The sequence below is a fragment of the Poeciliopsis prolifica genome, unplaced genomic scaffold (assembly GCF_027474105.1).
Source record: "Poeciliopsis prolifica strain line A6 unplaced genomic scaffold, Auburn_PproV2 SCAFFOLD208, whole genome shotgun sequence".
In the NCBI taxonomy this organism is placed as follows: domain Eukaryota; kingdom Metazoa; phylum Chordata; class Actinopteri; order Cyprinodontiformes; family Poeciliidae; genus Poeciliopsis; species Poeciliopsis prolifica.
The window spans coordinates 15,417-85,208 of record NW_026562583.1 but is presented as its reverse complement, the minus strand read 5'-3'; the positions used below and the strand labels follow the sequence as shown (position 1 = coordinate 85,208).

General features: G+C 49.4%; 3 protein-coding genes and 1 long non-coding RNA gene across 5 annotated transcripts in view; all 4 read left to right on the top strand.

Annotated features, from left to right (window-relative positions):
* LOC129356907 (5'-AMP-activated protein kinase subunit gamma-2-like) overlaps positions 1 to 3,724 on the top strand; it is a 12,969-nt gene extending 9,245 nt beyond the window's left edge. For both annotated transcript variants that reach the window (XM_055026448.1, XM_055026447.1), the window contains one exon: positions 2,382 to 3,724. In XM_055026448.1, the coding sequence (XP_054882423.1) occupies positions 2,382 to 2,773 (392 nt within the window). In that variant the 3' untranslated portion in view covers positions 2,774 to 3,724. The remainder of the gene's footprint in view (positions 1 to 2,381) is intronic.
* A 5,888-nt stretch (positions 3,725 to 9,612) lies between these two features.
* LOC129356912 (uncharacterized) lies at positions 9,613 to 12,540 on the top strand. Its single transcript, XR_008605466.1, has 3 exons — positions 9,613 to 9,721; positions 10,957 to 11,259; positions 11,579 to 12,540. It is a non-coding gene; the product is annotated as an uncharacterized LOC129356912 (long non-coding RNA).
* Positions 12,541 to 13,100: 560 nt separating this feature from the next.
* LOC129356911 (DNA repair protein XRCC2-like) lies at positions 13,101 to 19,672 on the top strand. Its single transcript, XM_055026453.1, is given in 8 exon segments — positions 13,101 to 15,552; positions 17,732 to 17,813; positions 17,889 to 17,924; positions 17,993 to 18,046; positions 18,049 to 18,156; positions 18,219 to 18,480; positions 19,281 to 19,393; positions 19,396 to 19,672. Coding segments are annotated over 8 exon segments (1,020 nt in total). The 5' UTR covers positions 13,101 to 15,432; the 3' UTR covers positions 19,641 to 19,672.
* Positions 19,673 to 20,338: 666 nt separating this feature from the next.
* On the top strand, positions 20,339 to 68,513 carry LOC129356909 (histone-lysine N-methyltransferase 2C-like). Its single transcript, XM_055026450.1, is given in 97 exon segments — positions 20,339 to 20,929; positions 23,263 to 23,460; positions 25,716 to 25,798; positions 25,974 to 26,125; positions 26,169 to 26,686; positions 26,883 to 27,062; positions 27,151 to 27,173; positions 27,591 to 27,677; positions 27,742 to 27,768; positions 27,771 to 27,850; positions 28,038 to 28,188; positions 28,268 to 28,439; positions 28,560 to 28,674; positions 28,745 to 28,908; positions 29,088 to 29,302; positions 29,305 to 30,284; positions 30,387 to 30,702; positions 30,759 to 31,438; positions 31,477 to 31,540; positions 31,543 to 32,312; positions 32,314 to 32,713; positions 32,716 to 33,267; positions 33,270 to 34,616; positions 34,687 to 34,827; positions 34,968 to 35,135; positions 35,138 to 35,350; positions 35,353 to 35,514; positions 35,586 to 35,660; positions 35,663 to 35,697; positions 36,736 to 36,858; positions 38,916 to 39,035; positions 39,119 to 39,220; positions 39,319 to 39,423; positions 39,499 to 39,680; positions 39,745 to 39,909; positions 39,979 to 40,076; positions 40,147 to 40,206; positions 40,276 to 40,378; positions 40,450 to 40,553; positions 40,626 to 40,763; positions 43,740 to 43,829; positions 43,900 to 44,024; positions 44,092 to 44,251; positions 44,254 to 44,286; positions 44,831 to 44,908; positions 44,996 to 45,029; positions 45,211 to 45,242; positions 45,245 to 45,355; positions 45,438 to 45,470; positions 45,549 to 45,641; positions 45,719 to 46,015; positions 46,091 to 46,161; positions 46,230 to 46,421; positions 46,501 to 46,819; positions 46,822 to 46,959; positions 47,044 to 47,313; positions 47,316 to 47,713; positions 49,048 to 49,293; positions 50,712 to 51,022; positions 51,094 to 51,278; positions 51,359 to 51,721; positions 51,800 to 52,104; positions 52,181 to 52,262; positions 52,335 to 52,715; positions 52,943 to 53,054; positions 53,135 to 53,201; positions 53,282 to 53,345; positions 55,726 to 55,909; positions 55,911 to 55,947; positions 56,028 to 56,112; positions 56,115 to 56,416; positions 56,533 to 56,640; positions 57,686 to 58,408; positions 58,497 to 58,745; positions 58,842 to 59,000; positions 59,082 to 59,243; positions 59,322 to 59,454; positions 59,532 to 59,649; positions 59,912 to 60,087; positions 60,162 to 60,274; positions 60,348 to 60,485; positions 60,559 to 60,666; positions 60,739 to 60,837; positions 60,922 to 61,134; positions 61,217 to 61,341; positions 61,462 to 61,620; positions 61,622 to 61,655; positions 64,483 to 64,692; positions 64,767 to 65,140; positions 65,543 to 65,655; positions 65,725 to 65,861; positions 65,953 to 66,080; positions 66,829 to 67,030; positions 67,101 to 67,217; positions 67,350 to 67,423; positions 67,507 to 67,615; positions 67,696 to 68,513. Coding segments are annotated over 96 exon segments (18,939 nt in total). The 5' UTR covers positions 20,339 to 20,929; position 23,263; the 3' UTR covers positions 67,789 to 68,513.
* Positions 68,514 to 69,792: the final 1,279 nt, after the last annotated feature.

Genomic DNA, 69,792 nt, shown 5'->3' with positions numbered 1-69,792 from the left:
CTGGGTTTCCCCCAGTGCATTATAAGCCTGGCGGCCCGCCAGCTGTACTAGCCCCTCTGCCAGGCCAAGAGTTGCTTGTTTTGATTTTAGAAAAATTAATAATCAAACAAAAATGTTTTTTTTAAAACTGATTTAAACCATTATGAAAGAGTCTCTGTTGCTCAGGGCATTTCACTGGTGGAACAAATTTATTCTGAAAAGATAAGTTTATAGTTGACGCATTTAAAACCGGACCGACCGCCTCGCGATGCGGCTGGATGACGTTCACCCGCCTCCTTTCACTCAAACTGGACACAGGCTGACTGTATGGATATTTACGTCGACCCCTGTGAGGAATCGGGATTCTTTGCAGTAGCCGCCAAAAGGTCAAAGTTCAAACCCACCACAGTAGCTCTGCTTGTGCAGCTCTATAACTTGTAGTTGTGCTTCCAGATGTGCGCGGTGAGGAAGCAGTGAGAATGATTTATCGTTGTGAACTAAGAATTATATGCGGTGTTTCCATCTCAACTCGCTGCCCAGTGGTGGCGCTGTCTGCCCTGTAAAGTTGATGTCATTGTTCCTGGATGGTCGCAGCGTTAGCGGCTAACGAACAGCGTTAGCGGCTAACGAACAGCGTTAGCGGCTAACGAACAGCGTTAGCGGCTAACGAACAGCGTTAGCGGCTAACGAACAGCGTTAGCGGCTAACGAACAGCGTTAGCCGGTGAGGAGCTTTGCACTGGTTTTATATTATTTCATTATTATTTATACCTTTTTCTAGTTACACGATGCATCAAACCATATCTAATGCTTTGTCCACTTAGTTAATTCGTGCAGAGATCCATCGCATGAACCCGACCAACCAGAACAGTTTCTGTGGCTCGAGTTAAAACTCAAGACAGAAATGTTAGAGCTGCTAAAGTCACATTAGCAGCTCATTGAATTAAATCTGTTGCTCATCCTGCAGGGCCGGTCCAAGGCTGCATGAGGCCCGGGGCAGAACCTGACTGTTGGGGCAGAACCTGACTGTTGGGGCAAAACCTGACTGTTGGGGCAGAACCTGACTGTTGGGGCAGAACCTGACTGTTGGGGAAGAACCTGACTGTTGGGGCAGAACCTGACTGTGGGCAGAACCTGACTGTTGGGGCAGAACCTGACTGTGGGGCAGAACCTGACTGTTGGGGCAGAACCTGACTGTTGGGGCAGAACCTGACTGTTGGGGCAGAACCTGACTGTGGGGCAGAACCTGACTGTTGGGGCAGAACCTGACTGTTGGGGCAGAACCTGACTGTGGGGCAGAACCTGACTGGGCAGAACCTGACTGTTGGGGCAGAACCTGACTGGGGCAGAACCTGACTGTTGGGGCAGAACCTGACTGTTGGGGCAGAACCTGACTGTTGGGGCAGAACCTGACTGTTGGGGCAGAACCTGACTGTGGGGCAGAACCTGACTGGGGCAGAACCTGACTGTTGGGGCAGAACCTGACTGGGGCAGAACCTGACTGTTGGGGCAGAACCTGACTGTTGGGGCAGAACCTGACTGTTGGGGCAGAACCTGACTGTTGGGGCAGAACCTGACTGTGGGGCAGAAACCTGACTGTTGGGGCAGAACCTGACTGGGGCAGAACCTGACTGTTGGGGCAGAACCTGACTGTTGGGGCAGAACCTGACTGTGGGGCAGAACCTGAGTGTTGGGGCAGAACCTGACTGTTGGGCAGAACCTGACTGTTGGGGCAGAACCTGACTGTGGGGCAGAACCTGACTGTGGGGCAGAACCTGACTGTTGGGCCCTCTTGCTGCTAAAACATCAGAACCTCTAGCAGCTTCTGTTGGATTTAATCTGGGAGATTAAAGTAGATTAACTGGCCAACCTGAAAACTATCAGCTCTAATTACAGTTTATTAATTTATATTTGTCAACAAACTCAGCATCAGGTTGTTGCTGTGGTAACAAAACAGTTTGAACTTTTACAAAGTAAACTTAGCAGCTCCTTAAAGTTAAATATTAATCAATTTAAACATTTTTACCCTGAAACCATTAAATCAAATTCAGCAGCATTGATCAATAAATAAATGATCATTTATGGCCCCTGAAGCCCTGGGGGCCCGACGGAGCCGCTGCCTTCATGTGGGTTCAACAAAAAAGCAAATTATTGATAAATTATTGATATTCATGTTAATTGTATTTTTTGATTGTTTTCAGACTAATATGTTTTCCAGAAACGTTTCATTACCCTGTAATATTTTACATTTCCTGACTACTGAACGTCTTTCAATAGAAAACATGGTGGACGCCTCGGCGCCGCCACCGCCGGGCTGAGCGGGTTCACTCCCTCTCAGCAGAACCAGAACCAGAACCAAAGGTCTTACAACCAACTGGCCCCTCATCCTCTGTCTGTTTCCAGGACTGGGGAGGAAGGAGTCCATCACCTCCCAACCAGAACCCCTGGACCCAGCGGACCAGGAACCAACAGCTCCAGATGGGTCGGACCAGGTCCCGGTTCTGGAGCTGGAGGCAGAAAGCATCCTGGGACCGGGAGGCGAGCCAGGGACAGAAACCCAAACAGATAACAATCAGGACCAGGACCAGGAAAAGAACCAAGACCAGGACCAGGACCAGGAAAAGAACCAAGACCAGGACCAGGACCAGAACCAGGATCAGGATCAGGATCAGGATCACAACCAGGTACCAGAAACCGAACTGGACCTGGATCCCCAAGGAGCCACAGAGGAAGCTCCTGAGAGCGGCCAGCAGGGGGAGCCAGAGGAGGAGGAAGAGGAGGAGGAGGGGAAGTGACATCATCACAGTGCTTCACCCTGGACTCTGACCACAGAAGAAGAATCAGGACAGGGTGGATCGTGATTGGACTGCTGCTCAGGTGGGCGGCGCCAGACGAACATGCTGGGGCCAATCAGAAGAAGGTTCTGGTTCTGCCTGCTGGGTTCTGGAGGAGCTTCAGGAAGATCAGTTGCAACGGATTGGTCCTCTACCCCCTCCTGGTGGAAGTTTGTCACTGCAGCCTCATAACAGCCATGAAGCTCGACCAGAACCAGAACCGGGTCACCCTGAACATCTGGACCTTCTGTTGGTAGAGAAACATTTGAACGAGTCAATCACTGTTGAGCTGCTGCATCATTTCCTGTTTCACAGCCAATCACATGTCATTACTTTGGTGGAAATGATTTTATTCTGGAAAGTCTTGTTTCTACTTCCTGCTGTACTGTCAGGGGGCGGGGCCTCGGAGTTTGGACCAATCAGATGAGAGAATATTTAACTTTATATATTCATATTTTACTGTTCCCATAGAGATGGAGAAATGTACCATTTAACAGCTGTGATGTCATCATGGTGTGTCTGTGACATCACAGTTTCCATCGTGAGTCGATTTGCTGCTTCTGTGAAAACCAATTAAAACTGCTGATCTGAGATCTGCCAGCCTGGTTTTACTGGTCGTACTGGGAGCTTTATGTGACAGTAATGACAGGATGGATGGCTGCATGTGTAGCATCCACTGGTCCAACTGGTCCAACTGGTCCAACTGGAACAGTGAGGAGTTTGAGGGAGCTAGCTTTAGCTTAGGAAACCTTCATCCCGTCTGTCAACTCTGACCTCATGACCAGAACATACTGGGTCTAACCCAGTGACATCAGAGGAGGCAGGTGAGCCTCATCTGTCTTCATGGAAAAATCACTAATATGGCTATTTTCACCCTGTGGTTTGTACAATAAACTATTTATTTTTCTTGTGGGCTTAACCAATTCTGATCATTTTTTTCTTCAATTTTTTTTTTGCAATTTTTCATTCAAATGCTCAGAAGTGAATCCAGTGAGGCAGCAGGAAGCCGAGTCTCAGCTGGATGATCAACCTCTGGCTCAGCGCGCTGGCAGACCTTCAGTCCTCCTGTCTGTATGCCACCAATAAAACCCTGACGTTTAATCTGAGATGATGTTCCATCATTTAGCTCATCTATATAATTTACAGTGTTTGTTGCCACCAACTGTGTGTGTAACATGTTTCATGCTGAGCAGCGATCAGAAACCAGGGAACAGACTGGAGGTGAGGCAGGCAGTTCTCTGGCCTCCTGGCAGGGGGCGCTCATGATCCCAGACACTGAGACTCCACACTGCAGAGGAAGAGACAGCAACAGCGAGCTAGCCATACAGTGAAAACCCTTCCTAGAGGTAAAAATATGTCAGATCTTAAAAGAAAATAAAAACTGGAGTCCACGGATAATATAGGAAATAGCGCCCCCTTCACTTCCGGAGTGCAATGGTCCCATTTCCATATAAGGTAAGAGACTGACAGCGGTCCGTCCCGCCCCTTCCTGTTGCAGGAAGTGACTCAGAGTATAAAGAATAGAGGCCTCATGGACCGCGGCCATCTTGGAGGTCGACTGCTCCATTCAGCCTTATATGTTTGACAGGTGCAATGACGCATCAGCGCATTTAATCATTATAACTCACTAAACAGGTTTTCACTATTTTTTGAGTGAGCCTTATTAAAACAGTTATAGCTACATTCACAAGGACACTATATTTTTTATATTTTTGAATTGACTGATGCATCGTTCAGCATATTTACATATTCTTCGTGGGATAACAGAATAGATTCGGAATATAATATTTTGATATTGATGTATGATGAGCATTTTATAAAGCACACAACCTGTCAAAAGATTTTAAGATATCATTTAGACATATCAATACATATTTATAAATAAACAAACAGTAAATGATGCAATCATGTAGAAATAAATTGATTAAATAATTAATCCATAATAATATGTATTAAAGTTTACAGCTTAAGAGATTCATCAGTGCATTGAATTAAAACAGGAACTATTTTACTTTAGACAGATTGAAAGAATTACACATAAATAACCGTCTTTGCTATTGTGTCACATAATCTAAATGTTAGGAGCAATAAAAACGTTTTGAGGTTTGCAAAATCACAGCGGGGCTGTTACGCCTAGAGCAGTGACGTCACTTTCCAAAGCTCTACGTGCGTTTTTGAGCGGTACAGGTGAGATCACGTGGTTGACCACTAGGTGGCGGCTGTCAAGGAACAGGTCTGCTCTCAGAAGTAAGTGCAAGTTAAACCTGCACGCTTTGGTTTCCGATTATAATGAGACAAAGAGAAATTATGAATAATTTCACATTACGTTTTATATGTCTGGTAGTTTGATACTCTGGTACTCTTGATACTCATGTTTTTCTGTTAGTGGGAGTTAATGACTGTGAGCTATGCTACTTTAGCTGTTTGTAGCTAATTCTGGTATCTTTAGTCCCACGTGGCAGATCTGGCCCGGATCTGGCATTCTGCTGGCACAGCTATGGCAAGCCGTTTTAGCATAAATTCGGTTTCGTCTGACTATCCGTAATTACGTTCCAGATATCTGAAAATGCATTTTGACTAGACAAAACTACATTTAGACTATCCGGAATGGTAATTTAAGATATCTGCATTTACATTCTGACTAGTTAGAATAATAATTAAAGATATCTTCAATTACATTTTGACTAGTCAAAACTACAATCGAGACATCTTGAATTATAATTTTGACTAGTCATACTTTAATTATAGATATCTGAAATGTGTATTTCAGGTAGTCAGTAATTCATTGTAGATATTTTGAACTGAATCTTCATACAAATCAATGGTAAATTTGACGTCAATTTAACTAGTCAGAATGTAATTAGAGATATCTTAAATTGCTAAAACGTCTAGTCATTTGAGATATCTGGAACGTAAGGGCGGCAAAACCGAATTTATGTTAAAACGGCTTGCCATAGACATGCAAACTGGATGTCAACCAGACTGGGCCAGATGTGCCAATGAGGGCAGGTTCACATGAGGCAGGCCTCACCTGGGCCAGTGATGGCTCCACACACCTGGGCCAGTGATGGCTCCACACACCTGGGCCAGTGATGGCTCCACACACCTGGGCCAGTGATGGCTCCACACACCTGGGCCAGTGATGGCTCCACACACCTGGGCCAGTGATGGCTCCACACACCTGGGCCAGTGATGGCTCCACACACCTGGGCCAGTGATGGCTCCACACACCTGGGCCAGTGATGGCTCCACACACCTGGGCCAGTGATGGCTCCACACACCTGGGCCAGATCTGTCCATCCCAAATATGGGCCACTTACATCATGTCACCCATGTGGAAAGTGACAGTTCATTTTCTCATGTTTAAAAGGGTTGAAAATATTAACCAAAATAATAATATGGCTGGGTTAGCAATATAATAAATATCACTTTAAGATTTGCAATTCAGATGATCAGATCATATATTGGCAGCTGCCTTCCATCAGACATTATAAATCATTTTAGGAAATCAGTTCTTAAACAAAGTTCTAAAATATAGAAAAAAAGAAATTAGAAAAATCAAAATATTATTTTTGACTAATTACTCTAGTCATTGTTTTTGTGTATCTACATTTTGTAAAAGTTTATTTAATGTAAACATGTTTTTTGTTGTTTTAGTTCTTAAGTATAAATATAAGACTATTTTGCCTGGAAATGACCGACGTCTCCTCCTAGTGGCGGACATGACAAACTGCAGGCTTCTGCTCCGTCTCCACAGTAACGGACTCATGAGCGATAGCTCCTTGATCGACTGAACGTCAAACTGAACTGAGTCTGTAAGTTTTTCATATCCGACTGTCACTTTTTGAAATGATTCATTTTAATGTAAAATAGCTGTGATATTCCTACCATCTGTAATTATTAATTATTCTACAATATTTTATTTACAGTCTCCTTCATGGTGCTGTTAAAGATCTATTAGTATGAGATCCAGAACCAGTTGTTCCAGAACCAGTAGGTCCAGAACCAGTAGGTCCAGAACCTGTAGGTGCAGAACCAGTAGGTCCAGAACCAGTTGGTCCAGAACCAGTTGGTCCAGAACCAGTAGGTCCAGAACCAGTTGGTGCAGAACCAGTAGGTCCAGAACCAGTAGGTCCAGAACCAGTAAGTCCAGAACCAGTTGGTCCAGAACCAGTAGGTCCAGAACCAGTAGGTCCAGAACCAGTTGGTCCAGAACCAGTTCCAGAACCAGTAGGTCTAGAACCAGTAGGTCCAGAAGAAGTAGGTCCAGAACCAGTAGGTCTAGAACCAGTTGGTCCAGAACCAGTTGGTCCAGAACCAGTAGGTCCAGAACCAGTAGGTCCAGAACCTGTAGGTCCAGTAGAACCAGTAGGTCTAGAACCAGTTGGTCCAGAACCAGTAGGTCCAGAACCAGTTGGTCCAGAACCAGTAGGTCCAGAACCAGTTGGTCCAGAACCAGTAGGTCCAGAACCTGTAGGTCCAGTAGAACCAGTAGGTCTAGAACCAGTTGGTCCAGAACCAGGAGGTCCAGAAGCAGTATGTGTCTCCATCCTCCTGGTTCTAGTCAGAACCGTCTGGACTGCTGGTTTGTCATCAGACCTGCTGCTGGAATCAAAGCTTCTCAGATTTTTAGTCCTCTGGTTCTGAAATGTTCTGTTTAAAGAAACTTTTCAAAGTTCAGATCAAATTCACTTCACACTGAGTTAATATTCTGCAGTTCTGCTGCTGAACTGAACTCAGACTCTGAGCATTTCTGATAGCAGACGCCGTCTATTTTTACTTCATATTGCACAACAGCAATAATAAGAAGAGATATCAAGACTATAGATTAGCAGCAAAGCCATAAATTACAGTGAAATACTGGAAGAGCTGTAATGGTTTCCACTGTCAGCCTCTCAGGAATACGGGCAATAACTCTAGATCTGCAGCTCTAGATCATTCCTCTGACAGTCCTCAGGCCCCCCTTGCTCTGCATGTTTTAGATGAGCCTCTCCTCCAGAACAGCTGATCCAAATGATTGCATGACCTCCTCTGACCTCTGACCTCCTCTGTCAATCAGCACAGATTGAGTCCAGGTGAGGCAGCAGGGAAACACCTGAGACATGCAGGGCAGCAGGAAATGAGAAGCACTGCTCTATAATAACTCCAGTTTCACAAGGTTTTGTCTCATCCACACATTTATCTGTTTTCAGGGCTCGGATGGGGTCAAAGGTCACCTGGTGACATCATAATGTAGAGCTGCGTATCATCTGCGTCGTTTTGGTGACTGATCTTATTTCCTGCTATAGCCTGAGCCGGTGGGAAAATGTAGATATTGAATCAAAGAGGTTCTAGAATGGAGCCTTGGGGAACCCCACATGTGACCTCTGACCTCCCTGAGAAGTCTCCTACTGAAACAAAGAAATCCCAGTTTATGTCAAACTGGAACCAGTCCAGAACTGGACCAGAGAGTCCGACCAGCTCAGCACTGAGGTCCAACAGAACCAGAACCAGAGCTGTGGTTCTTCCAGTTTATGGTGGCGATGTTAGGTTAGGGCAGTGCTTCTCAATTATTTTCCGTTACGCCCCCCCTAGCAAGAAGAAAACTATTCGTGCCCCCCACTCCCCACCGTGACTATCCATCTCTGCATAACATTTTTTCCTTATTAACATTTTTTTTCGCTGAAAAAACTCTAGCGGCTTATCGGCGTGATTGGGATGTAACGTATTTAAGTGACGCGCTAATTTATTTGGCTTCATGCTGTCCGCTGCGAGCATTTTTAGACACAGCAAACACACCGGTCTTTCCTCTTCTCCAACTGTAGTCACAGTGAAGCCAAGCGCTAAATACGCTTCGTCGTATTTCCTCTTCTTAGCTTTCGGTTGACTTTCTGTTGTCTCATTATCTTTGTTTCTCTCCGCTTTCTTTTTCATCCCTGTGAAAAACTTTTTCATGTTGGGGGTTGTTGAATAACGGAGGCCATAGACAGAACGCAGTCGGAGCTTTTTGTTGACTTAACACTGCTAACCAAGGCAAACCTGTTGTCTTGTAAGTCGTAAAATGTTGCACTGTCGCAAACGTGACAGAAGTAACAATGAGAGCGCCACTGCCGCCCACTGTGCGCAATTACACTTTATACTAGTACGGCCAAAAAAAAGCCTGTTCCCCAGGATCACACGCCCCCCCAGGTATCGCACCGCGCCCCCCAAAGGGGGCCCGCCCCACTATTTGAGAAGCACTGGGTTAGGGTAATTGGCAGGTTGCTGGTTCGATCCCTGCTCCACCCAGCCAGCAGAGGGCGCCAGCTGTGGCTACAGCAGTTTGGCCCTGACTGTATTGAGAAGCACTTTGAGATCCTGTGGTCTTGAGAAATCGCTATGCACGACACATAAAGTGTCACTGAACCCTTTGACTAGGCCAGTCTCAGTATTGTGGTAACCATGGAATCCAGACTGAACGTCGTCACTGTTGAACTGTTGAAAAGCTTTTTCTAGGATTTTGCTGACATTTCTGCAGCAACAACCGACTCCAGCCTTTAATGAATGAATAGTTGCCATCAAAGCCCAGCGTTGGTTAAACTCCATGTTTCCTGTAGCGAAACGCGTCGGAACCGTCGCTCAGACGGACCGGTCCAGAGTAAATGTCCGTCATCCGCTTTGACCTCCTCACAGGTTCTGCTGCACCACGCAGAAGCAGCGCCGGATTTAGACTGTAGCTTTGGTGATGAGGAAGCAGAAGGTGAGCTTCCAGATTGCAGGTTTTGATCAGACATGAGTTCGGACATGTTGGAGCAACAGAACCGGTTTCTGAGAAGCCCTTCAGGGTTTCTGTGGAAGGAACCCGGAAGCAGCTCAGTTTGGGTCGATCCAGCAGAACAGCGCCGTCTTCACACAGCAAGCAACGCATCGCTGAGCTCCGTCGGACAGCCGGTGAGTACGACCTCTGACCCTTCACTAGCTATGCAAACAGAAGCAGAGAGGAGGTCAGCCAGCTGTTTGCAATTTCCTGTTTCTGTCCACTGATGGCGATAACGGCTTCGTCCTCTGAGCTGGAAGAAAGTCAGACTTCAGCCAGTCGGAACCTGCACAGCTTCATCAGAAACCGTTCTTCCTGGGAAACAGGCGGTAATGGGGTTTGGGATTTAACTTGACTCATACGCATCACATCACCATCCTAGTGAGGGTCTGGGATTATATATATGCACATCAACCGTCCCACAGATCCAACCTTCTGTGGACTGGAGCATTAATGTTCTGCTCTCTGTGACGTCACACGACAGGAAAGGGACGTAGGGATGGGGGGACGAGTATGGAGGGCGAGGTCGTGTGGTGCTACAGGTAAGGGCCTGTTTCTGTGGAACTCACCTGAGATTTCAGTCAGAACTGAATGGGGCTGCTGAGAAGGTCTCACTGTAATCTGTGAGCCCAACATGCTTTGAGTTCCATTGATCTCTCACACCCAGTTCTGTGGAAATCACCTGAAACTCGTCAGGCAGCTTTCAGAGCAGGTTTGCACAGAGTTCTGCATCTTGGGTCATGTTTTTGAGCAGAGTAGAAAACTTTCTCCTTACATGCCACTGATGAGAACCCAGATTGTTTCCTTTTCTACAACACGAGTCCTGATGCTTTAGGTACAGAACAGTGTAGAATTAACACGCAGCCTCTTCACTTCAACCTTCACCAGGAAGCAGCGTCATGGTTGCCTCCACTGCAAAATTAGATTTTCCACATTTTTGCCACTATGTATCAGTCCTGGAGAGAAACCAGTGAAGCTGCATGAAGCCTCCATCTTTCCTGAGCAAGCAGACGTTACCAGTAGAGGGTTAGGGTTAGTCTACATCTCCAGTCTACATCTCCAGTCTATATCTACAGTCTATATCTCCAGTCTACATCTCCAGTCTACATCTACAGTCTATATCTCCAGTCTACGTCTCCAGTCTACGTCTCCAGTCTATATCTCCAGTCTATATCTCCAGTCTACATCTCCAGTCTATATCTACAGTCTATATCTCCAGTCTACGTCTCCAGTCCAAGGTCCGGTGTGCTCCAATGGTTAGGCGGGTTCCTGGTCAAACGGCTCAGCTGCTTCCTTTGTGCTGTCGAGTTCTCCAGGATTCAACTGATTATCAAGTGAACTTCTGACTCGTGTTTTCCTCTGATTTCAGCTGTAGGTCAAGATGTGCACAGAAGAGAATCTTATTGATATCTTGGATGACCTGCCAGATGACAATTTCAACACCTTCGTTTGGCATCTGAAGAAGGAAACCTGGAATGGGATCCAACCGATCAAAAGCAGCCGGCTGCAGAAGGCGGACAGGATGGACGTCGTGGACCTGATGGTGCAGACGTACCAAATGGATGGAGCTGACAAGTCATGATGAATATGTTGAAGAAGATCAACAGGAATGACCTGGTGAAGAAGCTGGCAGATCTGTGTCCTGCAGCTGCAGCTGCAGCTGCAGCTCAAGGTCAGTAACAGAACCTCAGGTCAGATTAAAGTATCGGGTCCTCCAGAACCACACGAACCCTCTCAACCCAAAACTTGCCACAATTTTTAAAGTCAGCTCCAGATTGCAGAAGTTTGGTCAGTTTAATTTTGTAGTTATTTTGTTACAATTTCTTTGCTGTTTATTTTGTGTTTTTAATCTTGTACAATATTCTTGGATTATTATGACCTTCATAGTTTGAGCCAGTCATAGAAGTCAGGGTTTGTTGTAGTGACCAGGTTCTGTTACAGTTTCAGTCCATCATCAGCATCCTGACATCAGTTTTTGACTCGTTTTCCAGGTGCGTCTTCAAGCTCCCAGGCCGACCCGGTTGAGGTTCTGCTTTCGGTGAGAACAAAGCTTGTAGGAAAATCTCCAAGCAGGTTCTGCAGCAGATTCTGGACAAACTGCTGGAGAACAAGATCATGAACGACTGTGAGCTCGAGTTCGATGTTCAGACCCAGGGGGAAAAAGTCCGGGCCGTGGTCGACATGGTCCGTAAAAAGGGCCCCAAGGCCAGCTCGGCTTTCATCGCCGCGCTGTGTGAGCTGGATCCGTGTCTGGCAGAAGATCTGAAGCTCAAGTAGAAGACAGCAGAGCCAGCCGGTTCCAGAGACCCAGACCCTCTGACCCAAACCTCTGATAGTTAGAGTCTTTCATCAGCTCCAGTAAGTTACAGAAACATGTTTGATCCTCTGGTTCGCAGAAACCAACAGGAAGTCCAATCAGAACCACATGATGTCCTGAAACACACTGAAAAGGAAAGTTTCACATTAAATCACCAGAAACATCTGATGGTACCAGAACATCTGATGGTACCAGAAACATCTGATGGTACCAGAAACATCTGATGGTACCATGCACAGAAACAGACGGACCCTTGATCTGCCTCCAGTGCAGCTGGATGAGATCTGATTGGATGAAATTCACCTGAAGACACTTCCTGATTGGTTTGTCTCACTAGGACCATTTCATATGAAACCAAACATAAAACTTAAAATAAAAAATGTTTTTGCTGAACACAATGTCATCGATGAGTTAACAGTCTGATGATGAAGAAGCCCGCCGGTTCTGTTGATCCCGCCGGTTCTGTTGATCCCGCCGGTTCTGTTGATCCCGCCGGTTCTGTTGATCCCGCCGGTTCTGTTGATCCCGCCGGTTCTGTTGATCCCGCGGGTCCGACAGGTCCAGCATGCGAGTGTTCTGTCATTGTCTCTGTAACTGCAGCTGATCACTGATTCTAATAAAACATTTGGACTCGGAGTCTCTGCTGGTTCTTCTGCAACATCAACAACCTGAACCTGTCTGGCCTCTGCTGGTCAGTCTGGTTCTGGCTGAGTTTGGTTTATTACATAAGCACTGACCCAGTAGAACCAACACTGGGACAGAACCAGAACTAGATCAAAACTTGGTCAAGTTCATAGTCCTGGTTCTGATCCAGTTTGGTCTTCAGGGAGTTCAGGCGTTCAAACCTCTGATTAAGATCCACCAAGTATTTGCTGGACCACCTGGTTCTGGTTCTACTACACACCCGGTTCTGGTTCTACACAACCCGGTTCTGGTTCTACACAACCCGGTTCTGGTTCTAACCCGGTTCTGGTTCTACATCCCCTACACCAGCCAGAAAAAGAAAGGGAGCTACACAAATAAACTTTGACTGATTGATCATCATCATCATTCTCCGGGACTTCCGGCCCTCCTGGCAGCACCTGAACGCATCTCCTGTCCAGTTACCAGAGGGTTCTGGGTTCTGCTTTCGACCCGGAAGTGCTCGTCCTACGCACGCACACGCATCAAGGACGCTCTCTTCATCATTACCGCACACACCGGACACTCAGCACGCAGAGCGGCGTGGACCGGACCGAACCGAACCGGAGCGGGACCGCAACATGACCCTGCAGCTGCCGCCTTGCGTGATAGACTGCGGGACCGGGTGAGGACACGCGCACGAGGACAGAGCGACATCACGAGAGACATTAATGCGGGTTAGGTTCCGTTAAAGGGACAGTGACCGAATCAGCTGCTAGTGACGTCATTACAACAACAACAAGCTCATTGGTTCACACTGTTTGGCCAGGACTGGTTCTGCTGGGTCGGTACCGCAGAATATTCCGAGTATTCAGTTTATTCATTCATAATAAATTCCATAATAACATGATATTCCAGATCATAGCTGCAAAGTGAGTGAATGAATCAGTGAACATGAAATTCATCCATTTTTACTAACCTTCATTCCTCATTCTATCTCTACAACGCAGGCAGACCGACAATTGATCACAAATGGATTAATAAAACAATTTCAGCTTTTTTTAAGTGGAGATGAGTTTCAAGCTTTGGACCCTCCAAGCAAAAGTTTTTCTGGTAATAATTTTTTTGAACCATATCTAAGCGCTGAGGCTTCTGATTGGAGCAAACTGTCAATTTATGAATCTGATTAGTTTTGTTCACATTCTGGTCACATTTGTTTCAGTTAACTGGAGGAAAGCGAAGCGATGGGATGGATGGGAGGTTAAACTGGGACCAGAATCGGCTCTCCTCTTCTTTTGAAGGAGATTCCTGATAACATTCCACTAATTAATATGCGGCTCAAGAGTTTTATAAATAGTAGCTTAAAATACTTCCGGCCAATTTCAGAACTCGTCTATGAAGACCCCAGGAACCTTGGAGAACTCTCATTATTTCCTCATTTCCAATTTTAAGATTTATATGATCAGTGAATGATAAACATTTATTCACTCTAAACAAAATAAAATTAGTTTTGCTGGTGTTAGGAGAAACTAAACCAGGTATTTATTTTCTACATTTACTATTTCCTGTAGTTCATTTAGATTTGCATGTGAAAAAACAAGTTTGTATCATCAGTAAAATAAGTTTATGAAATATTTTAGAAGAGTTTACAAAGTCATGAATATAAATAGTGAAGAGCTCATGTTTAGGTGATTAATAAGCAGGTGTAACTGAGCCAGAACTGATAAAGGGTCGCAGGTTGTTCAGTTTCCCTTCTTTCTTCTTCTGATTCTCTATCATCTGTGCATTTGTCAGACTGCCTGCAGAGCTGCAGGTGTTGGGTCCTCTCTGACCGCCCTGCTGACTTCCTGTGGCCCTCCTCCCTCATGTTTGTTCTCTCTAGCAGAAGCTCTAGACCTCCAGTCAGCCATATTGGGCTGTTCTTTGTCATGAGATGTACACTGTCAGCTCTGAGAGACTGCTCCAATGTTTGTAATTGAACTTCTGTGTTCAATCACTAATCCTCCACAAGGGGGCGCTGTCTGGTTGGATTCTTTGATGGATGTTTTCTCACCATCACTCTCAGTCATGTTTTGAACAGATCACCACTGATGCTGTACTGAATACACGGCCTACCGAGATAAACCAGAACCAGCAGGAGTTTGGACCTGTGTTAAAGGGAGAGTACATATTTTCTCACCCGATCCTGTTTGTTTTTCTGCTTCACCCACAGCTCTAAAGATCTTTATTTTTTGTAAAGAAATGAAAACTGACCTTCATAAAAAATTCTAAGGTCAATGAAATTTCAACACTGCTGGATTCACTGAGAGACATGGTGCGTTCAGGTGCCGTCAGTCAGTCACTGACACATAGACAAGGCAGAGAGGCCTGACTTATTTGAAAAAAAAGACAAAATATTTTTTCATCTATCATTTTATTAAGTTTGACATTAAAACTTGACACTCATTGTTGATTTCAGCTGTTCTCTATATAATAATGCATTAAAATTCTACAGACAGAGAAAACACATGACTTACTGAACTAAAGGTTGCATAGAGAAAGAAACGGTTTCTATTGGCCTTTTCAGTTTCAACACATGATTCATAACTACAGCGTTGGCCCTCTATCTTCATCACTTGAACCTCAGGCGTCTTCCTCATATGGGCTCCTCTTCCTCCATATAAAAGTTGGTTTATGTTCGTGATGGGGATGAAGAAAAGCCGAGATGTTCTTTTGAAGCGGACTACCCCTTTATGCACACACACTTTTATTGTGAAAAACCGAGTCTTATTTTGTCATCAACCGGAAGTGATGTCACCGTCAACAAACCGATTCACCGGTTGCGTTTTCGCCGTAATAAACCGACGCTTCTTGTTTCTCTTCAATGAGTCCGTCTGGGCTTTTCCGAACCGGCAACGAACCTAAATCATGTTCCCGCCATCGCCTCGGCTCCAACCTGGCGAGCGGAAGTCGAAGCGTTCCCGCGCAAATGATCATGAGGAAGAGGAAGAGGAAGGTCGGACAGAGATGAGTGAGAGCGGGACTCAGGTGAGCTTGTGACGCGGACAGGTGACCTGGTTGTGGTGGTCGACATCGCTCCATAACCGAGTTTAGAGTCCAGACTTTTAACACCGGAACTGTCTGTTGGGTTTTCAAAATGAAATCCCAGCTCCGGTTAGTTGTACATCAACTGGCACAGAAAAAATCTACAGCTGTGCAAAACCCCCCCAAAACTTACTAAATATTTGTTTCATCTCAGATTACTTTAAGATTGATATTAAAACTTGGTATGGAGTTTTAATGGACTTTCACAGTAAAAGTCCAGTTCAGGTTCAGCCCTAAGGCTTTTCAAAGTAAAAGTTCATCTCAAGTTTGGTGGTAGTGTCCTTTCATCAGTGGTTCAGTCTATATCCTGGTGTTGGTTCAGTCTATATCCTGGTGTTGGTTCAGTCTATATCCTGGTGTTGGTTCAGTCTATATCCTGGTGTTGGTTCAGTCTATATCCTGGTGTTGGTTCAGTCTATATCCTGGTGTTGGTTCAGTCTATATCCTGGTGTTGGTTCAGTCTATATCCTGGTGTTGGTTCAGTCTATATTCTGGTGTTGGTTCAGTCTATATCCTGGTGTTAGTTCAGTATATTACCTGGTGTTGGTTCAGTCTATATCCTGGTGTTGGTTCAGTCTATATCCTGGTGTTGGTTCAGTCTATATCCTGGTGTTGGTTCAGTCTATATCCTGGTGTTAGTTCAGTCTATATCCTGGTGTTGGTTCAGTCTATATCCTGGTGTTGGTTCAGTCTATATCCTAGTGTTAGTTCAGTATATTACCTGGTGTTGGTTCAGTCTATATCCTGGTGTTGGTTCAGTCTATATCCTGGTGTTGGTTCAGTCTATATCCTGGTGGTGGTTCAGTCTATATCCTGGTGTTAGTTCAGTCTATAACCTGTGTTGGTTCAGTCTATATCCTGGTGTTGGTTCAGTCTATATCCTGGTGGTAGTTCAGTCTATAACCTGGTGTTGGTTCAGTCTATATCCTGGTGGTAGTTCAGTCTATATCCTGGTGTTGGTTCAGTCTATATCCTGGTGGTAGTTCAGTCTATATCCTGGTGTTGGTTCAGTCTATAACCTGGTGTTGGTTCAGTCTATAACCTGTGTTGGTTCAGTCTATATCCTGGTGGTAGTTCAGTCTATATCCTGGTGGTATTTCAGTCTATATCCTGGTGTTGGTTCAGTCTATATCCTGGTGGTAGTTCAGTCTATATCCTGGTGTTGTTTCAGTCTATATCCTGGTGTTGTTTCAGTCTATAACCTGGTGTTGTTTCAGTCTATAACCTGGTGTTGTTCAGTCTATATCTGGTGTTGGTTCAGTCTATATCCTGGTGTTGGTTCAGTCTATATCCTGGTGTTAGTTCAGTCTATAACCTGTGTTGGTTCAATCTATATCCTGATGTTGGTTCAGTCTATATCCTGGTGGTAGTTCAGTCTATATCCTGGTGGTAGTTCAGACTATATCCTGGTAGTGGTTCAGTCTATATCCTGGTGTTGGTTCAGTCTATATCTTGGTGTTGGTTCAGTCTATATCCTGGTGTTGGTTCAGTCTATATCCTGGTGTTAGTTCAGTCTATAACCTGGTGTTGGTTCAGTCTATATCCTGGTGTTGGTTCAGTCTATATCCTGTTGTTGGTTCAGTGCATATCCTGGTGTTGGTTCAGTCTATATCCTGGTGGTAGTTCAGTCTATATCCTGGTGTTGGTTCAGTCTATAACCTGGTGTTGGTTCAGTCTATATCCTGGTGTTGGTTCAGTCTATATCCTGGTGTGGTTCAGTCTATATCCTGGTGTGGTTCAATCCATATCCTGGTGTGGTTCAGTCCATATCCTGGTGTTGGTTCAGTCTATATTCTGGTGTTGGTTCAGTCTATATCCTGGTGTGGTTCAGTCTATATCCTGGTGTTAGTTCAATCCATATCCTGGTGTTGGTTCAGTCTATATCCTGGTGTTAGTTCAATCCATATCCTGGTGTTGGTTCAGTCTATATCCTGGTGTTGGTTCAGTCCATATCCTGGTGTTGGTTCAGTCCATATCCTGGTGTTGGTTCAGTCTATATCCTGGTGTTGGTTCAGTCTATATCCTGGTGTTAGTTCAGTATATTACCTGGTGTTGGTTCAGTCTATATCCTGGTGTTGGTTCAGTCTATATCCTGGTGTTAGTTCAGTGTATATCCCTGCAGCTGTTTGCCCGTCTCGAGGCCCGGCGCTGTCTGAAGGACGTTGAGCCTCGGCTGTTTGCTGATGATGGAGGACCTGACCGTGGTATGTCACTCCACCCACTACTTCTCAGCTGACCAGTGATCAGGTTGTTTCTGACTGTGTGTCTGACTCTGGCAGGGAAGGTGGTGGAGGTGTACGGTCCGGAGGGGACAGGTAAGGTTTCATTGGTTCCATGGGTCCATGCCCTGACCCACTTAAGACCTGTGTTCGGGTGTCTCCAGGAAAGACGGAGCTGCTCTACCACCTGCTGTGTCGCTGCATCCTGCCGGAGGCGGCTGGGGTCTGGAGGTGGACGTTGTCTTTGTGGACACAGACTACAGTCTGGACGTGTTCCGGCTGGCCAGTGTTCTGGACAGTCGACTGAGTGCAGGTGAAGCTAACGACATCTATAGGGTTTGAAGACTTCAGATGAGCTTACTAGAACATGACTGGTTCCTTTCTCAACAGGTGGTTCTGCCGGGTTTGATGATGCGATTCTGCGCTCCTGTCTGACTCGCCTCCTGGTGGTCTGCTGCTCCTCCTCCTCCCAACTCCTTCTCACCCTTCATTTTCTGGAGACCACCTTGTCTTCTCGACCCAGAGCATCGCTCCTTCTCATTGACAGCATCTCGGCGTTCTATTGGTCGGATCGCAGTGAGGGCGGAGCCAGCGTTGCCAAGCAGGAGGAGAAGCTCAGCAGGTGTTCGGAGCTGCTGGGACGACTGCTCAGGTGGATCCTTCAAGTGGGTTCTAAATGGTCTGTAGAGGGTTGACCTCTGACGGACTGTCTGAAGAGTCTACCTGTCCATCTAAGCTTGTACACTGAGGGTGGGGGTTTGATTTAGTTCTGGGTCATGAGGAGCTTCCAGTGGGTGGGGGGAAGGTCTTGGTGGTGCAGAGGTGAAGCATAGGACATGGACTAAGGCCAGTCCTGCCCTCTCATTACTGACTGTCCTGTCAATTCACTTTCAGATAAAGGCTAAAGGTTTTAGAGCCAATGAAACCTAAAACAAGATGCTCAAGAGGAAGGTTCTTCAGCAGGTCCAACTGGATACACAGAAAGTTCTTGTGTCTTTTAAAAGGCCTGAACAAATTGTGCAAGAACTGAGATGTTCGATGGAAAGTTCTTCCCAGGAGATGTTGACCAGAGAACAGTCCTCTGGTTCATTTGGTCTTTAGCAGGACTGACCCGTTCACATCCAGTAGAGTCCAGTCCAATTGCAGTACATCAGTAGCAACTTTGATCAGAAACTCAGATCAGTGGCCCTGTCCTTTGATGTTGACCCAGGTTCATGGTTCTGGAGCTCAGTCCATGACCCGAGGATCCAATGTTCAGTACTGGATCAAGGACCCAATCCAGATGTTCTCCAGACCAGGAACCGCTCCATCCAATCAGCCCAGTAAAACAACACAGTTCTCCGTTCTTGAGGAGGATGTCCAAGCATTAGAGTTCAAAGTTGCATTGGTCCATCATGTGGTTCTGATGCTGTGGATTAACAGCTGATGTCCTGTTCTGTGGTTGTTCCTCAGGGATTACAAAATCACCATCTTTGCAACCTGCCACCCCATCAGGAGGAGTTCTAGTGGGCCACCCTCCTCAGAGGCAGACCGGTCCCATCTCTGCCGTGCCTGGCAGCGTCTGGTGACCATCGGCTGGTTTGCTCCAGACAGGAAGCTGAACATAACCCAGCAAATGGAGACGAAGGGAGCGGAGAGCAGAGGAACCGACAGGTCTTCACCGTCCACTGCTCCTCCTGGACTGGGACCAAGAGTTCCAGGGTCAGCTCCTTCAGAGTGACGGATGGTGGCGTGGAGTTCATCTGGACCAGAGACCTCCTCCTGGTCTTTCTGCTATACTTTAAAGACTCACTGTTGATGTTTGTAACTTAATTATGATGACATGTTGGAATTGAATAAAACCAGAGATGGATTAGAATCTGGATCATCAGTTGTTTGGTTTTACGGTAGAAATATCAATAGAGATGACTAGAAATAATCAGGAAAGTAGAGATAATCAGAAGCAGTTTTCACAATTTGTTTCACTGATGAAGAGAAACAAATACTAAACCATGGATCCAGAAGTAATCATACCTGGTAAAATGATTAAACCACATTGTCAGTACCCGCTTATTACCTGGGTACTATCCAGGTAATAATCAGGCTAGGGTAGGAACTCTCTGGTTAACACCTGGTTAGTAGTCTGCTTTTTAACCTGCCACCCTACTTTGTAACTGATAGTTTTATTTTCCATCTAATCAAGTGAAAATGATTTCCTTGTTGCTGAAAATGTACCGTGTTAATAAAACTGTCTGGTTCAACATCAAGCAGGAACATATCCACCCATCAGTACTGGACCTGAACCCAGTCACTTCCTGGTTCTGGAGCTGGACAGCGAGCTCTCACAGTACTGATTCTGCAGAATCAGACGTGCAAAGTCCAAAATCTTGGATTCGGTGGTCTGGATCACTGGACAGTTGTCCACAGCCAGGTAACCATCAGCTGAGCGGGTTCTACAGAGTTCATTAAGTTCTCCTGGAGGAATCCTGTTGAAACAAGAACTGAACCGCATGATCTAGAACGTTCCTTCTGGACGGATCTGTCCAGTTCCTGTGTTGCGTTTACTGCACGTGCAACTGCAGTCCTGATCTCCCCCGCTTCCGATCCGGTCCAGGTTTCCCTGGTCTGATGACAGCAGCCGCATAACAGGAGCAGCCCCCCAACAGATTCCTCCGCGGGGTCACACACACTTTTTACACAACACAAACAAACCAGGCGGTTACGACAGAAAGCTGGACCACACGGACACGCAGCTGGGCCATAGTCTGGTGGAAGGCTACCCTCATCCGGGCGCTGGTTCCAGGACAGAGCGGCCACCTGGTGGAGCTGTAGGACAGGTTTTCTGGGATCTACTTCTCCTGCTGGGGCTGACAGGCGGTGCTTCGGTCGCTCCCAAACATGGCCTCCATGACGGTGCGACCACTTCAAGTTTGATTTCTCACTAATTATCTGCGTCCAAACTGCGTGTTTTTCCTTCTACAGCTCACGGGAATGTTTCCACGGAGCAGCTCTGTACGGCAGACACCAGAAGCAGATGTTTTCTGTCGCAGAAGTTCGGTGCTGATCACGTCGCTCTAAGTTGACTGAAAACTGGAGAGGAAAAGGAGAACCGCGTCAAATCAGTAAGCAGCTTGTCTCGGTCCTCCTTCCGCCGCTAACTCGCCCCGAACCGGGGGCCAAGGCCGGCTGTCCGCTCCCTGCCCTGCTGTCAGTAGCCTGCACCGCGCGACAGACAGCCGAGGAGCTAATGCTAATGCTAACAGCGAAGTGAACGGGGAGGCTACATGCTAACGGCTACACCGACTGTCATTAGCAGCTTGAGTCCGGGCATCCAGACAGGCTTACCAGGCTGATGCGGTGTGGGAGGCCGCCTACCGGTCTCCCAAAGCCGGCTACTATTAGCCGGCTCCAGTCCTCTGACAGATGGGTGTGTTAGCATGGAGCTAGTTGATTAGCCACATAGTTATGGCTCACCTGACCAGGACTCACCTGTTCGAAAGGGCCTCCCTGACCTCTGATCGGTACCAGCTCGTCAGATGGAGATACACAGGTCGTTCCTGGTTCTGAAGGGTCCATTGCTGTCTCAGGTAGAGGTTCTGGTGTCGTTCTATATCGTTCTGATGTTCTCAGTTGTTCTCTAAGGTTCCACTGGGTCCTACAGGATTTACATGGTTGATTTTAAGTTCTCTAAGGGTCCAACCTTGGATCTAAGATGGGTCAGATACTGTAGACTTGAGTTGTGGGGTAGAATCTTTGTGGTTCCGATGGATTGGCTGTAGTCCACTGGAGGTTCTGAGGTTCCTTGGTGTTCAGGTCCAACACTCTGGTTCTGAGGCAGGGTTCCTCCAGCGATCCTAGAGGGCTCTTCTGCTGCAGTAGTTAGAGGTTTAAGATGTATTTGATGGCTCTGGTCCACTGCTTGTTGACTGTAGATGAAAGTATAGTAACAGGTGCAGATGATCCACCTGGATCATCTGCACCTGTGCAGAGATGAAATTATGTAGAAATTTCTGAACTCAATAGGAGTAGCTCCTGGTTCGTCTATCAAAAACCAGAAATACTCCTGGTTCTTGATAGAAGAAATGAAAATAGCCAGAAGATTAAAAAACTTCAAAGAGCTGTAGAAAAACAAACCAAAATCGACCAAAACACAATGAACTAGAAAATTACAAAAAATAACAAACTAAAAAGACATATCTAGTGCAGCTTCTGAAATTGACTGAAAGAATACAGCAAACCTCAGCTGATGGGAGCCATTAGGTCCAACCAGTAGCAGATGTTGGGTTGGTGATCTGGGTTTGAGTAATCAAAGTTTCTCCCTCACAACAGAACCCACCCAGATTCCTTGATGTGCAGTTTATCGCTGGCTGTGCTTCCTTTCCCATAAAATTGCACTTGGAATAGCAAATGAGGTAATTTTTCAACCATTTAAAATAGGTGTATGTTGTAAAAACTGCAATTAATCGCAACATCAGTTTGTACCCAGTACTTTTGTCACTCTGGCCTCCTGGAATGACGCCAGCTTTCTCCAGTAGAACTCTCACAGCATCAGTTCATCAAAAGCAGATCAAGCCAACACGTTGACTCCATGGCTCTTCTGTTAAATCACTGACTACTTCCCCAAAACGCCTCATATATAGCTTCCCCTTAGTAGGCGGGCTTGTCGCTCCACCGCCTGAATAAGACGCAGACCTCTCTTCTGACCGGCTGATAGATGATGAGCGCCATGGCTGAATTATTAGTTTATAATTATGTTTATCCGTTCCTGCCATGATTTTTGAGGACTTATGGTGTGAACAAATTTATTCAAGCGTGATTTTCAGTGGATTTCTTATTTAAAACAATGCAGTAGGGCAGTTTTATTTTTCTACATTATCTGAACATAGATTTGAGCACATTTATAATGGAAACCCAGTTCGCATCCCAGTTGCTCCATCTGTTGATGGACCACGGATGAAAAGATAGATTAATGGATGGATGGGCGGTGGTTAACAGATGGATGGATGGATGATGGATGGTTGTGGTTCTGCCTTCACAGTGCTTGAATTGGTCAGACAGTAGAACCAGTACATGTCCCATCTCACCAGAACCTCTCAGTGGTTCAGTCAGCATTAAACAAGAGTTCTGATATTAAAGCAACAAGTTGTCGAACTGAAAGAGATGAAATTATGTAGAAATAAACTTAGAGACTGAAATTTTCTGAACTCAATAAGTAAAATAACAGAAAAAAAAAAACATTAGTCGTGTGATTCTGCAAATATCCCACCTCTGCTTGGTTGGCTGCTACGAGCTGGCACCTGCAGATCTTTGATCTTCAGTTAGATGTGTTGGTGTGAACCATTTTTGCTCCCAGACTCCTTATCTCATAAGCTTAGTGTGGTGTCTTCTTGTGGTCAGGGTGGAGTCATGTAAGGTAACAGAAAACTTTAACCCTTGTCTGTCTGCTTGCACCTAGAATGCCCTCTGAGGCTCAGGAGCCTCGGGACAGAGGACCCCCACCTCCCCTGACGCGGGCTGGACGCAGCGCTCAGCTGGCCAAAGCTGCAGCCACGAGCCCCGCCCCTGAGAAGCGACCCCGCGGGCGACCTCGGAAGGATGGGAACCACAGCCGCCCAGCGCCTCCTGCTCCTCCTTCACCCAAATCTAAGAAGAAGTAAGAGCACCACTAATGATAAATGGCAAATGGCCTGTCAAATGGAGATACCTGGTTGGTACTGGGATTAGTATAGTGCTTTATCCATGTCCAGAGAACCAAGAGCTTCACACTATTTTCAACCATTCACACACATGTTCACACACTAATGGTCTCAAACTACTGGACAATTGCCACAACTGTTGTCTAGTACAACAGCAATTGGGAGTGTGACCCAACTCCATCAGTATTGGGTCACACTGATGGAGGCAAGGCTGCCATGCACCAGTACCACTGTGGCCTCGGACCAGCAGGCAAGGCGGGTGAAGTGTCTTGCCCTAGGACAGTGCTTCTCAAATAGTGGGGCGGGCCCCCTTTGGGGGGCGCGGTGCGATACCTGGGGGGCGTGTGATCCTGGGGAACAGGCTTTTTTTTGGCCGTACTAGTATAAAGTGTAATTGCGCACAGGGCGGCAGTGGCGCTCTCATTGTTACTTCTGTCACGTTTGCGACAGTGCAACATTTACGACTTACAAGACAACAGGTTTGCCTTGGTTAGCAGTGTTAAGTCAACAAAAAGCTCCGACTGCGTTCTGTCTATGGCCTCCGTTATTCAACAACCCCCAACATGAAAAGTTTTTCACAGGGATGAAAAGAAACGCGGAGAGAGACAAAGATAATGAGACAACAGAAAGTCAACCGAAAGCTAAGAAGAGGAATACGACGAAGCGTATTTAGCGCTTGCTTCACTGTGACTACAGTTGGAGAAGAGGAAAGACCGCTGTGTTTGCTGTGTCTAAAAATGCTCGCAGCGGACAGCATGAAGCCAAATAAATTAGCGCGTCACTTAAATACGTTACATCCCAATCACGCCGATAAGCCGCTAGAGTTTTTTCAGCGAAAAAAATGTTAATAAGGAAAAAATGTTATGCAGAGATGGATAGTCACGGTGGGGAGTGGGGGGCGCGAATAGTTTTCTTCTTGCTAGGGGGGGCGTAACGGAAAATAATTGAGAAGCACTGCCCTAGGACAACTTCTTCATTGTCAAATGGAGATACCTGGTTGGTACTGGGATTAGTTTGGTCTTCGGTCTGGTTCTGTTCTCTAAACAGAAACTCTTCCCTTCCTGAGTGTTTGAGTATGTAATCACAACATATGACATGAGACGATATTCACTTGATTCAAAGAGTGTGGATATTTTTCTGCCTCGGGTTCATTTCAAATGTAGTCTCTGTTTCACTTGAATTTGGCTGAGCCTCCTAGACTGTGAATGTACTCTAGTACCAGCACCACGAGGAAGTGGGTGTTAGCAGTTGGCGGATGTTAGCTAGAGACAGACGTTAGTAGATGTCTTCCAGTTTGCAGTCCCTCATCATGGAGCGGACATTAGTCAGGGTTCAGAGCAGAAAATAAACAGGGAGCAAATATCAGCCAAGGAGTGCAGAGGATGCTGGCCAGTGAACTGATGTTAGTGGATGTCACTTCACCCATGGATTGGACATCAGTCAGGGAGAGGAGCGTAGCATCTCATCCATGGATTAGCCACTTGCCAGGGAGCACACGATAATAGACGATAGCAGACACTGGCTAGAGAGCGGAAAATGTTAGACGCTGGCCATGGAATCCACACTGTTTACATTTCAGAAGCTCACCTGGAAGGTTAATTTTATCTGCATCTCTGGTAAATCCTATAGAGACCCTTTGCACTGCCAAACAATACGTCTGGGACGCTGGGGTGGATGAGAAGATTGCATGATGTTGTGAAGTTTCTCTCTAGTGAACAAGGTGGGAAAGGAGATAGAAAACGGAATAAACAATGTAGCACTGAATCAAACCATCTGTATCATCTGATCAGTGATTGCTGCTATACAAGTATTGATGTCTAAGCAACAGTATCTCTGTGATGTACTTCAGACTGAACTGGGATGGAAACTGAGCAGGCTTGACTTGGTCCGGTCTGGTCTGCTTACTCTGACTTCAAGCAACGTACTAACACCTAGGGTCCTCACAGATATATGACCGTGTCTAAAAGTATGTTTGTGGTTATTATCCCAGGAGAAGTGGTGAGAGGCATGATGATAAAATAGGCACCTGGGTGAGGGTGGACTTAACCCCTGAGTTTACTTCCTACCATACACAAACTGTGATGTCATTCTGCTCATGTTCTTAAGGTGTTTCTGAATGAACAGAAACACTTTTCATTCTGGTTTTCAAAAGAACCAGGTTTCCAGCAGCAATTGCATAAATAACAATTCCTGTTGACCTGTGTTCCTGCAGGGGGCGAAGCCGAGGAAGAGCCCAGGGAGAGGGTGAAGAAAGCACGGGGACTACAGAGAAAGAGCGACTCCAGAAAAAGATAGGTGGCCTTAATGATAAATCAGAGCTGCAGCCACAGGAACTCATTAGTTCTCTTAAGGTCCTAGAAAAAAGCTCAGCTTCATTTTCTGATTGACTCAATCTTTGCTGCTCTTCCACTTCACTGAGCTTCTTCTGACTACTGCAATCTTCAATGAATCCTCTGTTTGATCTCCATAGAGCCCAAGGAACCCCCAGAGGCTAAGGAGCCCAATCAGCTGCTGGAGCCCACAGAGTCACTGAAACCTCCAGAGCCCAAAGGACCCCTGGAGGCCAAGGAGCCCACAGAGCTGGTGGAGCCTCCAGAGTCCAAGGAACCTCCTGCCCCCCCAGCCCAAGGAGCCCCCAAAGACCAAGGGACCTCCAGAGTCCAAGGAGCCCATGGGACCTAAGAGGCTTGTGGGGTCCCGGAGGTCCATCTCAAGGCGGAAGTCCCACAAAAACCCTGATCCAGACCTTGAACTGAGCGAGGTTGGGCTCAGTCCCTGTCCTGAACCAGCTCCTGAGCCCAGAGTCCCAAAGTGCAGCTCAAAACCAACGCCCGTTTCTGAGGAGGAAGACAGTACCAGAACAGGTCCCGTTACTGTTGACCTGTTATCACAGTACGTCCCTGTGGAGCACCCTCAGGTCTGCGCTCCAGAACCAGGGGAACCCACCCACAGCCCCACCCCTATTGAGACTAGCTGTCCCAGTAGGGTTTCCATGGACACCAAGGAAGGCTGTGGTGTCGGTCCGGTGCAGCAGAATCCAGAGCTGAGTCCCCACTCCAGTCCCCCAGTGTCCCTTTGCCTGGAAGACGAGGACGAGGGCTCCCTTTCCCCCCTGTTCCAGCACTCCCCATCAGAGGAATCGGGGGGCTCACCCGCCCCAACCCTCGGACACGCCAAGAAACGGTGAGTCTGGCTGATACCATGGAAACTCTTCCGTAGGCCCCTGCTGCTACTGATTGTCATGTGGGTTAGGATTGGGGTTAGGGGAAATTATGGGTTATGGGTGGTTTCAGAGAAAATATTCTTTGGACTAAGCGTAATTAAATGACCCGTTGCCATGGTCACACAGCCTGAGTTCATGTGTTCATCTGTCCTGCAGGCTGAAGCAGTGTGCCTTCTGTTACCGTGGCGACCAGCCTCCTCTGGGCCAGGGGCGTCTTGTGGTGTTCGGTCCGACCCCGGGCTACATCCCGCTCCACATCTTGAACCGTCGCACCTCCTCTGATCGTGTCGATGACTGCCATGACCACTGCTACCGTGGAGACAGGGCCCCGCCCACGTATGTGACCTCACTTCCAGTTCATAGATAAAGAAGAAACTCTTGGTTTGAAAAGATGAGGCTGACCAGCTGATCTGTTTGTTGTTAGGTGCAGCAGCCCAGCACAGTGTGGTGAGTACTGGTGCAGCTCATCGCCAGGCAATCACCTGATGGTAGATTACCAGGCGATCACCTGATGGTAGATTACCAGGCGATCACCTGATGGTAGATTACCAGGCGATCACCTGATGGTAGATAACCAGGCGATCACCTGATTGTAGATTACCAGGCGATCACCTGATGGTAGATTACCAGGCGATCACCTGATGGTAGATAACCAGGCGATCACCTGATGGTAGATTACCAGGTGATCACTTGATGGTAGATTACCAGGCGATCACCTGATGGTAGATTACCAGGCGATCACCTGATGGTAGATTACCAGGCGATCACCTGATGGTAGATAACCAGGCGATCACCTGATGGTAGATTACCAGGTGATCACCTGTTGAAGGGCTTCAGATCAGTCACGGTCCCTTTGTGTTTCAGAAGATGAATCTTCAGAGTTCATCCGGCAGCTCGGACCCATCGGCCTTCCACACGACATCAACGTCCAATCACTGTTCGACCCCACAGGTAGCCCTTCATCCTTTTCCTTCTCCTCCTCTGTATACGTGTGCTTACCTGGCTCTGTGTGCAGGTCAGTGCTGTGCTCACCTGCAGTGTGCCGCTGGTCAGAAGGTGTGCGGCATGGTGACGGCCAGTCGTTGCTCTTTGTGGACAAAGCCATCGACTCGGGAAGCAGCCAGGTGAGTTTGTGACAGGATGTTGTATGGGGGGTTGGTGGATGAAGAACACAGCCTTCTGCCGGGCCGTCCAGGTGTTTTCAGACCTTCAGGAACTCTGATGCTGAACGGGCTCTTGGCTCGGATCCAGATGAACTTTGGAACCGGTCGGTCAAATTAATAAGCCCCGCCCCCTGTCTCACCTGTCCAGGTATGTGGGTTCTGCCAACGCCTGGGTGCTTCGCTGCGTTGCCAGGAGACGGGATGTGGGCGGAGCTACCACTTCCCTTGTGCTGCTGCTGCTGGCGCGCATCAGGACTGGGCCCAAAGGCTCACGCTGTGCCCGACGCACGCCGGCCCAGGTGGGGGAACTCGGAGCTCTGCCTCCCCCCACGTTTACCCTCTGTTGCCATGGAAACGCACTAACCTCTGTCTACACAGGCTCCTCCAAGTGTTTGTCGTGTTTGGGCGGAACCGAACCCGGCAACTTGTTGATGTGCTGTTGCTGCGGTAGCTGTTACCATGGACACTGTCTGAAGCCGGCTCTCACCCCGTCCCCTCTGGTCCGGTCTGGGTGGCAGTGTCCCGCTTGCAGGATGTGTCGCAGCTGCAGGTGACAGAGCTTCTGACTGAACTAGTACCTGACTGTGCAGCACCACTGTTGGCTGGACTGAGGGTTAGCAGGTTAGAGGTCATCCTGTCGGTCCTGACCAGCTCTATATGTGTGTGTCAGGTTACGGGGCGATGAAGGCCTGCTACTGGTGTGTCAGCGCTGTGATAAGGCCTACCACACACACTGCCTCTCTCCTCCTCTGGACGGTACACCCAACAGCGCTTGGACCTGCAAGGTTAGAAACTCTGTCAAGTACAACTGCCTAGGACTGTTGCTGCTGAACTCATCGGACCTGTTTTCTCCAGAACTGCAGAGTCTGTCGCCGATGTGGTGTGACATCATCGGGTCAGTGGGCCAATCATCAGTTTTTGTGCGACTCATGTGACCCTGCCCTGCCCTGTCCTCTCTGTTACCGGGCTGTTGACTTTGCCTCGCTGCAGAACAGTCTGACCTGCAGCAGCTGCTACAGGTAAACTTGTTTAGAACGGGGTTATCCTCCGACTACAAGTCAGTTTTTCAATTTCCTTCAGTAAAGATGGAAGTAATTGAACAACTACCAGTCTTCCAGCTCTTCGACAGGATGTGTGTTAAATATGTTTACTTTCCCTCCTCAGTCCTTTTGAGTGTTTGATGTTCTCTGTGCTTCAGGTCTGTTCATGCCGAGTGTTCGGACCAGGCTGGGGAGCGCACAGCAGAGTCTGACCTCTACCACTGCTCCTCCTGCAGCCCTTTGGAACAGCAGCTAGCCTCTCCCTATAATGCCTCTCTTGGACTTAGTCCGCCTGCTGCTCCTGATCCAGGCCAGCTTATCTGCCTGAAGCTACCGCCTAGTCCTTTGCAGAGTCCAAACTTATCAGAGTTCCAACTAGTCCCACCCTCTCCGCAGACGATCCAATAAGTTCTGTAGCAAGTGGAAGCATTCTTGGAACATCTCAGAAGGACCTTCAACTCAATCCTCCACGGTCTCCATCCTATTGGAAGAACGGTGTTGCAGCATCACTAAAAGTCCTTGAAAGAAGTCCATCTCCCCCGACCAAAGATCAGAGGCACACATCGTCACCTGAGCAGACTGACCTGCCGTTGTCACCGCCTCTCGCAAAATACAAACCACCTGTTATATCACCACCAACCTTCGGTCACAGCCTGCAGCAAGCTGCAGCCGAGCCCCAGCAGAGTCCTGCGTGCCCATCACCCCAACCCGACCGGAATCCTGCGTCCCCTCCAGTCCGGTCCCAACAGAGTTCTGCGTCCCCTCTGGCACACCCCGACCGGAGTCCTGCGTCCCCTCCGGCCCAGCCCGACCGGAGTCCTGCATCCCCTCCGGCCCAGCCCGACCAGAGTCCTGCATCCCCTCCGGCCCACCCGACCGGAGCCTTGCGCCCCCTCCTGCTCTGCCCGACCGGAGTCCTGCATCCCCTCCGGCCCACCCCGACCGGAGCCTTGCGCCCCTCCTGCCCTGCCCGACCGGAGTCCTGCTTCCCTCCGGCCCAGCCCGACCGGAGTCCTGCATCCCCTCGGCCCAGCCCGACCGGAGCCTTGCGTCCCCTCCGGCACACCCCGACCGGAGTCCTGCATCCCCTCCGGCCCACCCGACCGGAGCCCTGCGTCCCCTCCTGCCCTGCCCGACGGAGTCCTGCTTCCCCTCCGGCCCAGCCCGACCGGAGTCCTGCGTCCCCTCCGGCCCAGCCCGACCGGAGTCCTGCATCCCCTCCGGCCCACCCCGACCGGAGCCCTGCGTCCCCTCCTGCCCTGCCCGACCGGAGTCCTGCGTCCCCTCCGGCCCAGCCTGACCGGAGTCCTGCGTCCCCTCCGGCCCAGCCCGACCGGAGTCCTGAGTCCCCTCCGGCCGCACCAGCTTAGTCCTGCGTCCCCTCTAGCCAAGCCCCAGCTTGGTCCTGAGTCCCCTCCGGCCCAGCCCGACCGGAGTCCTGCGTCCCCTCCACCCAGCCCGACCGGAGCCTTGCGTCCCCTCCTGCCTGCCCGACCGGAGTCCTGCGTCCCCTCCAGCTCAGCCCGACCGGAGTCCTGCGTCCCTCCTGCCCTGCCCGACCAGAGCCTTGCGTCCCTCCAGCCCAGCACCAGCTTAGTCCTGCGTCCTCTCTAGCCAAGCCCCAGCTTGGTCCTGCGTCCCCTCCGGCATCCCCTCCGGCCCAGCCCCAGCTTGGTCCTGTGTCCCCACTAGCTGATCCCCAGCTTGGTCCTGCATCCCCTCCTGACCTGCCCGACCGGAGCCTTGCATCCCCTCCGACCCGGCCCCATCTTGGTCCTGCGTCCCTTCCTGCGGAGCCCCATCGTGGTCCTGCGTTCCCTCTTGCCGAGCCCGACCGGAGTCCTGCGTCCCCTCCTGCCGAGCCCGACCGGGGTCCTGCGTCCCGTCCTGCCGAGCCCGACCGGAGTCCTGCGTCCCCTCCTGCCGAGCCCGACCGGAGTCCTGCGTCCCCTCCTGCCGAGCCCGGCCGAAGTCCTGCGTCCCTCCTGCCGAGCCCGGCCGGAGTCCTGCGTCCCCTCCTGCCGAGCCCGGCCGGAGTCCTGCGTCCCCTCCTGCCGAGCCCCGACCGGAGTCCTGCGTCCCCTCCTGCCGAGCCCGGCCGAAGTCCTGCGTCCCCTCCTGCCGAGCCGACCGGAGTCCTGCGTCCCCTCCTGCCGAGCCCGACCGGAGTCCTGCGTCCCCTCCTGCCGAGCCCGACCGGAGTCCTGCGTCCCCTCTGCCGAGCCCGGCCGAAGTCCTGCGTCCCTCCTGCCGAGCCCGGCCGGAGCCTGCGTCCCCTCCTGCCGAGCCCGGCCGGAGTCCTGCGTCCCCTCTGCCGAGCCCGGCCGGAGTCCTGCGTCCCTCCTGCCGAGCCCCAGCGGGGTCTGCAGCCTCTCCAGCTAAGACCTATGTTGAGACTCTGGGTACTGCTTCACCTTCTTCCGAGACCCATCAGAGTCCATCAACACCTCCAGAGATGCATAAGATTCCTACTATGCCTTCGGCCAAAACCCATCAGACTCCTGCAACAGCTCCAACGGAGACCCATCAGATCTTGTTGAGACTCAGAGTCCTTTATCACTTTCATCAGAAACCCATGAGAGTCCATCGACAGCTCCAGCCACCTCCCATGAAGTCCTGTAAGAACCCCTGCCGAGACTCCTCAGAGTCCATCATCAGTACCCTCAATCGAGACCCATCAGAGTTCTGTATCTCCTTCAGTGGTACATCAGAGTTCTGAGGAGTCCAATCAGAGTTCTGCAGCCCTTCCAGCAGCGATCAATCAACTCTTACCAGAAGAGTCTGAAGTCTCTGGTGAATTTTTTCTAAAGACGGCACAAAGTACTTCTTTCACTGCAGAGGAGGAGTCCCTTAAGAATCATGTTGTAGAAAACTCAAGCATTGTCCTAAACCATCTTCCACTCACTTTGTGTCAGAGCCCTTTAGCACCTCAAGAGGAAGCCCATTGGAGTGCTGCAGTACCAGCCGATGATTTTCCTCAGACTTCTACGAAACTTTCTACACCAAATCTAGAGGACAGCCATCCAACTTTTGGACCATCTCCAGAGCAGAGCCACCAAAGTCCCTTATACCTTGTACAAGATCCTGATAAAAATTATGCATCATCTCTAGAGGAGACCAGTAAGAGCCTACTACCATCTCTAAAGAAGACTCAACCGCACAAAAACCTTGTTTCATCAACAGTTGAGAAGGTTAATGATCAGAGCCAGCAGGTTTCTTCAGTGGAGACCAAAAACAACCAGGGACCATCTTTAAAAGAGACTCTCTCACCCTCTCTACAGACAACCCATCAAAGTCTGCTGCTTTCTTCTGATCAGCAAATTCCGCCAATGTCTCCCCTCAAGTCTAAGCAACCATCTGTGGAGTCTCCTGGTGAAAAATATAAAAACTCCTACTCCATCTCCAGCCCACATGTGTACAAGTCCAGAACCTCCTCTGAAGAACTCGGGTGAAGGTTTGGTTCCATATCCAGAGACTGAAATCCAATGTCTTGTTACATCTCCTAAAAATTTCAAACAAGATCATCCACCATCTCTTGAAAGGACAGAAGACTGTCCTGAATTAAACTTTATAAACTTCTCAGAAGTAGCAATATTGTTGCCTAAAGAGATCCATTCAAGTGCTGCTGAACTACCACATCTCCAAGAAAGTAGTGGTAAAGATCACCATGACAGCTTCAGGCCAGCACATTGTATGTCGAGCTCAACATTATCTCACCCTGCTTCCATTGATCAACAGTCATCTTCCTCATTACCACACTGTCAGTCAGAAAACCAGGAATATGCCCGTCACACCAACTTGAACCTGAAAGGCCTCCTCAATGTCAGGCCAGTCCAACAGGATTTGAGTCTGGTCCAGTGTCCTCTCCTCCTAGTCTAACCAAAAGGTCCCCCCTAAAGGTTCTTCAGAGTTCTTCTAAGCTCAGTTTGAACTCTCTTTCTTCTGAACCAGACTTCACAGAGGTCCAACTGGATACTCTATCTCTGCAGGCACATCTGGTTAGCAATGCTCAGCCTCAGAGTCTGAGTACATCAGGGCTGAATCCTACCAGATTTCAACAAGTATACCATCTGGAACCTGAGGGACCGCTACAGAGACCATGCAGTCCAACAAGCATCATAAACTCCCAGCCCAACCATAAATTGGAAGCTGGTACATCTTATCTGCAATCTCCCATAACACTGGACCACACAACCGCTGGCTCAGACCTTCCACAGAATCTCTGTAATCTGAACCCTAAATCACCACTGATATCTGGCACATCTACCAAGATGGCATTTGAATCATATTCAGCTCCTTGTAGCCCTCACCCTCTCCAGGGGATATCTAGACCCCACAGTTCTCACAACCTGCAAGTCCAACTCAGTGCCACTACAACAAGACGGTCAGGCAAAGTTTTGACTCTGGTGGACAGAAACTGGAAGATATAGAGTTCACCCATGACTCCTCAACAGTGCAATCTGCTGAGAACTACCAGCCTCACATCCCTGACCTTCAGATGCCAGTAAGCCTTGATAATGGTAGCACTTCTCTTGAACACAGTAGCCTAACTTACTCACCTTGTGACACAAAGGTAAACCAGAGTCCTTACAAAAGTCTGTCACCAGGCACAAGTGATAGTTCCAAACAAGCTGAGCCAGTGCCTACAATGCCTACAAACCCTGCCTTCTGTCTCAAAGTCTTGCCAATAGAGACTGACCCCAGACAGTCAGCAAGTCTCATACCAGCTAAGTCCTCAACACAACAAGATGGCCCAATGTCTCCATCATTAATTGAAGCACGACTGGCTCAACCTGGTGACTCCATTTCTGGTCAGGGTAAGGATATAGAGCTCTACCCGGACAGACTGGTCCATCCTGAGGTCCTTATTGACTTTAGTCCCACACAAGTCCACAGCTCTGCAATGACATCTTCTACCCATAGTCTGTCATCTAGTAGTTCTGTTTGTAGTATTCCTACAAGCGGTGTCTCTCCAAGGACTAGTCATCAAGGTCAAGCTAATACTGTTTGTATAGCACAAACACTTGTTAGCCCACTTCAGAAGCCAGCTCTGGATGGGACAGTGCCCCACAGACCCATGTCCAACCCTGGAACCAGTCCCGGCCTTCGTCAAGCACCAAGCAGCCCGGGTTCTTTGTCAGATTGCGTCCAGGCGGTTGATCTTTCCATCCAAAGTGCTGCTGTTCCTTCTCACTCTGTTCTGGATGCTGGTGCTGTCCAAACAGCAGAACCCAGTGAAGGGTCCCAGAGACTTGGTGACCCTGCTCAGTCTACTCAAAGCCTTGCTACTCCTTCAGACTCTGTCCACTCACAGGTCAGCCCTCCGTCTGCAGTATTGACTTCAACGCTTGAGGCTCCATTTAGCTTTGTCAGAACTTCACAAGAATGTTCTGTACTTGGGGGAGTGGGTTCAGAAAGTCCTCATGCTGGCCCCGTAACAGGTCCTGTCCAGCTGATGCAAAGTTCTGATAGGAATACCATTGGTTCATTGCCTCCAGAGTCTGGTTCTGATGTTGGTTCTGATTTTGGTCCTGGTCCTGGACAGCTACAGTTCAGTCTTGATCCAGGTAACCATGTTCAGTCAGTAGCTTGCACTGAGCATGATCTTGATTGTGGTGGTTCTGGAGTGGACTTTAGCCTTATCCCTGAACGGCCTAGTTCTGGACATGGTCGTGGACCTGCTGGAGGTGAGTATCATGGAGGGTCCAGCTCTGATGGGACATCAGATTGTTTTCTAAACTGATGTTGTTCCTGCAGCAGAGCAGAGGACCACTGAGGAAGAGCAAGGAGAAGCAGTGATGGAGAGTCCAGAAGATAAGAATGATCCTGCTGAGATGACTGCGGTACGAGGAGACGATGAGGAGAGTAGCCCATTACTGGGTCCGGTCTGTCCTTCAGGTGAGAACCAAGATCGACCAGCTGTGCTGACCAGCAGACTGGTTTACACTTTTTCCAATGGTCCAAACCAGTTCCTTTTGTCAAATTTGGGTTGTTCTGACAGGCTGAGTTCTAATTGCTTCTGGTTCTTGTTTCTGTAGGCCCCTCTTTCCCAACAGTCTCCGTGTCCTCCTGTCATCACTCTCAGGCCACGGCCCCTAGAGGAGACCATCCTCCATTGGCTGAGAGGAGGAATGTAGAGGAAGAGTATAGCCAATCACAGAGCCTGAATAAACTTGTTGCCATGGCAACAGAATCAACCAAAGATGGAAACAAGTCCATTGTGAGCCTTCAGGGAAGGAGGAGATAGCCACAGCAGAGAGACACCAGTCAATCAGAGATGAGGAGGAGGGACCAGATGAGGAGGAGACCTCAGATGGCCCTATTCTGGATCTGGACCAATCCCTGGACATGGAGGTAATGGAGCTGATGACCTCAGCTGCACACACCACCTCCGGCAAAGGAAAGTGGCGGAGCCTAAGGCCCTTCCCTCCTGGTCCCGCCCCTCCGATGACCTGTCCATCCGTCTACGTCAGTCTCCGTTTTCCACTGAGGCGTCCCCCGAGACCTCACCTGCACGGACCCCCGTCACTCCTCCACCTCTGACTCCACCAACTCCTCCCTCCGCCAGAGAGACTCCGCCCCTACCCAGGTAAGACTCTTGCAGGGCCACTAAAATCTCTTGCAGTCGCCACTGGCTTACCTCACTTCATGTCTCTAGGCACCACCTACTGCAGTGTTCTTGCTGACCCCAAAGATTGGCATGGGAAAGCCTGCCATCTCTAAGAGGAAGTTCTCCCAGGCCGGGTGCGGTCCCGACAGGTACCACAGGTCCGATCCGATCAGCAGCCTCGCTCAGAAGCTTGTGGAGCATCAGAGCCTCGGGTTGGAGACACAGAGCCTTCGGGCCAGAGCCTCCTCCCCATCAGGCTGGAGCCTCTCGTTCGTCGGGCCGGAGCCTCCTCCCCGTCGGGCCGGGGCCTCCTCCCCGTCGGGCCGGAGCCTCCTCCCCGTCGGGCCGGAGCCTCCTCCCCGTCGGACCGGAGCCTCCTCCCACCGGAGCCTCTCGTTCGTCGGGCCAGAGCCTCCTCCCCTTCGGGCCGGAGCCTCCTCCCTGTCGGGCCGGGGCCTCCTCCACGTCGGGCCGGAGCCTCCTCCCCTTCGGGCCGGAGCCTCTCGTTCGTCGGGCCGGGGCCTCTTCCCCGTCGGGCCGGGGCCTCCTCCCGTCGGGCCGGGGCCTCCTCCCCGTCGGGCCGGAGCCTCTCGTTCGTCGGGCCGGGGCCTCCTCCCGTCGGGCCGGAGCCTCTTCCCCGTCGGGCCGGGGCCTCCTCCCCGTCGGGCCGGGGCCTCCTCCCCGTCGGGCCGGGGCCTCCTCCCCGTCGGGCCGGGGCCTCCTCCCCGTCGGGCCGGGGCCTCCTCCCCGTCGGGCCGGAGCCTCTCGTTCGTCGGGCCGGGGCCTCCTCCCCGTCGGGCCGGAGCCTCTTCCCCGTCGGGCCGGGGCCTCCTCCCCGTCGGGCCGGGGCCTCTTCCCCGTCGGGTCGGGGCCTCCTCCCCGTCGGGTCGGGGCCTCCTCCCCGTCGGGCCGGGGCCTCCTCCCGTCGGGCCGGGGCCTCCTCCCCGTCGGGCCGGATACTCCGATCTTGTGCATGCTGCTTTCTCATGGCTGTTGCCGTTTAGCATGTCACTATTTAAACTTTCTGAATGTTTGAGCAGAACTGCATGCGGTTGCCATGTTATCATTTGCATCTTGACTAGGCTGTTTTCAGTTTCCTGTTTGTGGCTGTTGCATTTATGTTGCTGCATTTTGTCCCCTCCACTCTTACTCTTACTCTTGCCCTCTTACCCCCCTGGCCCTTCTGCATGACTCAGGGTACGTGGTGCAGCAGCCGCAGGGCGCCGAGCCCTCCCTCATCCTCACAGGATTCCACGGGGGAGGGAGGCTGGAGCCCTAAGCCCCACCCACCAGGCTCTCCTCTGTGGAGCATGAAAGTGGTAAATAAGCGCACCCAGACATGATGGCTTCAGGTTGTCAGGCAGTTGGTTTCAGCAGCAGCTGTTGACCAGCCTGAGGCTGAGAGTGAGAGTTTAAATAAATCATTGGATTTAAATTCAACCAATCAGAAGCTTGCTGCTCCAGTTGAGCCCGCCTCCAGCTGAACACGATGGTTCTTCTGGTCCAGCTGTTTTCTGGTTCTCGAACCCATTCTGGTTTAGAACCACACATTCAGCTTCACTAGAACAAATGGCCTGAAAACCTGAGATGTTCAGAACTTGCTAGTTCTCTTAAATCGGGACTGCAAAGCAGTTTCACTCAGGCTTATGATTGCTTCATCATTTTTGTTTTTGATTTAAATTTTTGGACTTCAAATATTTTCTTTTTACCTTTGAACGGGTCTGGATCTGGTTAGCCACCCAGTTCCAGGGGCCTCATGCATAAAAGAGTGTGCTGTTTTATTCACACTCTTATACGTACGGACAGATGTACGGACAAATGGCGTACATTTGTCCATACGCCAAGTTTTAGTGGCATACGGAAAAGTAGAAATTGCAGAAAAGTGCAGCGCACAAAAAAATCTGGATGCATAAAACCGTGTGCACGCACCTTGGTGCGCACCTTTCCTTCATAAATCCCAATTTAGAGGAAACGGAGCAGCTGCTGGTCCGCCTGTCGCCTCCATAAATACATCAATGTAAATTAGTAGAAGTACCCTGAAGTCTGCCGCCACGTGAAGCCATAACCATGGCAAAATCTTATTTTGGAGCAAAATATTATTCATAATATTCTGCTCCATGCACAAATAAATAAAATATATATTTTATTTTGAAGCTGTTTTCAGGTCACATAAGCTCTCTTCACCAAAATAAAAATAATACACTTTAAAGAAAGAAAAATACAAATAAAAGAATAAATAAAGATCTCCCAGGTAACATTGGTGTTTGAACAGCAGAACGTTCAGAACCCTGTAAACAGAAGTTACATTTACAGCGTACAAATGCTCTCTGTCCACAAGGGGGCCTGGATCGGAACCGGTACCTGCTTCAAGTTCTGTTCAGAGCCCCAGGATAATCAGTCTGGATTCATCTAAACGCCACGAAACCAGCAGATCAATATGATCTCTGATCAATGGCTCCATGTTCTCCATCAGAGCCACAGATGCAGCAACTAATATACCTGGGATTATACACACCTGATCACCTTCGATAATCAGACCTATTGATCACCTTCAATAATCAGACCTATTGATCACCTTCAATAATCAGACCTATTGATCACCTCCAATAATCAGACCTATTGATCACCTCCAATAATCAGACCTATTGATCACCTTCAATAATCAGACCTATTGATCACCTCCAATAATCAGACCTATTGATCACCTTCAATAATCAGACCTATTGATCACCTTCAATAATCAGACCTATTGATCACCTTCAATAATCAGACCTATTGATCACCTCCAATAATCAGACCTATTGATCAGCCCTGGTTTCTCTTGTGAGAATAAATGAGCCATAGATGCATTCAGACGATGCGTTGTGTCTTTAAGACAAACTGAGCAAAATTATTTACATTGTTGTGAGGATTTCACATCCTTTACTTTTATTTACTTTATTTTGTGTCAGCTTATTGTCTGAGGATAAATTGGTTCAGTTTCATAATTTAAACATTAAAATATTAAAATAATGAAAATCATCAGGTTTGATGCTGCTTTGTCTAAATAACATTGAATGTAGTCAGGTATCAGTGTATTTAGGTGAGTTTTGATGCTTTGTATTTAATATTGTTCACAGAAAACGTTTATGTAACTGCCGCACATTTTCGCGGCAGGGAAGAAAAACATACATTTATTCAAACTTTGACGCAAAGTTCATTTACATGCCGACTTGTGCATAAAATATGGCATCTCACATTTTTATGCGTACACCGCTTTATACATGAGGCCCCAGGTCACCGTTTACAACTGAGTCAGTGGCACCCTCTGCTGACCTGACCCAAGGAGTGGAAGGGTAACATGTCAGGAAGTCTAACGCTCTCCCGTCCTCGTCAGGGTCGGGGTTCAGGATTTCCAGGCAGGAAGCGGTCCAGAGGTGCAGCTGCTGGTGGAGGAAGAGGAGGAAGAGGCAGGAGTCGGCTGAAGGTTCAGGACAGCCTCACTGTGCTCCCTGGGGTAAGAAGAGTGTGCTGGCTGACTGATGGAGGAACAGCCATGCTAATAGGAAGCTGACCTCCTCCCTCCTATGTGTCTGCTAGGGAAGCAATGTGGAGATCTTTCAGGCAAAGGAGGAAGAGGAGAACTCTATGCACAACACGGTGGTGATGTTCTCCACCTCGGACCATTTCACTCTCAAACAGGTACTCGGGTGTACCCCGGGCGTTGCGGGTGTCCCGGGTTGTCCGCGGGCGCCCCCTTGCGCGCTGGTGTCCTAGCATTTCTCCGTCTGTCTCTGCAGGACATGTGCGTGGTGTGTGGCAGCTTCGGTCGGGGCTCAGAGGGCCGCCTTCTGCCCTGCTCCCAGTGCGGCCAGTGTTACCATCCCTACTGTGTTGGTGTCAAGGTGTGTCCCTGACCCGGTTACACCGCTCCGGCAGTCTGGTTCCGATTCACTCATTACTCCGTATTCTGATTTCAGATTACCCGGGTGGTACTCACCAAAGGCTGGCGCTGCCTAGAGTGCACAGTATGTGAAGCGTGTGGCGACGCCTGCGACCCCGCCCGCCTTCTGCTCTGTGACGACTGTGACATCAGCTACCACACCTACTGCCTGGACCCGCCCCTCCTCACTGTGCCCAAGGGCTCCTGGAAGTGCAAGTGGTAGGTGCAGGCATTGGAGGCCAAGGGTCGGGGGCATGTCTGACGGCCCATCGTCTGTCTGCAGGTGTGTGTGGTGTGTGCTGTGTGGCTCCACCTCGCCGGGGCTGCGCTGTGATTGGCTGAACAACTATAGCCTGTGTGGGCCGTGTGGCAGCCTCAGCCAGTGTCCCGTCTGCCAGCGGCGTTACACACAAGACGATCTAGTGCTGCAGTGCCAACAGTGCGACAGGTAGGGCCCTTCTCAAACTGGGGAGAGGAGTCTCGCCTCAGGATTGTGTTACCTGTGGTGTGTCTGCAGGTGGGTCCACAGCGTCTGTCAGGGTTTGGCCTCGGAAGAAGAGGTGGCGCTCTCTGCCGATGAAGGCTTTGACTGCTCTCTGTGCCGCGCCTCCTCAGGTCTGCATGGCCTTCATTATGAAATTCCCCCAGAGGCAAGGGTAAACGCTGACCCATGTGTTTGTTGCAGGGAGGGTGGAGCCTCTGGGTTCCTTCATGACTCAGATGGTGTCCAGAACCAGAGAATTGGGTCAGTATCGATTCTGTTGCTGTAACCTTCCAGTCCCTCTGCAGCCTGATCACGTGACTCTCTTTCCAGATGTGAAGACATTTACTCAGGATGGCGTCTGCCTAACAGAGTCCGGTCTGACTCACCTCCAGGCCCTAGTCCAGCCTCTCACATCACCGCGCAAGTGCCGCAGGTAAAGCCCTTACCCTTAACACAGGTAGCCTGAACCAGGGAGTCAGACCAACGACGCTGTTCTGTCTTCAGGTGTAAACCAAAGTTGAAGCTGAGGATCATCAACCAGAACATTGTCTCCGTCCTGCAGACTCCACCGGACCCAGAGACCCTCATCGAGCCGGACCAGAACCGAGGTAACTCCTAAAGGGAATTCACAGGAGTCCATCAGAACCAGGTGACCTTGACACCGGGCCATCACCTTACAGCTTTGTCTGCAGGTGACCTGGACTGTGACATGAAATCTGACTCCAGTCCAGAGCGGGACGCCACTCACCTGGATGACATCACCAAGGAGACGGACGTCACAGACGACAAGAAGAGGAAGAGGAAACCATATAGGCCAGGTGGGATGAAGGGTGAAAGCCACTTATCTCCTCTTCATCATCCTCCAGCCCTTTACATCCTGTCTCTCCCTTGGTAGGGCACCCTGGCCAAAAGACAGGGTGCCCTACCAAGGGTGGACTTTGCCCTGTCACAGTCGACCCAAATCTGAGAAATTCTAGCTGCCAAACCACGGCCTAGCAGTCGGATGCCCACATCGTTGGAAAGATTAACCCTTAGTGAGCTATATGCACCTGCTTCAGATTTTTCTTTTTAAAAAATCAAAGTTGACTCTTTTTGGGAATTTCAGTGCGCATTGTATGTCAATGTCAATGTCAAATTTATTTATATAGCACTTTAAAACAGGTATAAAACTGCACCAAAGTGCTGCACAGGAACAACAGTAACACAAATAGATAAAAACAGAATATCAAAAATTGCTTCAGTTAAAAGCCAACGAATAAAAATGAATTTTGAGAAGCGATTTAAAATGATCCAGGCTGCTAGCAGATCTAATCTGAAAAGGCAAATTGTTCCATAAATTTGGAGCAACAACAGAAAAAGCCCGATCTCCTTTCCTTAGTCGATCCGAGGGACTGGAAGTAAAAGCTGATTGTTTGATCTGAGGGTTCTGGACACAGACTGACATTTTAAAAGGTCCTGAAGATAAGGGGGAGCTAACCCATTTAAAACTTTTTAAGTTAATAAAAGAATCTTAAAATCTATTCTATACATAACAGGCAGCCAGTGTAAATTGACCAGCTTAGGCCTTATATGGTCATGCTTCCTGGTTCCTGTAAGAAGCCGTGCCGCTGCATTCTGGATCATTTGAAGTCGATGAGGGTTAGTTGTGAACATTTTTTGAACTTGAGGCATAAATCATCCCAAATATTGGGGAAGAACCAAGATTGGCCTGAAAGTACCAGGATCACCCACCTGAACTCTTTCTGAACCCAAAGCCCCACCCGACGCCCAGGGACTACTATTACTCCTCTAGAGTGTCGTGCCTTGGGCAGCGTCATATTGTGTAGGCTTATACCTTGCCAGTGTAGAAGGCTACTATTACTCAGTGTGGGTACTCATGATGGGAGGAGGTTCAGGTGGCTCCCGGGTGTCCCTTGGAAATATTTTAGATTAAGTTTCTTAGGCACATTCTTGGCAACCCTGGGATATATGGAGCCACACTGGATGTTATCTAAATGGCCAGGAGCCATACATAGATGCCCATGTGGGCGACTGTGGCTGTATCGCAGAGTAGTCGTCTTGCAATCGGAAGGTTGTAGGTTCGATTCCGGCTTCCTCCTGTCACATGTCGATGTGCCTCTGCGCAAGGCACTTAACCCCAAATTGCCTCCCGGTCTGTGTTTGTGAGTCCGAATGGGTGAATGTGACTCCAGTGTAAAGTGCTTTGAGTGGTCAAAATGACTGAAAAAGCTCTATAAGTTCAGTCCATGCCTAATCCCAATGCATTTTCTGTGCATTGAAGTCAGGGCAATGATGTCAATGCATTTGTGTTCTCTACAACCTTTCTATCTGGTACCTTGTCCAATTTTGTACTCGCAGAAGTAAAGTTATAGGTCCATCTGATGGAGCTCTCCATTTTGATTCCACTGAAAGTCTGCCCTTTTGCTACCCACTAGGCTAAGACTGGTGAAGAGATCAGTCAGTAAAAGTCAAAATGATGCTGTCATTCAGTGGTTAGACAGCCTGCTGTTTGTCCCACTTTATCCCATATGACAACATTAAATATAATGGCCATGATAGATATTCCTGGCCATTAGGTATAAGAAGCCATGCATTTGTATGGGAAATCCCAGACAATTGGAAGCTGGGTTCTAACCTCCGGTCTCCCCCTCTTTCTCCTCCGGTCTCCCCTCTTTCTCCTCCGGTCTCCCCCTCTTTCTCCTCCGGTCTCCCCCTCTTTCTCCTTCGGTCTCCCCCTCTTTCTCCTTCGGTCTCCCCTCTTTCTCCTTCGGTCTCCCCCTCTTTCTCCTTCGGTCTCCCCCTCTTTCTCCTTCGGTCTCCCCCTCTTTCTCCTTCGGTCTTCCCCTCTTTCTCCTTCGGTCTTCCCCTCTTTCTCCTCTGGTCTCCCCCTCTTTCTCCTCCGGTCTCCCCCTCTTTCTCTCCGGTCTTCCCCTCTTTCTCCTTCGGTCTCCCCTCTTTCTCCTTCGGTCTCCCCCTCTTTCTCCTTCGGTCTCCCCCTCTTTCTCCTCCGGTCTCCCCCTCTTTCTCTTCGGTCTCCCCTCTTTCTCCTTCGGTCTCCCCCTCTTTCTCCTTCGGTCTCCCCCTCTTTCTCTTTCGGTCTCCCCCTCTTTCTCCTCCGGTCTCCCCCTCTTTCTCTTTCGGTCTCCCCTCTTTCTCCTCCGGTCTCCCCTCTTTCTCCTTCGGTCTTCCCCTCTTTCTCCTCCGGTCTTCCCCTCTTTCTCCTCCGGTCTCCCCCTCTTTCTCCTCCGGTCTTCCCCTCTTTCTCCTCCGGTCTCCCCCTCTTTCTCCTCCGGTCTTCCCCTCTTTCTCCTCCGGTCTTCCCCTCTTTCTCCTTCGGTGTCCCCCTTTCTCCTCGGTCTCCCCTCTTTCTCCTCCGGTCTTCCCCTCTTTCTCCTCCGGTCTTCCCCTCTTTCTCCTCCGGTCTCCCCCTCTTTCTCCTCCGGTCTCCCCCTCTTTCTCTTTCGGTCTTCCCCTCTTTCTCTTTCGGTCTCCCCTCTTTCTCCTCCGGTCTCCCCCTCTTTCTCTTTCGGTCTCCCCCTCTTCTCCTCCGGTCTCCCCTCTTTCTCCTTCGGTCTCCCCCTCTTTCTCCTTCGGTCTCCCCCTCTTTCTCCTTCGGTCTCCCCTCTTTCTCCTTGGTCTCCCCCTCTTTCTCCTTCGGTCTCCCCCTCTTTCTCCTCGGTCTCCCCCTCTTTCTCCTTCGGTCTCCCCTCTTTCTCTCCGGTCTCCCCTCTTTCTCCTCGTGTCCCCCTCTTTCTCCTCCGGTCTTCCCCTCTCTGATTTCTGGTCACCCCCAGGTATCGGGGGCTTCATGGTCCGTCAGCGTGGGGGAAAAGCCGGACTCTGCAGGAAGGACTCAACAGAGATGAACCCGAGTCGAGATCCAGGTGAGTCACCTGAGCTCATGAGTTATTGACAGAATGTAATGTCAGAGTCTGATCCTCGGTTTCCTCCTAGGTGTGTTGGAAACTGATGTTTCCATGGAAATTATGTCTGCTGCTGACCAGGCAATGGAGAAAGTTAAGAAGAGATACAGGAAGAAGAAGACCAAGCTGGAGGAGGCGTTCCCATCGTACCTTCAGGTAATGCTTTCACCTGGGCGTGAAGCTTCGCCAGCCCGCTCTCTGCTGATTGGCCGCCTCCATACAGGAGGCTTTCTTTGGCCGGGATCTGCTTGACCGTAGCCGACAGATTGACAGAAGGCAGAGGACGGTGACCTCAGGTGCCAGCCAATCAGGATCGGCAGTGAGTGTCCCCAAGGCCCCGCCCCTCAGAGCACCTTGCCCCGCCTCCTCTGTCCAGGCTCCTGGACAGTAGCATCCAGCAGGAAACAGGGAGTGCTGCGTAAGTTTTCATTTCTGTTTTGTATTTTACACGTTCTCTTAATCCTAACAGTTCCGCCATGTTTCCTGAGCTTCTGGTCATGTTCTCCTTCAGCTGCTGGGATTAAAGGGGTTAAAGATTAGTTGAACATGTTGGATTAAATATGTTGTTATTTTCCTATTAACTAAAAAATTGGTGTTTGTGATACGGAGCCAGTGCAGTCGAACCTAAAGACGTCATTTACCCACAATGCCTTGCAACATGACAATATTTTAACAATTATGAAAACGCAACAACCTTCAGAGTCATTACCACATTTTTTTTTTACAACTAAAATAAATATTTCTTCAATAAAGTCTGTTCCAATTGATCATGGATTCCTTTAAGGTCAGTTAGTCTGTGTGAGGGTGCCCTCTGCTGGCTTCAGACTGTAACTGCAGCAGTTTAATCCAGAATGGTTCTGGAATCAGTTTCAGACTGGGAACATCCATCAAGTCACATGATCAGGTATTTGTGTGTGTGTGTGTGTGTGTGTGTGTGTGTGTGTGTGTGTGTTGCCATTCAGCTGTGTCAGAGGAAGTGCTGCTGGATCTTTCTGATGTCCTGAAAACAGACCCTCACATCCTGGGAACAGGACACACAGGTATGGACACACCACCATCATCCTCATGATCACAGCTGTGTGTGTGAGAGAGACTTTCACATGATGCCTGTGTGTGTTTAGCTTCAGGTCAGTTCCAGGTGGAGCGTTCTCCGTCTCCTTTGGTAAGACTGGACTTCCTCTTCCTGCTGCTCTGCTGGCGAACCATCTCTCTAACTCTGTTTGACCTCAGATTGATAGATGATCATTTCTTCTCCTGCAGATTTACCAGTTTGGTCCTCCTCCTCTCCCACCCCTCACTCGTCCCTTGAGTTGTTTCACCTATTCGTGTGTCTCTCTCTTCCAGCCGGCTTGGATATCACCTCGGCGGCCGACCAAGCCCCCTGTCATCAGACACCCCTGGAGCTTATGGGCGTTGCCAAAGAATGGAGCGGGAGGAGCCTTTGGACGCCATCTTGAGCCCTGAACTGGACCAGATGGTAACAGACGGTGAGTGTAGCAGAGTGACAGCAGACAGAGATTGTTCCATTGCACGATGGAACAATCTCACAGCTTCCTGTTCCTGTTGCAGGAGGTATCCTGAGCAGACTCTACAAGATCCCAGGTAAGAGTGGGAGAATCTTCTCACCTGTCAGGACACTGCCATGGTTCCATGATAACCTATACACCTGTGTGTACGCAGAACTGGAGGGGAAGGACGTGGAGGAGGTCTTCACTGCCGTTCTGAGTCCAAACAGCAGCAGGGAGCCAGAGCCCAGCAAGACCCACGGCTCAGGTACGACTCTTCCCACACACAACCGTGGAATCTCACTGGTGACCCTGACAGGTGACCGTAGAGGTGTTCTCTGTCAGCAGTGTGTTCTCGGCTGCCGGTGATGAATGGCCTGGTGGCTGCCGTTCCTCCCCTCCCCAACGCTCCCAGTGGAGGCAGCCGTCTGCTTGGCTTCAGCTTGCCTTCTGAGGGCCCCGCCCCCTCCTCTGCCTCAGCCAATCGACCATCAGCTGTAGAAGGGGAGCAGGATGTGATGTCGACAGCTCAGAGAGGGACGCTGAAGTGGGAGAAGGAGGAGAGTCTGGGAGAGCTGGCGACCGTGGCTCCAGTTCTTTACTGCAACACCAACTTCCCTCAGCTGAAGCAGCAGTACCCTGGTACACACAGATACACTCAGTCAACCCAGTGTTCCCAGGTAGGGCTCAGGTATCACAATGAGCGTTTGTTCTCAGATTGGTCCACTAGAGTGAAGCAGATCACCAAGCTGTGGAGGAAGGCCAGCTCCCAGGACAGAGCACCCTTCGTGAGTTTCTGCTCCTCCTTCTGATGGGTCCAGAGGAAACAGTTTCACACCCGATTGTGCTTCTACAGCAAAAAGCTCGGGACAACCGGGCAGCCCAGCGCATCAACAAGGTGCAGCTGTCTAATGAGTCACTGCAGCCGCCGCCGCCGCCGCCGCCCCAGGGGGTGTATGACCCCATCGCCATGGAGACGGAGGCCAGCTGCAGAGATCCACTGAGGCCCAGGGAATCAGAACAGGAGCAGGAGTGGAAGTTGAGACAGGTGAGCATCATGTGCTTCTCTGATGGGTGGGTGGGGCTTGCTGAGGAAGAAGTCTCTCATTGGTTGCTGTTCAACTCAGATGATGCGGCAGAAGAGCAAGCAGCTGGCCAAGATGGAGGCAAGCCAGAAGCTGGAGCAGGTGAAGAACGAGCAGCGGCAGCAGCAGCTCCGCCAGTCGGGACGCCTGTCCCCAGAAGGCCCCGCCCACCAGCAGGTCGCCGGGGGCAACACCACGCAGAGCAGACAGAACCTCCCGCAGGATGCAGGGACACTGGATGATGTCTTCCTCAGACCTCAAGTCCCTGCTCCCTCTGGGTTCTCTTCACTCCCTCATTCCCCTTTGGCCTCCTCGCCCCTCCACCAGCCGCCATCTTCCCCCCAGATGTTCTCCTCCCCCTCCTCCGGCCATCCTCACCCTGGGACCCATATGGTAAAGTAGCAGGTCCCCGTCATCCTCAGCAGCAGCGCCTCGGCTTCCTCAGCGTCTCCCCCGCTCACGATGGCTCCCCTACACTCTCCCCCGACCTGTCTGCCTCCGGTAGGTCCTCCACCCTGTGTCCTCCTCTTTGCTCCTCTCAGCCCTCCCCCCATTCTCTTCTCCTAACATACTCTATCCTTGCAGGTTTGCCACCAAGTCGGGCTGGCATGGTGATCCCCTCCTCTGGTTCCCCCCCCGACCAATCTCTCAGACCCGTCCGGGCGCCGGACTCCAGCCAGAGGACAAGCCTGACGATGCAGGGTGGAGTGTTTAAAGCCCCCATGCCCCCCCACCAGGAGGCAACAGGAAGAAGAGATCTTGGGTTCCCCAACAGCCCGGTGTCAGGTCTGGGCTCCCCCCACCGCAGCCCTTATGCCCCAGGGACACCTCAGCTGGGGGACACCCCAGGTTCACGGCCCCTGACCCCTTCAGGGACCCTCAGACCCCCGGAACGCCACACCCTCACTCTGACTGCGGTTACCTCTCAATGCCCTCGACTGAGCGGGTCAGAGGAGACCCGGTCAGTCAGCTGTCGCCGTCCAGCCTGGATTCCTATCCCTCCAATCCAGGAACGCCCCGCTCCTCGGAACGGTTCCCACGGTCCCCGGGGTCTCAGCGAAGCGTCGATTTGTTCCCCCAGTCTATGGGGACGCCTCGCCCCTCTCATGAGCCGTACCTGCAGCAGCCCTCTGCCCTCCGGGCTCAGAAGACCCTAGCAGAGAGCCTGACTGCCCCGCCTGCAGTGTTAGCTTCCTCTCCTCGGGGTCCTGGACTGATGGCGGAGATAGGGGCCTTCAACCCTGCAGCCCCCAAGGTAACAACCTCTCTAGCTTCTTTGTGCAGATACAGCTCTGTGTCCGGAGAACCAAATCTAAATCAATGTTCTTGTCTTTCTGGATGTGACACGTCTGTCATCTTCAGACGTCATGCAGCAAAAACACAAAGTTCATAAATATGTTCTTCAGATTTTATCTGGGAAGCAGCTGAAATGTGAACCAAACTTTTCTTAGACCAGCAGCAGAAAACTAGGATCACAAAAGGGTGTCCATCTCTACCTAAAGGTGCTAACCGCATCCCATAATGCAATGTAAACAGGAAGGGGTTCAGCTCAGGCTTTTAGCTCCTACCTGCTAGGTGTGTTGGATCACGGTGTGGTCACACCATGATCCTGTGAAGAAGTTTTATTCGTATTAAATGATGTTCCTTTATGTGTCATATAAATGTAATGGGTTTTTTTTTAGGATCCGCTCTGAGGAACCCAGAGTTGCATAGTTACTTTATTCATCTCTCTTTACTACCGAGGTGGAGACTCAATCTTCGAAGACCAAACAAAAGAAACAAAGGAAAACATACGGAACCTTGTATGTAATATAATGTAATGTCTATGGGAGGTGAAAACTAAACACTCTGTCTCCATGCAGAGAAGGGCACGGGAAAAACAGCCAGTTCCCAAATAACTGTCTGGGAAGTTCAGCAACTCTGGGAAACTTACTGCAGTAGACACATCATGTTTCATTAGTTTGTTCACCGTTTCCAGCTGCACAGAAAAACACCTTGATACAAAAAACATTACATTTATATGATACATAAAGGAACATCATTTAATACGAGTAAAACTTCTTCACAATCCCTAACTCTAACCGCTTTAGAGGTTGTGTGGAACCCTACCAAGACCAGATGGACTATGGGGTCTCGGTTCAGTTGTTTTAGTTTGCATGCTAGCTTGATTTCTGGTCTGGTCACAAACAACCCAGACCAGAGAGGGCCGGTGCCGTCTGCACACGGCAGCCTCATCTCTGCCAGAATACCCCGTGGCAGTTGTGGCTGCTATCCAATAGCTCATCACCATCAGTGTATGAATGACTAGATGTAGTGTGAAGCACTTTTGACACAATACTTGTATTGTACTTTATAAATTCAAATTTTTTGCCTCTGCCTCTGTTTCACTGTGACGTTGAACTTGAATCTTCAACTCTATTCCTCGAGGACTGGACATGTCCTGTGGACACGTCCTGTGGACACGTCCGTGTTCCTAAACACCTGTGTGGTCGAATCACCTCAGTGTTCAGTCAGGTTTTCTGTTGCCAGTTGGAGCTAAAAGACAACCAGGGAACCATCATATTTCCTCATTGCCTCTTCTCTGTACAGCTTCAACAGTCTACTGGAAGCAGACAAGAGTCGTTGCCCAGAACCTGTAGCAGCCAGACCCCAAAGCATCCTGTGACACCTGAGAAGGGAGTAGTCCATGCAACAGGTCAGGATGCTCTGGACAAGGGTCTCGTAACAACCAGCATGCCAATGATGGAGAAGTCAGGAACCGGTGACCTGTCCTCTCTGGACAGAGGGAGGGGCATGCTGCCTCAGCTTGGAGACTCTGAGGAGAAACTACAACAGGTGGGGGAGATCTTTGTCATTGTGGTCACCTTTGGATTTCTTTTTGTTTTTTAACTTTATTTTTATTCGTTTTTAAACATACAGATATTCACAATCAAACTTGAGGGCTTGTGCAGGTGGCAGCATTCATACTGATGACGATTCCACTTTTACAGACATTTCAAAGTAAACAGATAAAAGCTCCCAGCTTTCTGTTCGAATGACGTGGAGGAACAGAAATGAACTGTTAAAGCCTTTGATATTAAAATATTCCCATCTTTCTCAAAGTTTCTGTCCCTTCTCCTTCCTGAGCCGTATTGTAAAAGTCAACATTTCCATATCGTGGATCAGGTTTATAATATTCACCAGAAGCTTCAGGGTGGAGGTTTAGACTGGAGCCAACATTTAGTCATCGCTTTCTTGCTTGCGATCAGAAATATCTTCAACAGGTACGTGTCCCCATCACTGAGTCCCTCAGGAAGTATTCCATGGTACATAGCAGGAAATGACTAATCTAAGGTTATACCCATAATTCCATATATTACTCCATTAACGTCCTTCCAGAAGGTCTTCAACTCTGGACAGTCCCGGTGTGGTCGCTGCTTTCAGCCCGCAGTGACCACACCACACCCCCTCCAGCACGAGGACTGGGAGCCAACCAGCTTCCATCTCTGCTTTGGCGCAATAAAAATGCAGAAATGGCGCCATGTGAAAGAATTTGTGGTGCACAGAGAGTTCCTCCAAATCTGCATGCAGGCCTCAGGTGAAATTATTGCATCAGCTGACTTCTCATTCATAGATATTAAGTTTCTGTAATATTTGCCAATGATGCCGTTTGTTTTTCTACCAGCATATTAATCCATAAAAATTTGTTCTATTCCTGGCTCTGCATCCGAATCAGGGATTTTTATTTCCTTCGTAAAGAAACTTTGGACCTGCAAATAACGGTAGAAATCTTCACTCCCCACCTCATAAATCCGACACAGATCCTCAAATTTTACTAGCTGCCCATTTTTAATTATATTACAGAATGCAGTAATTCGCCCATCTTCTATATTTGAGTCTATTGATGGTGGGAGGAAACGCGGGTTTTACGGAAGCCAACTCAATACTCCTATCCGTCTGTGAAGATTGAACTTTTTAACCACTCCTGCCCACTTCTTCAAGGAGAGACTCAGACACAGATTTTGTAATTGGTACACCTGGGGCAAGCCGTCCAGACATCCCAAAACAGACTGTATAGGGAAGTGCAACAAACAAAGCTCAATGTCCTTCCATTTATAGGCTGGATTACACCAGCACACCAAAGGTCTAATCTGGGCCGACAGGTAATAATCCGCCAGGCGAGGTAGACCCATACCCCCCCAATTCCCAGGCAGCTGCCGGGTCGAGTATCTTAACCTTTGGATTTCTGATGTTTCTCTGGTTGTCCCATATAGCGCCTGTGGCTCCGGCAGCATATCCTCCGGCAGCAGCACCAAAAGATTGCCTTACGCCAGGAGAAAAGTTTGCTGGAACCCCCCTCAGGACCGGTTGGTTCAAGTGACGCTCTTCACAGCTGGTCTGCTGAGGACTCTTCCAGCGCCCCTCCTCCAGACCCATTTGAACGCCCTCCTCCGCCGTACCCTGGTACAGTGAGACCTCTGACTACTGGGTTTACAGGATGTCTTCCAGGCGAGGAGATGAGTGACTTTCCTCCCAGTGAGGGTTCCCTCCCCAGACAGAACCTCCTGAGAGGACCAGCTGTCAGGTAGAAAAAGTGAGAAGCAGACCTACAACTTTCAGATCTGTTCCTGTCACAGTTGGTGTCCCTCTTTCCAGGTTTGGTGTTCCTCATGGAGTCCCTGCAGCCCTACAGGACCCTTCAGCACGTCCATCCCTTGGTCCTGCTGTGGGGCTTGGCTCCATGGAGGGGAACCTGGTCCAAATGAGGAGGCCTGTGCCAGCAGAGTTCACCAGCATTCGGTCATTGATGCCCCACAACTCATCAACACACATGGTGCCAGGTCTGAACTGCCGAATGAATAGGGCCCTGTTCAAGTCCTGTAAGTGTTAAAGCCATGTTTCCCTGCGTTTGCTTCCACAGGTGTTCCCCAACTCATCGTCCAGCGGCCTCCTCCTCCTCCTCCTCAGCAGCATGGCGTTATGCCCTACATCGAGCTCCGACACCGCCCCCCAGAGAACCGTCTGAGGCTGCCCTTTTCCCCACCGATGCCTTTGGGGCTACAGGAAGCCACACCCACCAGAGACCCCTCCCAGTCCACTGCGCCAGGTCCAGTCAAAATGGGGGAGGCAAGGCTGGGGCAGCAGCAGCACCTGGGTTCTGCTCTCCCAGGATCTGAGGGGATTGAGGAGCACTTAGAGGGAGAGGACTCTGCTGTAAAGGATCTGGAGGACGTGGAGGTCAAGGACCTGGTGGACCTGAATCTGAATCTGGACCCAGAGGATGGTAGGAAGACCACAGGCTGCCATAAGTTTCCCAGAACCACTCTCAAGTCAATATTCACACTCGTTGGTTCTGTCGCAGGTAAAGAAGATCTGGACCTAGGTTCGAACGATCTGCACCTGGATGACTTTCTGCTGACAGGGAAGTTCGACCTGATTGCCTATGCTGACCCAGAGCTCAATTTGGAGGACAAAAAAGACATGTTCAACGAGGAGCTGGACCTTGGGGAGCCAGTAGAGGATCGGGAGGGGAGCCGACCTGCCAGGAAAATGGGAAGCCCTGCCCACCTTCTGGGAGAGCCAAAACAGGAATTGAAGGAATCTCAGATGACTGAAGGTCACTCCTCAAACAGACCTGAAGGAGCTCACTCTACCCTTCTAAACAAGGTAGGTCATTGATTGCTTTATCATGCTGAACCAATCACAGAACTGATAAATGATTTCTACCTTTAACTCTCCATAGGAGAAACTGGAGGACTCTAGTTTGGTTTCCTGTCCAGTCCCAGTTCAGGCTTTGTCCACTGTCCACCCTCTAATAACTCCAGGTAAACCCAGTGACCACCCCTACCTCTTCAGCTTTGCAGCATATGTCTAATGTGTATCTTCTCTGTCCCCAGGGGACTCATCTGTTTTCCACCAGAGATCATTTGGATCCGCACCAATACCCAAACCAATTCCTGCTGGTCCTGCTCCTCAGGGTGCCCCCACCATGCCTCAATCTCCATCAACTCAACCTCTTCAGCCTCGACTTCTTTTAAACCCCCAGAACCATCCTCCTCATTCAGGCACTGAAACTCAGAGCATGAGCTCGGTCACCTTTTCTGAGAACCAGGTCTCCCTCCAGAACCAGAACAAGTCCAGGCCTCTGCTGCTGGAGGAGCAGCCACTCCTCCTGCAGGAGCTTCTGGACCAGGAGCGACAGGAGCAGCAGCAGCAGAAACAGATGCAGGCCCTGATCCAACATAAGTCTGGCTCAGAGTCTGGAATCTCCGACATGGGTAAGATCAAAACCCTTTCAGGCCACAAAGCTGTGACAGGCCAGAAAATCAGAACTCTCTGAGGTCTTCTACACCTACTGATATCCAATCAGAATGAGAAGCAGAGTCTGATCAGAGAGCCATTTAGTTCTGTCACATGATTGCTATCTTGACAGTCTTGGTACTATCAGGAGCTATGTCTTTAGGCTTTGAGTCTTCATCACTCAAGCTGGTTCTGTGTTTTGCAGATTTTGAGTCCATCTCTGACCCAATCATGAAGGCTAAGATGCAGGCTCTGAAAGGTATTAACAGGGTGATGAGTCAGGGACCCCTGGGCCTGAACCCTATGGTCATCAACAGGTACTGAATGATCGCATCTGAACTTTCCGAGGTTCGGATTCTGTAAACCATGGTTCTGATTGTGTTCTCTGTAATCACAGGTTCCAGCAGAGTCCAGGAGCCCCAGGTCCCGAGTTAACTCCTCCCACTCCTCACCTACCAGGACAGGTACACAGGCAACGACTCAGCAGGTCCAAGCATTTTTATCCAAGTAGTTTGGCCTCTAAACAAATCTTTCTTTCTGTCAGGACGGGAAGTTAACTCCTCAACTAGTGCGCCGCAACCCCCCCAGCTTTGGACCCAGCTTCATCAGTGAGAATCAGGACACAAATCAGTGGATCTGATCATTATTTTCTATGGGTGTTTCCATATGATAGAGCTAGAGAAAGGATGGGCCAGCGTTTTGGGGATCCTGCTGTTCCTGGAGAACTGCAGTGCTCATGTGGACCATGATAGTGGGAAGCTGATCTGACTCAAGGACAATTTTTGGTTCTGGAAATGTGTGCTAACTACCAGGCTATATTGAAACCATACTGTCACAGTCTAATTCATCTCCATGTAATCATGGATTGCACACATTTCCAGCCAAAACCACTTACCTCTTATCCAGCTGCCATCCTCAGATTACACAGGTCAACAGCCAAAAATTATCTGGGGTAACTGTTTTAGGGTAATTTTGATATGCTGAAATAAAAAATCACATTGGTTAGGCTCAATCCGTTCAACTTCCTGAATTATGTGTGTGACCTGATGCAACATGAGCATCAAAATGTATGACTTGTTTTCACATATGGATCGGTTTCCTGAGAATCTGGTACCAATGCGTGATGAGCAGCAGGAGAGATTCCACCAGAACATAACAGATGGAGAACATAAATGTTCAATTTACACATACTTACCCTAACCCAGTATTGATTCAAAAATTTACATTCATCCAAGTTTGTATCATTAATTTATGTGAGATACATTTTTTTTCCTCCTGAAACCTTTTTTTAGATGAGAAACATAAACATATATGAATGGATAATGTCTCAAAAATGTAATCAATTAAGTCAGGAGATTGGATTTCTAAAAATCAATTAGGAAAAAAACCTGACCTGATTTAGAAAAAAAATATCATATTTGGATTCTGTGGTGCAAAACAGTTGAAAAAACAGACAATGTCCAAATATTTTTTGTAGCCCAGTGTTATAGACCTATAACACCCTGCTGTTTTAAAAAAAAACCCACCGGTTAGAGCAGACATGTTTTGTTGGCTCAGCAGTAGCATTTCTGCTCCCTTCCTGGGACATAATGCTGCTACTCCTTCACCCCAAAGGAGAGAATCAAGAGGCCTCCTTGTTGAGGAAGGATGTCTGACATTTCCCCTCCAGGATCTGTTGCATGGAGCCTTTAACTCTATCTGTTTATCAGTCACTGTGAGAAGTTTCAACATTTTCCTCTCCCACAACAACCCCAGGGGATCCACATACTCAACGTGGCAGAGACACATTTATTTAAATCAATTATAAGAACCTGTTAATGGTTCTGGATCCCCTGTTTGAAATGGTTGCCCTGTCTCTAGAACCTGTTTAGACAGATCCATGAGGAACTTCCTCTTTTATTACTGTGCAGCTGATAACCCTACCCTAAAAGATCTATAGAGAACATCGACCTTCAGACGGATGGATATTCATTCCAGAACATTTCCGTCATTGGTCCAGTTGTTCCACTGGTTCTGACTCCAGGTCAGGAGCCAAGTCCTCTCTAGAGCTGAAGATCAATTAACCCACAGCTGACTTGTTAATCCTGATTAACTGCTTATTAATCCTCCTGCTCATATTTTCATTCATGGATAAAAATTTGATTTTGCACGGAAAATATAAAAACGTTTGTCTCTTATTACACAATTTAAGAAAATCCATCCCATGAAGTTCCTCTTCCTGCCAGAGCTCACAGCATCTTTATATCACATTTAGGGGAACACAAGTTGGGAATGAGGAACATGTCTGTTCCTACATGTTCCTCTTGGGTTGGGATGTTGGAGATGAACAGGTATTTCTGACTTCAAGTCTCATCAATTTTTATTGTGTATTTTTGACAGATTTTAGTTGGATAGTCACAAGAGTCTGCATTAACAAAAACTTTGACCCAGCAGTGTTGGGCTCTTAATTTTAGCTTGTTTCGTCTCAGACCGCTATGTTGCTGAGACAGATTCTGCTCTTCTTGGAGAAATTGTATGTGAGATCATAGGGTTTAGGAGACCTGAGATGCTGGACATACTGACCATAATCACAAACCAACATCATAAAATCATGTTTCAAGCCTCCAATCATGGTGACACAACCAGATCAACAGTGATGTGTTGCAAATAAGATTCTTGTACCAACCATCTTGGATGTGTTCCCGGTGCTATTAATGCACCTTAACCTGGGTGTCATGTTTAATGTTTATTTTAAACCCTCTCTTAAATGAATCACCTATTGCACATGTCGAACTCCAGGCCTGTCTTGGCACCTTTAGATGCATCTCTGATGCCACATAGCTGAATCAGTAAGGAAGTCATTAGCAGGACTGCACTGAGAAGCTAATTCAGTCAAACGATTCATGTGTTTTGGACAATGGTCCTCTAGGCCCATTAACTCGCAATCACATGATTTAACACTGATTGGCTGTTCATTGTCCAAACCCGTTTTTTTTTTTTTTTTTTCAGATGAGTCTCAGAGGCAGCAATACGAGGAGTGGCTAGGTGAGACGCAGCAGCTCCTGCAGATGCAGCAGCGCCTCCTAGAGGACCAGATTGCAGCTCACCGCAAGGCCAAGAAGGCTCTGTCAGCGAAGCAGAGAACGGCAAAGAGGGCGGGCCGAGCCTTTGCTGAAGAGGCAGCCCAGCTGCAGCCAGCAGGGCAGTGAACTCCAGAAACAGCTGGAGCAGGTAAATAGATTCACCTGGACCACAGACTCTGTGGGTCACTTGCTTAGACTCTGTGTGACTCGGTGTGTATTCTTGTTCAGATCCGGAAGCAGCAGAAGGACCACACTGAACTTATTGAAGACTACAGGACCAAACAACCTCAGAGGATGCTCCAGATGCCCCCCAGACACCATTGGGGCAAGTCCTGGTCTCCCCTAAGCCCCGCCTGGGTGGCCCCGCTCCAGGTCACCGTCCAAACGTCCCCTCAGGCTGGACTCCAGGGTCTGGTCCTCCCATGGGTCAGAGGACGCTTCCACAGCTTCCAGCCCACATGCCCCCCAACCTGCCAAACTGTCCCCGGGCCTCCCCTCTCATCCAGACGACTCCGCCCATGAAGCCAGTCCTGACTGCCCCAAAGCCAGGCCTAACTACCCCCCAGGGCTCTCTCGGGGGCGCCAATGGAGCACCAGGGGACGGAGCCACACCTCAGGTACCAGCCAGAGCAAATCCTGCTGGGAAATATTTTTTAGTTGTAGATTCTATCAAATGTTTCAATGGATGTGTTTGGAATTTTGTGTTGCTACCATCTGCTATTTCCTTCTGCAGGTGAAATTTGATGACAACAACCCGTTCAGCGAAGGTTTCCTGGAGCGTGAAAGGAGGGAGCGCTTGAGAGAGCAACAGGAGCGGCAGAGGGTTCAGCTGATGCAGGAGGTAACAGCATGGCTTGGAAGTGGCGCCAGTGGGTGGAGGACATGCTGCAATTAAGTCCCTTCATCTCTTGAAAATATTTAAATAAACTCATCTGAAAGTGCAACCAGAAATGAGGCTGACCGGAGAATCCCTGGACACGAAGCTCTGCAGTTCCCTTCAAAACGAGTCCAAAGAGTTGCAAGGCCAAACCATAATCATCCATGTTACTGTAGTTTAAATGGAGCATGCGTTAGCAGTAGCATCGGTGAACTCAAATGCGTCCATCTGAGCCTCTCTAAACAGTCTTTAGCCTTTACATCGGACCGGTCTTGTTGAGCTCCACGCCTGAAAGCAGCTCTGCTACCTGACACGCAGTAGAAGGTGTTGGTTTTTAAAATAAAGTACATTTCAATGTTTCATATTTAAATTCATTTCAAACTCTGATTATAATTATTTTAAGTGTGCAAATATATTCAACATATGTCTCATATTCCTTACAGTGTTCAACATACTGAACTAACTTTATTGTGAAGGTAAGTTTGCTGTAGCAACTTACCAGTTAGCTACATATAGAGGAACCTGACCTTTAATAACAAGAACATTAAGATCTTTCAAGATATTTTGAATATGAGAGGGTTTCTGTCAGGAGACCCTGACAACACAAGTGTACTGATCACCTTTGAACTGCAGGCTTTTTTTCATCCAGGACTTTGTAGTTTGTGTCTTCTGTCTGCATCGCTTTCACTGTTCTAACCTGCAAGGTGACTTTCTACACTAAAACCAACCGACTGGTGCTGTTTCTGTGAACTGTGGTTATGTTGGATACAACTTCAGTCACTGTCGGGGATCTGGGAACAAACTAGATTTTAGATCTACACCCAATGCTGATAGTAGGAGCAAGTCAAATTGAAATTATGTTCTTGATAGTTGAGTTAGTTGGATTTTTTTTCAGCCCAATTATTGTCTTGGATAAACTGACCAGAACTGGAGAAGCAGAAGCAGCAGTCCAAAAGTTGTCTTTGTATTTAGTTGTCACTTCCTGTCTTCTGTGTTGGTTCTTTGTAAGGTGGAGCGTCAGCGCGCTCTGCAGTGGAGTCTGGAGCAGCAGGACCTCTGTGGTTCCGGAGCAGCTGGTGTTCCTGGGAAACGTGGACTAGTTCCTGGTGGAGGAGCTGGACCGGTCAGCAGCGAGGACCATCTGTCCCATGGAGCGTTCTGCAGCGCTGAACCTGGACTGGACTTCCTTCCTTCCTCCTCGGCCTCCAGGCATCAAGTCCAGGGGCACACCGGGGGCGCCGGCCTGCACCAGGGCTTCCCAGGAGGTTCCCTGCCCCCCAGGGCCGCCCCCAGCGCAGCTCTCCGTCCTGATGTTGCCACAGAGAAAGGCAGCTTCCAGTTCAGGCCCAAGATGTTGGGACTGCTGCGTCCAGCAGGGATCAGTCCTCACTTGTTAGGACATGACTCGTCCTCATCTCCATCATTGACCCCACACCCCCATTCCTCTTCTGGAAGCCTTGCCTCCCTTGCTGATATCACCCCTGATGACAAACCAAAGATCAGGAGATCCAACAGGGATGAGGAAGGAGCCAGAACTCCTCTATCGCCACGCGCTGATATCACAGCTCCACCCACTCCGGCTGTCTCAGACAAGTCCTGCTCCACGCCCACCCACCAACCGGACTCTGCTTTCTCTGGCCCGGCTTCTTCACCTGACATAGAGAGGCAACAGGGCGGCAGCATCGTGGAGGGCCACAGAGACCCGGTGTCTGGGGGCAGCCTGGAGGTCAAGGTCAGTAAATGCAGTCCTTCTGCTTGTAGAGAAAAGTGGAGTCCTTGGACTTAATAAACCATTTACCATTTGGGTATTATGCTTCCAGGAGGAGTTGATGGAGGCGCGGCCCTGCAGGGGGATCCCTGTGAAGGTGGAGGAGGCTGGGGAAGACTGCTTCTCCTCCCCCGCCTCTCAGGGGGGAGATGGAGGGAAGGAGCTGCTCCGACACCTTCTGAGGGACAAAACGTCGCCTGGAACGATGACGACTCCCTCCAGGCCGGCTGCACAGCGCCAGCTGTCCAATGACGGCGTGCGATCCGAGGAAGATGATGAACTAGATTTCCACGGCAACATGGTAAGTCATCAAGCTGGAGCAGCCCTGACCTTCTGGTCAGACATAACAAGTCCTCTGAATGTTGTGTGTGATGCTGAGGGTTTTTGCATCCTCCAGGTGCCACTAGTGGATGGTCCAAAGAAAATGAAGCGCAGCAAGAGATTGACTCTACCCGACAAAGACAGAGCTCCATCCAAGTCCAAAAGGCGGAGGAAGGAGGAGGACGATGAAGAGAAGAGCTCCTCTTCTGCCTCACTGATGAAACAGCTGAGTCAGGTAGAGCCCCGCCTCCTTCCTGATGCTCCTGTCTCGATTAATGCCGTCTACCTGCTGACCTTCTACTGGTCCTCTCCTCAGCTGTCAGTGCTGCCACTCATGGAGCCCATCCTGGGTGTAGACCTGAGCCTCTTCCCCCCATACGGCAGCTCATCTATAGGCAGAGACTCCCTGCTGAGAGGCTCCTTTGGGAATGCCTCTTTGGATGGTGTCTCAGACTTCTACTCCCAACTAATCTACAAGGTACGCTGCAGCACCCCACACTGACACCACACCGCACCTGCTCTCCACTCATGTGCTGCGTCTCCTTGTCTCCTTCAGAACAACCTCAGTAACCCCCCCACACCTCCAGCATCTCTGCCCCCCACACCTCCACCTGTAAGCAGACAGAAGATGGTGAACGGTTTCGCCACGATGGAGGAACTGACCAGGAAGGAACTAAGTGAGCAGGAAGGTGAGCTTCCGGTGCTGTGTTGGGATGCAAAAGTCTTCACCTGTGCTGATGGCTCCTTATTGTCCCCTTACTGACAGGCTTCCCAACTCTGAAGCACAAAGAGGGTGAGCTTCTCAATCTAAACCACGCCTCCAAGACCGTAGATGTCCCTGCATCCCTGCCAACGCCGCCCCACAACAACCAGGAGGAGCTCAGGTAAGCCCCGCCCCCTCAGAGTTCTACTTGAGCAGGGGTTCAAGTCCAGTCCTGGAGAGCTCCATCCTGCAACTATGCGATCCATCCCTGCTCCAACACACCTGAATCAAATGAATGGCTCATTGCCAGACCTGTTCAGAGCTGATCCCGGTCTGCTGGAGTAAGGCTGCATCTAAAAGTTGCAGGACGGTAGCTCTCCAGGACTGGACTTGAGCACCACACTCATGCACTGAGTGCTTTTCTTCTTCATGGGTTTTTCCAGGGTCCCGGAGTCTTTGGAGTGCCACAGTCCGGAGGGGTTTGTCCCGTCCTCATCTCCAGAAAGCGTGGTGGACATGGAGGTCAGCAGGTACCCTGACCTCTCTTTCATCAAGCTGGAGCAGCCCTCGCCCTGCCCGTCACCTACATTACCCATCATTCCCTGCACCTGGGGCAAAGGTTAGCTATCTGAAGCTCCTTACTTGAGTCATTATGTTCCACACCTGTTCACTCGCTCTTCGATCTGTTTTCAGGCTTTTCAGTGAAACAGGAAGTGAAGGCAGAACCTCAACTCCAAGTGCAATCCACCTGCTCCAGCACAGACCTGGTTACCATAGCGATCACCCTGAATCCGGCCGCTTCTCAGGTCAGGGTCCAGCAGCGCGCGGCCAGTTTTACTGTTACCGGCGCGATTCCGTTTAACTTGAGTCCATTTGCAGAACGTCCCGGGTGTGATGGCGGCGGTGGCGGCGCTCCTCAGGGTGCCCGGCCCCATCAACTACCAGCTGAGCCGAGCGCCGCCGCTGGAGCGGAGCAACCTGGCCCTGCTGGCAGGAGTGCGTGTGCCCGTGTCGCAGGTCCGTGTTCCTTGGTGGCTTTAGACCGGGTCCAACGGTCACGTTGCTTGATGACCTCTCCATTTGTTCTCAGGGTTCAGCAGCATCCAGATTGCAGAGAGCGCCACCTTCTGGCAGAAACTCGCCCCGCTACTGCAGCCGCTGCAAAAGGCTGCTGGTAAACGGAGTTCACTACAGACAGGTGAGCCTGGGCGGAGGGGGCTTGATGGAGTGGCAGAGTGAGACAAGAATTGACGGGAAGTGTGTCTTGCAGGACGGTGAGTCCAGAGATGCACCCGGTTTGGCGTTTTGCAGTCCAACCTGCTCCACTCTATTCGAGTCAGAGCAGCAGAACCGCTCTACAAGACCCAAGGTAACCCAGCCTGTTTGGTTTCTGCTAGCTAGCCTCTTTGCGCTCTGCGTTTCCCATCATGCACTGGTCTGTCTGTGTCCTCAGGCTGCAGTGCCGGAGCTTCTGGCTGGTTCTTGCTCCACTCCTCCTCTCAGCAGAACACAGCACCAGTACGCCAACAACATGTCCTCCATCGCTGTCCATTCTCTCCCACGCACCAACTCTTCCTCCTGCTCTCCTTCCTCCTCACCACCACTGGCCTTTCCACCTGCCTGTGCTATTACCATGGAGACGAGGCCCCACCCGGACAGCCTCAAGGTGAGACTCTTCCCCAGTTTAACCAGTTTAAGCCGTCAGGTTTCTTGCCGTCAGGTGGCTCATGGATTCCTCTCTCTGACAGGTGAAGGTCAAGCTAAAGCCCCGTCCACGGACCGTGTCAGATGATGACTCTCTGTGTCCTCAAAACTTGAAGAAGATGAAGATTTCTCGGTGGAGACGCTGGAGCTTCAGCATCACTCTCAACAGGTAAGTGTTTGGGGTGTCGGCCATGTTGGTGACTGGAGGTGAATGAAAAAAGGCTGATTCTGTTCCCGTTGGACCTGTCCGGGTCCCTCATTCTCGTTGTTCCCTTTGTCTCCATCTCAGGGGTTCCCGTGTTGCTAACGAGGCGGGTGCCATTCCGACAGAAGAAGAAGTGGATGAGCTTCTTAAGGAGTTTGGAGCATGCCTGCGTCCTGACCCGCTGCCTAGAGACCAGCGTAGGTGCTGCTTCTGCCATCAGCAGGGGGACGGTCTGACGGACGGCCGCCCGGCTCCTCAACCTGGATCTGGACCTCTGGGTGAGTTCTGCAGCCATAGACCCGAAACGCTACCTTTGCTCATGCACCGTTCAAACGGTAATAGCAACAGTCACACCTGTGACATATCGGATAATCAATCAGAAGCTGTGCAGCGTGACGTCATCCGAGGTTCTGTTCCTCTTTTCGCATGCGGTTCATTTTGCATGACATCAGCCTTGTGGTTCTTGAAACATTTCACGGTTGTTGGCTACCCAATTCCCTTTTGGCTGGAGTGTCGATGTGTCGCCCTCCTCGGGGCTGAACGTCCCGGGTTGGGGCTGTGACGGGTTGATCTTCACTGAAGATGACGACGGCGTTATTGCCTCCTCTCCCAACTGGCAGCTTCTTGTGGGCAGGTGGCCTGATGGGATGAACAATAAATCAATGAATCGCACAATAAATTAAAACTATCGACTTCATTTTAATTATGGTCTGTATCGTTTCTTCTGGCCTTTTTCTCTTTCTGTTGATGACACTGAATGAAAAAAGGCTCAACAATGGGCACAAAATAATGGCTACAAGTCCAGTTAACTCATTTTAAAACCAGGCATTAATCAATGTTTTGCTGCAATGTACCTGCAATGCATGTGGCTTCATTCAGTCCTAACTGAATGAAAATTGTTATCATCTATTTATGTTTCGTTAACGATAAACAGCTGAAAAGTCATCCTGTTTATCAACTGCGGTAGCAATTTTGCTCCAACTCCTCCCATTGTCATTTATATTTTCTTTGCACGAAATGTTGATTAAACATTAATGTTGTTTCCACATATCATCTCCGCTGGACGTCGGATTGCGCCGTGTCAGATGTTTGGGATTCCCTTCTGTAATTTCTCCTCAGAAAGCAGGAGGGGAATCCGCGCTTTCTGATTGGCTACCTTCAACAGGCTGCGTTAACGATGTCGAAAACTCCTGATTTAGATCAGAGCGGCCATGACGATCTACCATAACTCACCACACACTACAGGATGATCAGTTACAAAATCGCAAGCGACAATCTTAGAACGCGCAACGTTCTGAGATTGTCCTAAGGGGTAAATTGGGGCAAAACATTGTGTAGTGTGAACTATTGCATCAGGCAGTCGGATGTCTGCTCTATTGAAATCTAACGATTACTGAATATACAATACAGACTTTATGATCTTCACTCTTTTGGTTGAATGCAGTATTTATGTTGTTTAGTTTTTATTCAAGTACATTTTTGTTTATGGAGACTGAAAATCCATTTTATTGTTGTTTCTTTATTTTGTTTTTCAGTTTCAGTGTTAAATGTTCTGTTGAAAATAAAGTGCATTTATTTTTGGCAGGAAATCGGATGCATTACGTCATTTCCATTAAATCAATTTAAGAAGGTCTTCAAATAATATTGTTTATTGCAGTAAGTTTTGAGACAATTAATCGCTCAGCCAAATTTATTGTGACAGGCCTACGTAGGCCTTGGCACTCCATGCACTCCATGCACCAGACTGAGGCCACAGTGTTTGTGGTTACGTCTAAGTGAAGGTGAGCTAAGTCTGATCAGAACTTTAGCACAAGTGTTGAGCAGTTGTCTGAAGAATTGGCACAAGTAAAATTCTTTTTTCAGGCATGCCAGCTGGATGCTTCTCTCACACACCTGTCCCTGAGTTGACTGTGGAGAAGGATGTACTATCTGTCTGCCTCCGCCCCTCACTGTGGGAGTGAGGAGGCGGCACCGTCACCTCTTGCTGTGGAGACTAGCTCACGCTCTACGTCTCACAGTGTATTTAGTGTGTCAGGTGACAGCTCTATGTGGGAAATCATGGCTCTGGGCTTAAAGCAGATGCACATTCCACAAGTGAAGGAGTCGGCTCCAGGTAGTGCCTGAGGAATACCTGCTGGTGGGACACTAGAGGCTTTTCACGTCTCTCCACAGACGGTTGGATGTTGGCAACTATGCTTGAGTCGGTCAAGGCAGGCGTGAATCATATGCCTACAGTTGAAGGTCCTGTTTCTTTCATCGTGACACCAGATGAAGCTTTGCCTCATCTGGTATTTGGTGCTTGTGGGCTCATCTTGTGTTCAGATGACGTCCTCTGTAAGCTCATAACAATGGAGCTCAGGCTGCCCGCCTTGGCAATTGTTTGGCACACCTCATGTTCTTAATGGATGCAGGCTTTCTGCATCCCTTCAGCACACGGTGGTGTGACTACAGCCATTAGCTTTAATGATGCAGCGCTTCAGGTCTTTTCACTGAAGACCAGGCAGCTTGGGCATTTAATCTCTTTTCTAGTTCAGTCTTGCCGACAGTTCTGACTGGCACAGTCTACATCCACTGAAACGTGTTAGAACTCTCCGTGGTGTTTCTGTGGTGTTAGAGGAGTAGTTCAATTTGGCTGCCTTTGAAATGCTTGAATGGACAATTCAGTCACACCACATGAGACAGCAAGGCGTCATCCTCTGGGTCAGGTTATTCTGAAAGAGTCATGTGTTTCTTCACATTCAGGGACTTGCTCAGGATTCTTTATGAGATTAATGCTGAGTCATTCAGAGCTTTCAGCACGGCACTCTGGCAGTCAGCAAGGTTGAAGTAGAACAAAGCTGCATATCTAACTATGGATCAATGAATCCTGGATGATCAGAGATTTTCACTCACTCAGAATCCTTGTATTGATTCTAACCCTTGGCTGACGTCAGGCTGTACAACTGCTGATTAATCATAATATGTCACAGGTGTTACTCTGTTGATATTGTTGCTGGAACGGTGCAAGTGCAAAGGGAACATTCATTGCTTTCAGCTCCACCCTTTGGCGCTCTGTAGGGATTCATAAAACCGTAGCAGCATACTTAACCTATGTATGTTCTGCAGGTGCACCTGAATTGCGCTCTGTGGTCCAGTGAGGTGTACGAGACGCAGGCGGGTGCACTTATCAATGTAGAGCTGGCGCTGCGGCGGGGCCTGGCGCTCCGCTGCGCCCACTGCAGCCGCAGCGGCGCCACAACTGGCTGCAACCGGCTCCGCTGCACCAACACCTATCACTTCAACTGTGCCCTGCAGGCCCACTGCACCTTCTTCAAGGTACCAATCTCAGCAAGCCTTGATCACCTGAGCAGTCTGAGCATGCTCAGTAACGCTGTTCTGTGTCTTGACAGGATAAGACCATGCTGTGCTACCTCCATAAGCCCAGGACTCTTCCTGTGAGCGGGGACAGGTCATCCAGCTCCTCCCCGTTCTCCACACCTGGCCAGACCTGTGACCCCACTCCTGGCTCCGACCCGTATGACTCGGAGCTGCGTTGCTTTGCCGTATTTCGGCGAGTCTTTGTGCAACGAGACGAGGCGCGGCAAATCGCCGCCGTGGTGCAGCGGGGCGAGCGGCAGCACACCTTCCGTGTCGGCAGCCTGCTGTTCCGCGCCGTTGGCAGGCTCCTCCCACAGCAGATGGACGCCTTCCACAATGAGGCGGCTATCTTCCCGGTCGGATACCATGCTAACCGCTTCTACTGGAGCATGCGCTACAGCAACAGGTGAGGTTTCAGACTTGCCTCCTCCTTCTGATTTTTTGATAGGTGCAGATGAAGTGGAGCAGCTCAACTCTGTCATATTAACGTTGTGACCGTAATAAAATATGGAGAAAGATTTGTTAAAGTTACTGCAGCTTTAAATGTTTTAGAGAAACTTTCATAAAGAAGACATGAATATCTAAAAGCTAATGCTTTAAATAATTTCATAAGTTAATGTAAATATCTACAAACCAAACAGTTGCCACAGAAACATGTTTTGATTTTAGATGTTTATTTATTAAACATGATTCTGTCACGAGAGCGAACATCAGGCCAGACATAGAGAGCAGTCCTAGTTCTGTTGGTTCTGGTTCAGTGGAGTCCATAAGGTTCTGGATCGGGACTAACGAACGGTTCCACCTGCAGACGCTGCAAGTACCTGTGCCACATCGAGGAGCATGAAGGCCGGCCGCTGTTCAAGGTCAAGGTGGTGGAGAAAGGTCATGACGACGTCGTCCTGACGGGGGCCACGCCTACAGGTAGTCGCCACGGTAACCAGGCGAGACTCTCTGATCCTCTTTGACCCGCTTCGTCCTTCCTGTGTGCAGCGGCGTGGGCCCAGGTTCTGGAGCCGGTGGCCCGGATGAGGAGCTGCAGCGGGACTCTGAAGCTGTTTCCCGTTTACCTGAAAGGAGAGGACCTGTTCGGCCTGAAGACATCTGCCGTGACCCGGATCATCGAGTCTGTAGGTCCAACTGAAAGACACACAGAGACAGAGAAACGCCTGACAGTGAGACACGCACCTTAACCCGAACCATGTCTCTCTCTCTCCCCAGTTGCCGGGGGTGGAGGCGTGTGAGCGCTACACTTTTCGCTACGGCAGGAACCCCCTCATGGAATGGCCTCTGGCCTTCAACCCGTCCGGCTCGGCTCGCTCTGAACCCAAGGCCTGTCAGGCCAAGAGGTACCAAGTGGAGCTGCATCGATCGCAGTTTCTGCTCGATTTGAAATCACTGATCTTTAAAAAAAATCAATTGACCAATTCAAATTTTGAGCAACACTTTTTTTCTCTAAAATGTTCCTTGAAATGTCAAGAAAGTGTCTGAGTTGGCAAGAGTAGGGTGACTATTGTTAACTATCGTTAGCATGCAGACGTGACCCAGTGGGCGGGGCTAACATTCAAACCTCTCCTACCTTTGCTCAGGTAGTTAAGATTGGATGAGATCAGCTTCATATGTAAATGCCTGTTGACTGCCGACCTCCCAAAGTTGAAGACATTGGGGCCGACTTATCAGAGAACACTTTGTGTTTACATCACTTCCTGTTCCTGATTACTTCCAGGTGGAGCCAGCAAAGTTTTGGGGGGTTAGGCTTGTTAAATAGTTCCTTGACTTCTGGTGTTCAGTTTCTGGTTCTGGACACAACCAGGAAAACCAGAACCAGGGTTCCTGCTTCCTGTACTTGGACATAGTGAGACACGAGCCCGTTGCTGAAAAAGCTGCACCAATTAGTTTAATGTTATATCAAATACTACAGCGTCAGTGATGTCTGGCTTTCATCGTAGAAGATTTCTGACATGGTGAGAACATCCACAATTAATATGTGACCAGAGAAGGTCCAAAAGTTCAGAACCAGTCTGGAACCACCAGGAACATGTTTTGCCCAAAACGTTGAGGAATCCACACCTACCTTACCTGCCTTGTCTTTCCCAGACCTTACCTGCTGACCAGTGTGGCCCCCAGGTGTCAGGGCTCAGTGGGGGCCATCGTCGGCCTCGTTCCCGGCGTTCTGTCTTTGTCTCCTGGCGAGTCGGTGGCTGCTGTCCATCAGGGCCGCCACTCCAAGTCGGCCCAGTACCGCCGCATGAAGGCGGAGTGGAAGAGCAACGTGTACCTGGCTCGCTCTGGCATCCAGGTGAGCCTGCGCTGAGAGGAGGCCATGGCACCCCCCAAGGGCCGGCTGCTAACTCTGCATGTGTTTACAGGGACTGGGGCTGTACGCCGCCAGAGACATCGAGAAATGCACCATGGTCATCGAGTACATTGGGACAATAATCAGGAGCGAGGTCGCCAACCGCAAGGAGAGGCTGTACGAGGCCCAGGTACCTGAGACACCTGACCCTGGTCGCTCCCCTGATCTGATTTGTCAATTCTGACCAGAACACGACCAATCAGCTCCTTTGATTTACTTCTGTCTTGTAGCTCATGTAAATCAGCTGTTCTGGTGTTTACAGAACCGAGGCGTGTACATGTTTCGGATCGACAACGACTATGTGATCGACGCAACCATCACCGGAGGACCGGCGAGGTAAGAGACCAAGATCTGAAGCTTCTGGCGGCGCCTGCTCTGTGTTCACCTGGGAATGGGGCGGGTCTTTGTGTGACCGACAGGTACATCAACCACTCCTGTGCTCCGAACTGCATCACTGAGGTGGTGACAGTGGAGAAGGAGAACAAGATCATCATCAGCTCCTGCAGACGCATTCAGAGAGGAGAGGAGGTAGGGTCCACGCAACAATCTGTCCATCATCAGGCAGCCTGAATGTGATTGGCTCATCATGTTGGCTCCGCTCCCTTCAGCTATGCTACGACTACAAGTTTGACCTGGAGGATGACCAGCACAAGATCCCGTGTCACTGTGGAGCCGTGAACTGCCGCAAATGGATGAACTGAGAGCAAGGAGGCCTCCGGCGCTCTGTGGGTGGAGTTAACATGACATCATCACTGATCTATGGGCAGAGCGAGCATGACACCATAATAAAACTGATTGATTAGATCAGAGGAAATAAAGTTTATACTTAATTCATTTACAAATGGGACACATTTATAATCTGTTGTGGGTGGAATCTGTGCTGACGAGGCGGAGGTTACGAAGAGGCTGGTCCTCGCTGTAAATTGGTTGTAAATGTGAGTGTAAACGCCACTGAAATAAGCGGATGTGTCGTCGTCCTTTAAGTTGCACTAAAACATAAAATGACAAACACACAAACCTACCTGATTCCACCGCTTGGTCCTCCCCTCCTCCTCCTCCTCAGTTTCCTGTAAAATAAGATATTTTTTTCTTTTTGTATTTATTAATGAATTAAGCTATTTTCTAAAACTACGGTGCATTTGAGGTCCAGTGTGGCAGTGTGTAAATATTTGTACCATAAGTAAAAAGTCAGACACAAAGATTAGAGCATCCTCCCCGCCTGTTACTCCTCCCAGAGTTTAGGCTGCAGGCGTCTGCCGCCCTGTAAATACGAGCTTTATTCAGGCTCTGCTGTGTACAGATAGACGACATGAAGCCTTGTCTGTTTTTTTATTAATGGATGTAAACAAAGTGATGTTTCTGGAAATATGGTGAATCTGATTTAGAATCATTTACAGAAAATAAAATATTTTACATCTTAGACAAACTTGGTTTTGTTTTTGTCACTGAATTGTTGGATATGAACTGTTGTAAAGCTGCTCATCTTCATCTGCAGAATTTCAACTGTTATGTTAAAAAAGAAGGAACAAACTGTTAGTCTCATTTGCAACTGTCAATTCACAAAAACAGATTGAAAAATTCATTTGCTGTACAGCAGCAAAACTTAAAAACAATTTCAACCTTTAAAACAATAAATGACATTTTATTTTGATGTGTGCTAGAAACTACATCAACAGCCTGGAACTTATCCCTAACCCTCAGTGGCCTCTTCCCTCAACTTAACCAGATTTCATTCTATTTTATATGATTTTGAGGTCATATTTATTTTATAAATCAATCATAGCTCCTGCTTGCTATGGCTGCTTTTGCTCACCCTCCTGGGTGGCGCTAGGCCACAGAAGCTGTAACAAGAAGCTGGAGATCTGCTTGTGTGCGATTCTCTCTGATGGGGCGCGTCAGCGCCAGAGCCGTGCAGAGACCACTAAAGGGGCAGGTGCTCAAGCCCCCGTAGCACCCCCCTCTGCATGCACCTGGTCAGCGCCCCACCAAGCTGACCATCGGCACTGAACACAGAATGAGCAGAGAACACCTCTTCCTCCTGGCCTGCTAGTTTTTTTTCTTTGGAAAAAAATTTATTGATACTTGCGACATTTTAAAAACATGGCATTTATGCAGTTATACAGAGGCTTGTTTTCATTTTTTTAAAATACAATTTTGTTAGTTAAACTTAAAGCAGAAAAGAACAAGAATAAAAACCATCACAGTTAAAAGTTGTGCAGGACCGGGGTGACTCCCGATCCAGTCCGGAGTCATCCAGTCCTTCCAAAAACTGCAAAGTCTTCTTTTGTGATTTTCCGGTGCTCACCCCGTACAGCGTAAGATGTGCATCGAGGACCCCCCCTGCCGGCAAGTGTGGGAATTGCAAGGAGCTGTCCGTCGCCCACAGATTCTCAGCAGATGCCTCACGGACTCCAGAGCGCCACAACCGGGTCGGGGGCAGATGGACGTTGCAGTCATGCATGACGGCTCTGACTGAGAGGATCCCATGAGCCGCCATCCATGACATCCATCCTGGACTCTGTTTGGGAGGACAGGAGGCCGTGCACTGGAGTCACTGGTTCCCGGTCCTGGCTCCTGGTCTGGGCTCCCAGTTCTGGTTCCCGGTCCTGGTTCCTGGTCCTGGCTCCCGGTCCTGGTTCCCGGTCCTGGTTCCTGGTCCTGGTTCCAGGTCCTGCACAACAGAGATAATAAAACGGTGGTTAGTT